Here is a 72089-nt window from a genome sequence, read left to right as displayed (position 1 = left end):
TGGGATGCCTAAGCGCCTTAGGCTGCACTTCACTCAGTGTACCTGCGGTGCCCATAGTCCGTCCCTGTTCTACCTTATTTCGTAAAAGGAGAACACACTGGTTGGATTGAGTATCCACCAGGACTCGTTTCGCTGCATAGGTACCTTCCTCGGAACAAGGTAAGTGCCTTGTAGGGAACACATCATGATTTCAACAAAGACAGGTACCACTGTATTCAGTTTTGCACAGAGGCTTCCTTGTCATGAGTACGTGCCATACCACAGTTGTCTCGCAAAATTGAAGTGTTTGGAGCAGAGGTAGACTCTGTGAACTCTCAAGGGTTTTCCACTGCCAGTATGTGTCTTAGAGGCCTAAGTGCATTTCCCTGCCCTTCACACACAGTATGCAACCTGCCCTCTGTCCGGCCTTGTTCTATCATCTTTCCTACACTGGAAAAAGACTGTCAGATATGAGGATCCACCTGAAGCAGTTTGCCTGAAACAGAATGTCCTAGGGTCAAGGGGATGGACGTCTTATACTAGAGCCCTATACGCGACTATTCCTGTTTCCCACAATGCAGTCCCAGCAGCTTCTTTCTTGGACAGACTGAACACTGCCTCAAGCACACTTGTCTCCCAATGTGTGAAGCTTTCTTGACACGAAAGACAGTACGGATGACAACTGGTCGTGAATATCCATTATGTGTTTTGGATGCCTACGCACCATAGGCTACATTTCACTCACAGTACCCAAAGTGCCCATAGTCAGTCTCTGTTCTCTCTTCATTCCTCCAATGAGAAGACACTGTTATGAATGAGTATCCACCTGAAGTCGTTTCCCCAAACAGATATTTTCCTATGAATCACCTGTAAGGGCCCTGTGTGCAACACTTAATCATTTCAACACAGACAGGTCCCAGAGCTACGCACTTTCCACAGAATCGTCCCTGTGATGAGTACGTCCTAGAACGCCGTTCCTTGTGACATTAGAAGTGTTTTGAGCAGAGGTTACTGGGGAATCGACACAGAAACAGAGTGCGGATGACCACATGTCGTGCACATTCCATATTGGTTTTGCATGCCTACACGCTATAGCCTGCACTTCATTCACAGTATCTGAAGTGCCCACAGTCCGTCCTTGTTCTACCTTCATTCCTTAGGAGAAGACACTGTTATCAGTGAGTATCCAACTGAACTAGTTTCCCTGAATAGACACTTTACTATGAACACAGGTAAGCGCCCTGTATGGAACACATCATGATCTCACCACAGACAGGTACCACAGTTTCCAGCTTTACACAGATGCATCCCTGTCATGAGTCCGTCCCATGGCACAGTTATCTCAGGACATTTGAAGTGTTTTGAGCAGAGGTAGACTCTGTGGACTATCAAGGGTGTTGCCCGTCCAGTATGTGTCTGAGAGGCGCAAGTGCATTACCCTGCCCTTCCCTCATAGTATGCAACCTGCCCTCTGTCAGTCCTTTTTCTATCTGCTTTCCTCCACTGGAAAGACACTGTCAGATATGATGATCCGCCTGATGCAGTTTGCCTGAAACAGAAGGTCCTAGAGTCAAGGTGATAGACGTCTGATACTAGAGCCCTATATGCGACTATTCCTGTTTACCACAAGCAGTCCCAGCAGCTTCTTTCTTGGACAGACTGAACACTGACACTAATCCCTCCTCAAGCACACTTGTCTCCCAATGTGTGAAGCTCTCTTGACACGAAAGACAGTACGGATGACAACTGGTCGTGAACATCCATTATGTGTTTGGGATGCCTACGCACCATAGGCTGCACTTCACTCACAGTACCCAAAGTGCCCATAGTCCGTCTCTGTTCTATCTTCATTCCTCCAAGGAGAAGACACTGTTATGAATGAGTATCCACCTGAAGTCGTTTCCCCAAACAGATATTTTCCTATGAATCACCTGTAAGGGCCCTGTGTGCAACACTTAATCATTTCAACACAGACAGGTCCCAGAGCTACGCACTTTCCACAGATTCGTCCCTGTGATGAGTCGTCCTAGAACACCGTTCCTCGTGACATTAGAAGTGTTTTGAGCAGAGGTAGACACTGGGGAATCGACACGGAAACAGAGTGCGGATGACCACATGTCGTGCACATTCCTTATTGGTTTTGGATGCCTACACGTTATAGCCTGCACTTCATTCACAGTATCTGAAGTGCCCACAGTCCGTCCTTGTTCTACCTTCATTCCTTAAAGGAGAAGACACTGTTATGAGTGAGTATCCAACTGAACTAGTTTCCCTGAATAGACACTTTACTATGAACACAGGTAAGCGCCCTTTATGGAACACATCATGACCTCACCACAGACAGGTACCACAGTTTCCAGCTTTACACAGACGCATCCCTGTCATGAGTACGTCCCATGGCACTGTTTTCTCAGAACATTTGAAGTGTTTTGAGCAGAGCTAGACTCTGTGGAATATCAAGGGTGTTGCACGTCGAGTATGTGTCTGTGAGGCCAAGTGCATTACCCTGCCCTTCACTCACAGTATGCAACCTGCCCTCTCTCCGTCCTTTTTCTATCTGCTTTCCTCCACTGGAAAGACACTGTCAGAAAGGAGAATGCGCCTGAAGGAGTTTCCACAAACAGAATGTCCTATGCTCGAGAGGATGGCCATCTGACACTAGAGCCCTATACGCGCCTATACCTATATAGCACACAGGCAGTCCTAACAGCTTCTTTCATGAAACATTCAACAAGGCCTCGAAACCCACCTAAAACAGACTTCCTTCCAAAGGTTTGAAGCCTTTTCCACAGAAAAACAGAGTGAGGATAACCACAGGTATTGAACATCCACTATGTGTTTGGGATGCCTAAGCGCCTTAGGCTGCACTTCACTCAGTGTACCTGCGGTGCCCATAGTCCGTCCCTGTTCTACCTTATTTCGTAAAAGGAGAACACACTGGTTGGATTGAGTATCCACCAGGACTCGTTTCTCTGCATAGGTACCTTCCTCGGAACACAGGTAAGTGCCTTGTAGGGAACACATCATGATTTCAACAAAGACAGGTACCACTGTATTCAGTTTTGCACAGAGGCTTCCTTGTCATGAGTACGTGCCATACCACAGTTGTCTCGCAAAATTGAAGTGTTTGGAGCAGAGGTAGACTCTGTGAACTCTCAAGGGTTTTCCACTGCCAGTATGTGTCTTAGAGGCCTAAGTGCATTTCCCTGCCCTTCACACACAGTATGCAACCTGCCCTCTGTCCGGCCTTGTTCTATCATCTTTCCTACACTGGAAAAAGACTGTCAGATATGAGGATCCGCCTGAAGCAGTTTGCCTGAAACAGAATGTCCTAGGGTCAAGGGAATGGACGTCTGATACTAGAGCCCTATTCGCGACTATTCCTGTTTGCCACAATGCAGTCCCAGCAGCTTCTTTCTTGGACAGACTGAACACTGCCTCAAGCACACTTGTCTCCCAATGTGTGAAGCTTTCCTGACACGAAAGACAGTACGGATGACAACTGGTCGTGAATATCCATTATGTGTTTTGGATGCCTACGCACCATAGGCTACATTTCACTCACAGTACCCAAAGTGCCCATAGTCCGTCTCTGTTCTATCTTCATTTCTCCAAGGAGAAGACACTGTTATGAATGAGTATCCACCTGAAGTCGTTTCCCCAAACAGATATTTTCCTATGAATCACCTGTAAGGGCCCTGTGTGCAACACTTAATCATTTCAACACAGACAGGTCCCAGAGCTACGCACTTTCCACCGAATCATCCCTGTGATGAGTACGTCCTAGAACGCCGTTCCTTGTGACATTAGAAGTGTTTTGAGCAGAGGTAGACACTGGGGAATCGACACGGAAACAGAGTGCGGATGACCACATGTCGTGCACATTCCATATTGGTTTTGCATGCCTACACGCTATAGACTGCACTTCATTCACAGTATCTGAAGTGCCCACAGTCCGTCCTTGTTCTACCTTCATTCCTTAAAGGAGAAGACACTGTTATGAGTGAGTATCCAACTGAACTAGTTTCCCTGAATAGACACTTTACTATGAACACAGGTAAGCGCCCTGTATGGAACACATCATGATCTCACCACAGACAGGTACCACAGTTTCCAGCTTTACACAGACGCTTCCCTGTCATGAGTCCGTCCCATGGCACAGTTATCTCAGGACATTTGAAGTGTTTTGAGCAGAGGTAAACTCTGTGGACTATCAAGGGTGTTGCCCGTCCAGTATGTGTCTGAGAGGCGCAAGTGCATTACCCTGCCCTTCCCTCATAGTATGCAACCGGCCCTCTGTCCGTCCTTTTTCTATCTGCTTTCCTCCACTGGAATGACACTGTCAGATATGATGATCCGCCTGATGCAGTTTGCCTGAAACAGAAGGTCCTAGAGTCAAGGCGATAGACGTCTGATACTAGAGCCCTATATGCGACTATTCCTGTTTGCCACAAGCAGTCCCAGCAGCTTCTTTCTTGGACAGACTGAACACTGCCACGAATCCCTCCTCAAGCACACTTGTCTCCCAATGTGTGAAGCTTTCTTGACACGAAAGACAGTACGGATGTCAACTGGTCGTGAACATCCATTATGTGTTTGGGATGCCTATGCACTATAGCCTGCACTTCACTCACAGTACCCAAAGTGCCCATAGTCCGTCTCTGTTCTATCTTCATTCCTCCAAGGAGAAGACCCTGTTATGAATGAGTATCCACTTGAAGTCGTTTCCCCAAACAGATATTTTCCTATGAATCACCTGTAAGGGCCCTGTGTGCAACACTTAATCATGTCAACACAGACAGGTCCCAGAGCTACCCACTTACCACAGATTCGTCCCTGTCTTGAGTACGTCCTAGAAAACCGTTCCTCGTGACATTAGAAGTGTTTTGAGCAGAAGTAGACACTGGGGAATCGACACAGAAACAGAGTGCGGATGACCACATGTCGTGCACTATCCATATTGATTTTGGATGCCTACACGCTATAGCCTGCACTTCATTCACAGTATCTGAAGTGCCCAAGGTCCGTCCTTGTTCTACCTTCATTCCTTAAAGGAGAAGACACTGTTATGAGTGAGTATCCAACTGAACTAGTTTCCCTGAATAGACACTTTACTATGAACACAGGTAAGCGCCCTTTATGGAACACATCATGACCTCACCACAGACAGGTACCACAGTTTCCAGCTTTACACAGACGCATCCCTGTCATGAGTACGTCCCATGGCACTGTTTTCTCAGAACATTTGAAGTGTTTTGAGCAGAGCTAGACTCTGTGGAATATCAAGGGTGCTGCACGTCGAGTATGTGTCTGTGAGGCCAAGTGCATTACCCTGCCCTTCACTCACAGTATGCAACCTGCACTCTCTCCGTCCTTTTTCTATCTGCTTTCCTCCACTGGAAAGACACTGTCAGAAAGGAGAATGCGCCCCAAGGAGTTTGCCTCAAACAGAATGTCCTATGCTCGAGGGGATGGCATTCTGACACTCGAGCCCTATACGCGCCTATTCCTGTTTAGCACACAGGCAGTCCTAACAGCTTCTTTCATGAAACATTCAACAAGGCCTCGAAACCCACCTAAAACAGACTTCCCTCCAAAGGTTTGAAGTCTTTTCCACAGAAAAACAGAGTGAGGATAACCACAGGTATTGAACATCCACTATGTGTTTGGGATGCCTAAGCGCCTTAGGCTGCACTTCACTCAGTGTACCTGCGGTGCCCATAGTCCGTCCCTGTTCTACCTTATTTCGTAAAAGGAGAACACACTGGTTGGATTGAGTATCCACCCGGAATCATTTCTCTGCATAGGTACCTTCCTTGGAACACAGGTAAGTGCCTTGTAGGGAACACATCATGATTTCAACAAAGACAGGTACCACTGTATTCAGTTTTGCACAGAGGCTTCCTTGTCATGAGTACGTGCCATACCACAGTTGTCTCGCAAAATTGAAGTGTTTGGAGCAGAGGTAGACTCTGAACTCTCAAGTGTTCAATACACTGCCAGTATGTGTCTTAGAGGCCTAAGTGCATTTCCCTGCCCTTCACACACAGTATGCAACCTGCCCTCTGTCCGGCCTTGTTCTATCATCTTACCTCCACTGGAAAGAGACTGTCAGATATGAGGATCCGCCTGAAGCAGTTTGCCTGAAACAGAATGTCCTAGGGTCAAGGGGATGGACGTCTGATACTAGAGCCCTATCCGTACTATTCCTGTTTGCAACAATGCAGTCCCAGCAGCTTCTTTTTTGGACAGACTGAACACTGCCACGATACCCTCCTCAAGCACACTTGTCTCCCAATGTGTGAAGCTTTCTTGACACGAAAGACAGTACGGATGTCAACTGGTCGTGAACATCCATTATGTGTTTGGGATGCCTACGCACCATAGGCTGCACTTCACTCACAGTACCCAAAGTGCCCATAGTCCGTCTCTGTTCTATCTTCATTCCTCCAAGGAGAAGACACTGTTATGAATGAGTATCCACCTGAAGTCGTTTCCCCAAACAGATATTTTCCTATGAATCACCTGTAAGGGCCCTGTGTGCAACACTTAATCATTTCAACACAGACAGGTCCCAGAGCTACGCACTTTCCACAGATTCGTCCCTGTGATGAGTCGTCCTAGAACACCGTTCCTCGTGACATTAGAAGTGTTTTGAGCAGAGGTAGACACTGGGGAATCGACACGGAAACAGAGTGCGGATGACCACATGTCGTGCACATTCCTTATTGGTTTTGGATGCCTACACGTTATAGCCTGCACTTCATTCACAGTATCTGAAGTGCCCACAGTCCGTCCTTGTTCTACCTTCATTCCTTAAAGGAGAAGACACTGTTATGAGTGAGTATCCAACTGAACTAGTTTCCCTGAATAGACACTTTACTATGAACACAGGTAAGCGCCCTTTATGGAACACATCATGACCTCACCACAGACAGGTACCACAGTTTCCAGCTTTACACAGACGCATCCCTGTCATGAGTACGTCCCATGGCACTGTTTTCTCAGAACATTTGAAGTGTTTTGAGCAGAGCTAGACTCTGTGGAATATCAAGGGTGTTGCACGTCGAGTATGTGTCTGTGAGGCCAAGTGCATTACCCTGCCCTTCACTCACAGTATGCAACCTGCCCTCTCTCCGTCCTTTTTCTATCTGCTTTCCTCCACTGGAAAGACACTGTCAGAAAGGAGAATGCGCCTGAAGGAGTTTCCACAAACAGAATGTCCTATGCTCGAGAGGATGGCCATCTGACACTAGAGCCCTATACGCGCCTATACCTATATAGCACACAGGCAGTCCTAACAGCTTCTTTCATGAAACATTCAACAAGGCCTCGAAACCCACCTAAAACAGACTTCCTTCCAAAGGTTTGAAGCCTTTTCCACAGAAAAACAGAGTGAGGATAACCACAGGTATTGAACATCCACTATGTGTTTGGGATGCCTAAGCGCCTTAGGCTGCACTTCACTCAGTGTACCTGCGGTGCCCATAGTCCGTCCCTGTTCTACCTTATTTCGTAAAAGGAGAACACACTGGTTGGATTGAGTATCCACCAGGACTCGTTTCTCTGCATAGGTACCTTCCTCGGAACACAGGTAAGTGCCTTGTAGGGAACACATCATGATTTCAACAAAGACAGGTACCACTGTATTCAGTTTTGCACAGAGGCTTCCTTGTCATGAGTACGTGCCATACCACAGTTGTCTCGCAAAATTGAAGTGTTTGGAGCAGAGGTAGACTCTGTGAACTCTCAAGGGTTTTCCACTGCCAGTATGTGTCTTAGAGGCCTAAGTGCATTTCCCTGCCCTTCACACACAGTATGCAACCTGCCCTCTGTCCGGCCTTGTTCTATCATCTTTCCTACACTGGAAAAAGACTGTCAGATATGAGGATCCGCCTGAAGCAGTTTGCCTGAAACAGAATGTCCTAGGGTCAAGGGAATGGACGTCTGATACTAGAGCCCTATACGCGACTATTCCTGTTTGCCACAATGCAGTCCCAGCAGCTTCTTTCTTGGACAGACTGAACACTGCCTCAAGCACACTTGTCTCCCAATGTGTGAAGCTTTCCTGACACGAAAGACAGTACGGATGACAACTGGTCGTGAATATCCATTATGTGTTTTGGATGCCTACGCACCATAGGCTACATTTCACTCACAGTACCCAAAGTGCCCATAGTCCGTCTCTGTTCTATCTTCATTTCTCCAAGGAGAAGACACTGTTATGAATGAGTATCCACCTGAAGTCGTTTCCCCAAACAGATATTTTCCTATGAATCACCTGTAAGGGCCCTGTGTGCAACACTTAATCATTTCAACACAGACAGGTCCCAGAGCTACGCACTTTCCACCGAATCATCCCTGTGATGAGTACGTCCTAGAACGCCGTTCCTTGTGACATTAGAAGTGTTTTGAGCAGAGGTAGACACTGGGGAATCGACACGGAAACAGAGTGCGGATGACCACATGTCGTGCACATTCCATATTGGTTTTGCATGCCTACACGCTATAGACTGCACTTCATTCACAGTATCTGAAGTGCCCACAGTCCGTCCTTGTTCTACCTTCATTCCTTAAAGGAGAAGACACTGTTATGAGTGAGTATCCAACTGAACTAGTTTCCCTGAATAGACACTTTACTATGAACACAGGTAAGCGCCCTGTATGGAACACATCATGATCTCACCACAGACAGGTACCACAGTTTCCAGCTTTACACAGACGCTTCCCTGTCATGAGTCCGTCCCATGGCACAGTTATCTCAGGACATTTGAAGTGTTTTGAGCAGAGGTAAACTCTGTGGACTATCAAGGGTGTTGCCCGTCCAGTATGTGTCTGAGAGGCGCAAGTGCATTACCCTGCCCTTCCCTCATAGTATGCAACCGGCCCTCTGTCCGTCCTTTTTCTATCTGCTTTCCTCCACTGGAATGACACTGTCAGATATGATGATCCGCCTGATGCAGTTTGCCTGAAACAGAAGGTCCTAGAGTCAAGGCGATAGACGTCTGATACTAGAGCCCTATATGCGACTATTCCTGTTTGCCACAAGCAGTCCCAGCAGCTTCTTTCTTGGACAGACTGAACACTGCCACGAATCCCTCCTCAAGCACACTTGTCTCCCAATGTGTGAAGCTTTCTTGACACGAAAGACAGTACGGATGTCAACTGGTCGTGAACATCCATTATGTGTTTGGGATGCCTATGCACTATAGCCTGCACTTCACTCACAGTACCCAAAGTGCCCATAGTCCGTCTCTGTTCTATCTTCATTCCTCCAAGGAGAAGACCCTGTTATGAATGAGTATCCACTTGAAGTCGTTTCCCCAAACAGATATTTTCCTATGAATCACCTGTAAGGGCCCTGTGTGCAACACTTAATCATGTCAACACAGACAGGTCCCAGAGCTACCCACTTACCACAGATTCGTCCCTGTCTTGAGTACGTCCTAGAAAACCGTTCCTCGTGACATTAGAAGTGTTTTGAGCAGAAGTAGACACTGGGGAATCGACACAGAAACAGAGTGCGGATGACCACATGTCGTGCACTATCCATATTGATTTTGGATGCCTACACGCTATAGCCTGCACTTCATTCACAGTATCTGAAGTGCCCAAGGTCCGTCCTTGTTCTACCTTCATTCCTTAAAGGAGAAGACACTGTTATGAGTGAGTATCCAACTGAACTAGTTTCCCTGAATAGACACTTTACTATGAACACAGGTAAGCGCCCTTTATGGAACACATCATGACCTCACCACAGACAGGTACCACAGTTTCCAGCTTTACACAGACGCATCCCTGTCATGAGTACGTCCCATGGCACTGTTTTCTCAGAACATTTGAAGTGTTTTGAGCAGAGCTAGACTCTGTGGAATATCAAGGGTGCTGCACGTCGAGTATGTGTCTGTGAGGCCAAGTGCATTACCCTGCCCTTCACTCACAGTATGCAACCTGCACTCTCTCCGTCCTTTTTCTATCTGCTTTCCTCCACTGGAAAGACACTGTCAGAAAGGAGAATGCGCCCCAAGGAGTTTGCCTCAAACAGAATGTCCTATGCTCGAGGGGATGGCATTCTGACACTCGAGCCCTATACGCGCCTATTCCTGTTTAGCACACAGGCAGTCCTAACAGCTTCTTTCATGAAATATTCAACAAGGCCTCGAAACCCACCTAAAACAGACTTCCCTTCAAAGGTTTGAAGCCTTTTCGACAGAGAAACAGAGTGAGGATAACCACAGGTATTGAACATCCACTATGTGTTTGGGATGCCTAAGCGCCTTAGGCTGCACTTCACTCAGTGTACCTGCGGTGCCCATAGTCCGTCCCTGTTCTACCTTATTTCGTAAAAGGAGAACACACTGGTTGGATTGAGTATCCACCCGGAATCATTTCTCTGCATAGGTACCTTCCTTGGAACACAGGTAAGTGCCTTGTAGGGAACACATCATGATTTCAACAAAGACAGGTACCACTGTATTCAGTTTTGCACAGAGGCTTCCTTGTCATGAGTACGTGCCATACCACAGTTGTCTCGCAAAATTGAAGTGTTTGGAGCAGAGGTAGACTCTGTGAACTCTCAAGTGTTCAATACACTGCCAGTATGTGTCTTAGAGGCCTAAGTGCATTTCCCTGCCCTTCACACACAGTATGCAACCTGCCCTCTGTCCGGCCTTGTTCTATCATCTTACCTCCACTGGAAAGAGACTGTCAGATATGAGGATCCGCCTGAAGCAGTTTGCCTGAAACAGAATGTCCTAGGGTCAAGGGGATGGACGTCTGATACTAGAGCCCTATCCGTACTATTCCTGTTTGCAACAATGCAGTCCCAGCAGCTTCTTTTTTGGACAGACTGAACACTGCCACGATACCCTCCTCAAGCACACTTGTCTCCCAATGTGTGAAGCTTTCTTGACACGAAAGACAGTACGGATGTCAACTGGTCGTGAACATCCATTATGTGTTTGGGATGCCTACGCACCATAGGCTGCACTTCACTCACAGTACCCAAAGTGCCCATAGTCCGTCTCTGTTCTATCTTCATTGCTCCAAGGAGAAGACACTGTTATGAATGAGTATCCACCTGAAGTCGTTTCCCCAAACAGATATTTTTTTATGAATCACCTGTAAGGGCCCTGTGTGCAACACTTAATCATTTCAACACAGACAGGTCCCAGAGCTACGCACTTTGCACAGATTCGTCCCTGTCATGAGTACGTCCTAGAAAGCCATTCGTCGTGACATTAGAAGTGTTTTGAGCAGAGGTAGACACTGGGGAATCGACACAGAAACAGAGTGCGGATGACCACATGTCGTGCACATTCCATATTGGTTTTGGATGCCTACACGCTATAGCCTGCACTTCATTCACAGTATCTGAAGTGCCCATAGTCCGTCCTTGTTCTACCTTCATTCCTTAAAGGAGAAGACACTGTTATCAGTGAGTATCCAACTGAACTAGTTTACCTGAATAGACACTTTACTATGAACACAGGTAAGCGCCCTATATGAAACACATCATGATCTCACCACAGACAGGTACCACAGTTTCCAGCTTTGCACATACGCATCCCTGTAATGAGTACGTCCCATGGCACTGTTTTCTCAGAACATTTGAAGTATTTTGAGCAGAGCTAGACTTTGTTGAATATCAAGGGTGCTGCACGTCGAGTATGTGTCTGTGAGGCCAAGTGCATTACCATGCCCTTCACTCACAGTATGCAACCTGCCCTCTCTCCGTCCTTTTTCTATCTGCTTTCCTCCACTGGAAAGACACTGTCAGAAAGGAGAATGCGCCTGAAGGAGTTTCCTCAAACAGAATGTCCTATGCTCGAGGGGATGGCCATCTGACACTAGAGCCCTATACGCGCCTATTCCTGTTTAGCACACAGGCAGTCCTAACAGCTTCTTTCATGAAACATTCAACAAGGCCTCGAAACCCACCTAAAACAGACTTCCCTCCAAAGGTTTGAAGCCTTTTCCACAGAAAAACAGAGTGAGGATAACCACAGGTATTGAACATCCACTATGTGTTTGGGATGCCTAAGCGCCTTAGGCTGCACTTCACTCAGTGTACCTTCGGTGCCCATAGTCCGTCCCAGTTCTACCTTATTTCGTAAAAGGAGAACACACTGGTTGGATTGAGTATCCACCAGGACTCGTTTCTCTGCATAGGTACATTCCTCGGAACACAGGTAATTACCTTGTAGGGAACACATCATGATTTCAACAATGACAGGTACCACTGTATTCAGTTTTGCACAGAGGCTTCCTTGTCATGAGTACGTGACATATCACAGTTGTCTCGCAAAATTGAAGTGTTTTGAGCAGAGGTAGACTCTGTGAACTCTCAAGGGTTTTCCACTGCCAGTATGTGTCTTAGAGGCCTAAGTGCATTTCCCTGCCATTCACACACAGTATGCAACCTGCCCTCTGTCCGGCCTTGTTCTATCATCTTTCCTCCACTGGAAAGAGACTGTTAGATATGAGGATCCGCCTGAAGCAGTTTGCCTGAAACAGAATGTCCTAGGGTCAAGGGGATGGACGTCTGATACTAGAGCCCTATTCGCGACTATTCCTGTTTGCCACAATGCAGTCCCAGCAGCTTCTTTCTTGGACAGACTGAACACTGCCACGAATCCCTCCTCAAGCACACTTGTCTCCCAATATGTGAAGCTTTCTTGACACGAAAGACAGTACGGATGACAACTGGTCGTGAACATCCATTATGTGTTTGGGATGCCTACGCACCATAGGCTGCACTTCAGTCACAGTACCCAAAGTGCCCATAGTCCGTCTCTGTTCTATCTTCATTCCTCCAAGGAGAAGACACTGTTATGAATGAGTATCCACCTGAAGTCGTTTCCCCAAACAGATATTTTCCTATGAATCACCTGTAAGGGCCCTGTGTGCAACACTTAATCATTTCAACACAGACAGGTCCCAGAGCTACCCACTTTCCACCGATTCGTCCCTGTGATGAGTCGTCCTAGAACACCATTCCTCGTGACATTAGAAGTGTTTTGAGCAGAGGTAGACACTGGGGAATCGACACGTAAACTGAGTGCGGATGACCACATGTCGTGCACATTCCTTATTGGTTTTGGATGCCTACACGTTATAGCCTGCACTTCATTCACAGTATATGAAGTGCCCACAGTCCATCCTTGTTCTACCTTCATTCCTTAAAGGAGAAGACACTGTTATCAGTGAGTATCCAACTGAACTAGTTTCCCTGAATAGACACTTTACTATGAACACAGGTAAGCGCCCTTTATGGAACACATCATGACCTCACCACAGACAGGTACCACAGTTTCCAGCTTTACACAGACGCATCCCTGTCATGAGTACGTCCCATGGCACTGTTTTCTCAGAACATTTGAAGTGTATTGAGCAGAGCTAGACTCTGTGGAATATCAAGGCTGTTGCACGTCGAGTATGTGTTGTGAGGCCAAGTGCATTATCCTGCCCTTCACTCACAGTATGCAACCTGCACTCTCTCCGTCCTTTTTCTATCTGCTTTCCTCCACTGGAAAGACACTGTCAGAAAGGAGAATGCGCCCCAAGGAGTTTGCCTCAAACAGAATGTCCTATGCTCGAGGGGATGGCCATCTGACACTCGAGCCCTATACGTGCCTATTCCTGTTTAGCACACAGGCAGTCCTAACAGCTTCTTTCATGAAATATTCAACAAGGCCTCGAAACCCACCTAAAACAGACTTCCCTTCAAAGGTTTGAAGCCTTTTCGACAGAGAAACAGAGTGAGGATAACCACAGGTATTGAACATCCACTATGTGTTTGGGATGCCTAAGCGCCTTAGGCTGCACTTCACTCAGTGTACCTGCGGTGCCCATAGTCCGTCACTATTCTACCTTATTTCGTAAAAGGAGAACACACTGGTTGGATTGAGTATCCACCCGGAATCGTTTCTCGGCATAGGTACCTTCCTTGGAACACAGGTAAGTGCCTTGTAGGGAACACATCATGATTTCAACAAAGACAGGTACCACTGTATTCAGTTTTGCACAGAGGCTTCCTTGTCATGAGTACGTGCCATACCACAGTTGTCTCGCAAAATTGAAGTGTTTGGAGCAGAGGTAGACTCTGTGAACTCTCAAGTGTTCAATACACTGCCAGTATGTGTCTTAGAGGACTAAGTGCATTTCCCTGCCCTTCACACACAGTATGCAACCTGCCCTCTGTCCGGCCTTGTTCTATCATCTTACCTCCACTGGAAAGAGACTGTCAGATATGAGGATCCGCCTGAAGCAGTTTGCCTGAAACAGAATGTCCTAGGGTCAAGGGGATGGACGTCTGATACTAGAGCCCTATCCGTACTATTCCTGTTTGCAACAATGCAGTCCCAGCAGCTTCTTTTTTGGACAGACTGAACACTGCCACGATACCCTCCTCAAGCACACTTGTCTCCCAATGTGTGAAGCTTCCTTGACACGAAAGACAGTACGGATGTCAACTGGTCGTGAACATCCATTATGTGTTTGGGATGCCTACGCACCATAGGCTGCACTTCACTCACAGTACCCAAAGTGCCCATAGTCCGTCTCTGTTCTATCTTCATTCCTCCAAGTAGAAGACACTGTTATGAATGAGTATCCACCTGAAGTCGTTTCCCCAAACAGATATTTTCTTATGAATCACCTGTAAGGGCCCTGTGTGCAACACTTAATCATTTCAACACAGACAGGTCCCAGAGCTACGCACTTTCCACAGATTCGTCCCTGTCATGAGTACGTCCTAGAAAGCCATTCGTCGTGACATTAGAAGTGTTTTGAGCAGAGGTAGACACTGGGGAATCGACACAGAAACAGAGTGCGGATGACCACATGTCGTGCACATTCCATATTGGTTTTGGATGCCTACACGCTATAGCCTGCACTTCATTCACAGTATCTGAAGTGCCCATAGTCCGTCCTTGTTCTACCTTCATTCCTTAAAGGAGAAGACACTGTTATCAGTGAGTATCCAACTGAACTAGTTTACCTGAATAGACACTTTACTATGAACACAGGTAAGCGCCCTATATGAAACACATCATGATCTCACCACAGACAGGTACCACAGTTTCCAGCTTTGCACATACGCATCCCTGTAATGAGTACGTCCCATGGCACTGTTTTCTCAGAACATTTGAAGTATTTTGAGCAGAGCTAGACTTTGTTGAATATCAAGGGTGCTGCACGTCGAGTATGTGTCTGTGAGGCCAAGTGCATTACCATGCCCTTCACTCACAGTATGCAACCTGCCCTCTCTCCGTCCTTTTTCTATCTGTTTTCCTCCACTGGAAAGACACTGTCAGAAAGGAGAATGCGCCTGAAGGAGTTTCCACAAACAGAATGTCCTATGCTCGAGAGGATGTCCATCTGACACTAGAGCCCTATACGCGCCTATACCTGTATAGCACACAGGCAGTCCTAACAGCTTCTTTCATGAAACATTCAACAAGGCCTCGAAACCCACCTAAAACAGACTTCCTTCCAAAGGTTTAAAGCCTTTTCCACAGAAAAACAGAGTGAGGATAACCACAGGTATTGAACATCCACTATGTGTTTGGGATGCCTAAGCGCCTTAGGCTGCACTTCACTCAGTGTACCTGCGGTGCCCATAGTCCGTCCCTGTTCTACCTTATTTCGTAAAAGGAGAACACACTGGTTGGATTGAGTATCCACCAGGACTCGTTTCTCTGCATAGGTACCTTCCTCGGAACACAGGTAAGTGCCTTGTAGGGAACACATCATGATTTCAACAAAGACAGGTACCACCTTATTCAGTTTTGCACAGAGGCTTCCTTGTCATGAGTACGTGCCATACCACAGTTGTCTCGCAAAATTGAAGTGTTTGGAGCAGAGGTAGACTCTGTGAACTCTCAAGGGTTTTCCACTGCCAGTATGTGTCTTAGAGGCCTAAGTGCATTTCCCTGCCCTTCACACACAGTATGCAACCTGCCCTCTGTCCGGCCTTGTTCTATCATCTTTCCTACACTGGAAAAAGACTGTCAGATATGAGGATCCGCCTGAAGCAGTTTGCCTGAAACAGAATGTCCTAGGGTCAAGGGGATGGACGTCTGATACTAGAGCCCTATTCGCGACTATTCCTGTTTGCCACAATGCAGTCCCAGCAGCTTCTTTCTTGGACAGACTGAACACTGACACTAATCCCTCCTCAAGCACACTTGTCTCCCAATGTGTGAAGCTTTTTTGACAAGAAACACAGTACGGATGACAACCAGTCGTGAACATCCATATGTGTTTGGGATGCCTACTCACCATAGGCTGCACTGCACTCACAGTACCCAAAGTGCCCATAGTCCGTCTCTGTTCTATCTTCATTCCTCCAAGGAGAAGACACTGTTATGAATGAGTATCCACCTGAAGTCGTTATCCCAAACAGATATTTTCCTATGAATCACCTGTAAGGGCCCTGTGTGCAACACTTAATCATTTCAACACAGACAGTTCCCAGAGATACCCACTTTCCAGAGATTCGTCCCTGTCATGAGTACGTCCTAGAACGCCGTTCATCGTGACATTAGGAGTGTTTTGAGCAGAGGTGGACACTGGGGAATCGACACAGAAACAGAGTGTGGATGACCATATGTCGTGCACATTCCTTATTGGTTTTGGATGCCTACACGCTATAGCCTGCACTTCATTCACAGTATCTGAAGTGCCCATAGTCCGTCCTTGTTCTACCTTCATTCCCTAAAGGAGAAGAGACTGTTATGAGTGAGTATCCACCTGAATTAGTTTCCCTGAATAGCACTTTACTATGAACACAGGTAAGAGCCCTATATGGAACACTTCATGATCTCACCACAGACACGTACCACAGTTTCCAGCTTTGCACAGACGCATCCCTGTCATGAGTACGTCCCATGGCACTGTTTTCTCAGAACATTTGAAGTGTTTTGAGCAGAGCTAGACTCTGCGGAATATCAAGGGTGCTGCACGTCGAGTATGTGTCTGTGAGGCCAAGTGCATTACCCTGCCCTTCACTCACAGTATGCAACCTGCCCTCTCTCCGTGCTTTTTCTATCTGCTTTCCTCCACTGGAAAGACACTGTCAGAAAGGAGAATGCGCCTGAAGGAGTTTCCACAAACAGAATGTCCTATGCTCGAGAGGATGGCCATCTGACACTAGAGCCCTATACGCGCCTATTCCTGTTTAGCACACAGGCAGTCCTAACAGCTTCTTTCATGAAACATTCAACAAGGCCTCGAAACCCACCTAAAACAGACTTCCCTCCAAAGGCTTGAAGTCTTTTCCACAGAAAAACAGAGTGAGGATAACCACAGGTATTGAACATCCACTATGTGTTTGGGATGCCTAAGCGCCTTAGGCTGCACTTCACTCAGTGTACCTGCGGTGCCCATAGTCCGTCCCTGTTCTACCTTATTTCGTAAAAGGAGAACACACTGGTTGGATTGAGTATCCACCAGGACTCGTTTCTCTGCATAGGTACCTTCCTCGGAACACAGGTAAGTGCCTTGTAGGACACATCATGATTTCAACAAAGACAGGTACCACTGTATTCAGTTTTGCACAGAGGCTTCCTTGTCATGAGTACGTGCCATACCACAGTTGTCTCGCAAAATTGAAGTGTTTGGAGCAGAGGTAGACTCTGTGAACTCTCAAGTGTTCAATACACTGCCAGTATGTGTCTTAGAGGCCTAAGTGCATTTCCCTGCCCTTCACACACAGTATGCAACCTGCCCTCTGTCCGGCCTTGTTCTATCATCTTACCTCCACTGGAAAGAGACTGTCAGATATGAGGATCCGCCTGAAGCAGTTTGCCTGAAACAGAATGTCCTAGGGTCAAGGGGATGGACGTCTGATACTAGAGCCCTATCCGTACTATTCCTGTTTGCAACAATGCAGTCCCAGCAGCTTCTTTTTTGGACAGACTGAACACTGCCACGATACCCTCCTCAAGCACACTTGTCTCCCAATGTGTGAAGCTTTCTTGACACGAAAGACAGTACGGATGTCAACTGGTCGTGAACATCCATTATGTGTTTGGGATGCCTACGCACCATAGGCTGCACTTCACTCACAGTACCCAAAGTGCCCATAGTCCGTCTCTGTTCTATCTTCATTGCTCCAAGGAGAAGACACTGTTATGAATGAGTATCCACCTGAAGTCGTTTCCCCAAACAGATATTTTTTTATGAATCACCTGTAAGGGCCCTGTGTGCAACACTTAATCATTTCAACACAGACAGGTCCCAGAGCTACGCACTTTGCACAGATTCGTCCCTGTCATGAGTACGTCCTAGAAAGCCATTCGTCGTGACATTAGAAGTGTTTTGAGCAGAGGTAGACACTGGGGAATCGACACAGAAACAGAGTGCGGATGACCACATGTCGTGCACATTCCATATTGGTTTTGGATGCCTACACGCTATAGCCTGCACTTCATTCACAGTATCTGAAGTGCCCATAGTCCGTCCTTGTTCTACCTTCATTCCTTAAAGGAGAAGACACTGTTATCAGTGAGTATCCAACTGAACTAGTTTACCTGAATAGACACTTTACTATGAACACAGGTAAGCGCCCTATATGAAACACATCATGATCTCACCACAGACAGGTACCACAGTTTCCAGCTTTGCACATACGCATCCCTGTAATGAGTACGTCCCATGGCACTGTTTTCTCAGAACATTTGAAGTATTTTGAGCAGAGCTAGACTTTGTTGAATATCAAGGGTGCTGCACGTCGAGTATGTGTCTGTGAGGCCAAGTGCATTACCATGCCCTTCACTCACAGTATGCAACCTGCCCTCTCTCCGTCCTTTTTCTATCTGCTTTCCTCCACTGGAAAGACACTGTCAGAAAGGAGAATGCGCCTGAAGGAGTTTCCTCAAACAGAATGTCCTATGCTCGAGGGGATGGCCATCTGACACTAGAGCCCTATACGCGCCTATTCCTGTTTAGCACACAGGCAGTCCTAACAGCTTCTTTCATGAAACATTCAACAAGGCCTCGAAACCCACCTAAAACAGACTTCCCTCCAAAGGTTTGAAGCCTTTTCCACAGAAAAACAGAGTGAGGATAACCACAGGTATTGAACATCCACTATGTGTTTGGGATGCCTAAGCGCCTTAGGCTGCACTTCACTCAGTGTACCTTCGGTGCCCATAGTCCGTCCCAGTTCTACCTTATTTCGTAAAAGGAGAACACACTGGTTGGATTGAGTATCCACCAGGACTCGTTTCTCTGCATAGGTACATTCCTCGGAACACAGGTAATTACCTTGTAGGGAACACATCATGATTTCAACAATGACAGGTACCACTGTATTCAGTTTTGCACAGAGGCTTCCTTGTCATGAGTACGTGACATATCACAGTTGTCTCGCAAAATTGAAGTGTTTTGAGCAGAGGTAGACTCTGTGAACTCTCAAGGGTTTTCCACTGCCAGTATGTGTCTTAGAGGCCTAAGTGCATTTCCCTGCCATTCACACACAGTATGCAACCTGCCCTCTGTCCGGCCTTGTTCTATCATCTTTCCTCCACTGGAAAGAGACTGTTAGATATGAGGATCCGCCTGAAGCAGTTTGCCTGAAACAGAATGTCCTAGGGTCAAGGGGATGGACGTCTGATACTAGAGCCCTATTCGCGACTATTCCTGTTTGCCACAATGCAGTCCCAGCAGCTTCTTTCTTGGACAGACTGAACACTGCCACGAATCCCTCCTCAAGCACACTTGTCTCCCAATATGTGAAGCTTTCTTGACACGAAAGACAGTACGGATGACAACTGGTCGTGAACATCCATTATGTGTTTGGGATGCCTACGCACCATAGGCTGCACTTCAGTCACAGTACCCAAAGTGCCCATAGTCCGTCTCTGTTCTATCTTCATTCCTCCAAGGAGAAGACACTGTTATGAATGAGTATCCACCTGAAGTCGTTTCCCCAAACAGATATTTTCCTATGAATCACCTGTAAGGGCCCTGTGTGCAACACTTAATCATTTCAACACAGACAGGTCCCAGAGCTACCCACTTTCCACCGATTCGTCCCTGTGATGAGTCGTCCTAGAACACCATTCCTCGTGACATTAGAAGTGTTTTGAGCAGAGGTAGACACTGGGGAATCGACACGTAAACTGAGTGCGGATGACCACATGTCGTGCACATTCCTTATTGGTTTTGGATGCCTACACGTTATAGCCTGCACTTCATTCACAGTATATGAAGTGCCCACAGTCCATCCTTGTTCTACCTTCATTCCTTAAAGGAGAAGACACTGTTATCAGTGAGTATCCAACTGAACTAGTTTCCCTGAATAGACACTTTACTATGAACACAGGTAAGCGCCCTTTATGGAACACATCATGACCTCACCACAGACAGGTACCACAGTTTCCAGCTTTACACAGACGCATCCCTGTCATGAGTACGTCCCATGGCACTGTTTTCTCAGAACATTTGAAGTGTATTGAGCAGAGCTAGACTCTGTGGAATATCAAGGCTGTTGCACGTCGAGTATGTGTTGTGAGGCCAAGTGCATTATCCTGCCCTTCACTCACAGTATGCAACCTGCACTCTCTCCGTCCTTTTTCTATCTGCTTTCCTCCACTGGAAAGACACTGTCAGAAAGGAGAATGCGCCCCAAGGAGTTTGCCTCAAACAGAATGTCCTATGCTCGAGGGGATGGCCATCTGACACTCGAGCCCTATACGTGCCTATTCCTGTTTAGCACACAGGCAGTCCTAACAGCTTCTTTCATGAAATATTCAACAAGGCCTCGAAACCCACCTAAAACAGACTTCCCTTCAAAGGTTTGAAGCCTTTTCGACAGAGAAACAGAGTGAGGATAACCACAGGTATTGAACATCCACTATGTGTTTGGGATGCCTAAGCGCCTTAGGCTGCACTTCACTCAGTGTACCTGCGGTGCCCATAGTCCGTCACTATTCTACCTTATTTCGTAAAAGGAGAACACACTGGTTGGATTGAGTATCCACCCGGAATCGTTTCTCGGCATAGGTACCTTCCTTGGAACACAGGTAAGTGCCTTGTAGGGAACACATCATGATTTCAACAAAGACAGGTACCACTGTATTCAGTTTTGCACAGAGGCTTCCTTGTCATGAGTACGTGCCATACCACAGTTGTCTCGCAAAATTGAAGTGTTTGGAGCAGAGGTAGACTCTGTGAACTCTCAAGTGTTCAATACACTGCCAGTATGTGTCTTAGAGGACTAAGTGCATTTCCCTGCCCTTCACACACAGTATGCAACCTGCCCTCTGTCCGGCCTTGTTCTATCATCTTACCTCCACTGGAAAGAGACTGTCAGATATGAGGATCCGCCTGAAGCAGTTTGCCTGAAACAGAATGTCCTAGGGTCAAGGGGATGGACGTCTGATACTAGAGCCCTATCCGTACTATTCCTGTTTGCAACAATGCAGTCCCAGCAGCTTCTTTTTTGGACAGACTGAACACTGCCACGATACCCTCCTCAAGCACACTTGTCTCCCAATGTGTGAAGCTTCCTTGACACGAAAGACAGTACGGATGTCAACTGGTCGTGAACATCCATTATGTGTTTGGGATGCCTACGCACCATAGGCTGCACTTCACTCACAGTACCCAAAGTGCCCATAGTCCGTCTCTGTTCTATCTTCATTCCTCCAAGTAGAAGACACTGTTATGAATGAGTATCCACCTGAAGTCGTTTCCCCAAACAGATATTTTCTTATGAATCACCTGTAAGGGCCCTGTGTGCAACACTTAATCATTTCAACACAGACAGGTCCCAGAGCTACGCACTTTCCACAGATTCGTCCCTGTCATGAGTACGTCCTAGAAAGCCATTCGTCGTGACATTAGAAGTGTTTTGAGCAGAGGTAGACACTGGGGAATCGACACAGAAACAGAGTGCGGATGACCACATGTCGTGCACATTCCATATTGGTTTTGGATGCCTACACGCTATAGCCTGCACTTCATTCACAGTATCTGAAGTGCCCATAGTCCGTCCTTGTTCTACCTTCATTCCTTAAAGGAGAAGACACTGTTATCAGTGAGTATCCAACTGAACTAGTTTACCTGAATAGACACTTTACTATGAACACAGGTAAGCGCCCTATATGAAACACATCATGATCTCACCACAGACAGGTACCACAGTTTCCAGCTTTGCACATACGCATCCCTGTAATGAGTACGTCCCATGGCACTGTTTTCTCAGAACATTTGAAGTATTTTGAGCAGAGCTAGACTTTGTTGAATATCAAGGGTGCTGCACGTCGAGTATGTGTCTGTGAGGCCAAGTGCATTACCATGCCCTTCACTCACAGTATGCAACCTGCCCTCTCTCCGTCCTTTTTCTATCTGTTTTCCTCCACTGGAAAGACACTGTCAGAAAGGAGAATGCGCCTGAAGGAGTTTCCACAAACAGAATGTCCTATGCTCGAGAGGATGTCCATCTGACACTAGAGCCCTATACGCGCCTATACCTGTATAGCACACAGGCAGTCCTAACAGCTTCTTTCATGAAACATTCAACAAGGCCTCGAAACCCACCTAAAACAGACTTCCTTCCAAAGGTTTAAAGCCTTTTCCACAGAAAAACAGAGTGAGGATAACCACAGGTATTGAACATCCACTATGTGTTTGGGATGCCTAAGCGCCTTAGGCTGCACTTCACTCAGTGTACCTGCGGTGCCCATAGTCCGTCCCTGTTCTACCTTATTTCGTAAAAGGAGAACACACTGGTTGGATTGAGTATCCACCAGGACTCGTTTCTCTGCATAGGTACCTTCCTCGGAACACAGGTAAGTGCCTTGTAGGGAACACATCATGATTTCAACAAAGACAGGTACCACCTTATTCAGTTTTGCACAGAGGCTTCCTTGTCATGAGTACGTGCCATACCACAGTTGTCTCGCAAAATTGAAGTGTTTGGAGCAGAGGTAGACTCTGTGAACTCTCAAGGGTTTTCCACTGCCAGTATGTGTCTTAGAGGCCTAAGTGCATTTCCCTGCCCTTCACACACAGTATGCAACCTGCCCTCTGTCCGGCCTTGTTCTATCATCTTTCCTACACTGGAAAAAGACTGTCAGATATGAGGATCCGCCTGAAGCAGTTTGCCTGAAACAGAATGTCCTAGGGTCAAGGGGATGGACGTCTGATACTAGAGCCCTATTCGCGACTATTCCTGTTTGCCACAATGCAGTCCCAGCAGCTTCTTTCTTGGACAGACTGAACACTGACACTAATCCCTCCTCAAGCACACTTGTCTCCCAATGTGTGAAGCTTTTTTGACAAGAAACACAGTACGGATGACAACCAGTCGTGAACATCCATATGTGTTTGGGATGCCTACTCACCATAGGCTGCACTGCACTCACAGTACCCAAAGTGCCCATAGTCCGTCTCTGTTCTATCTTCATTCCTCCAAGGAGAAGACACTGTTATGAATGAGTATCCACCTGAAGTCGTTATCCCAAACAGATATTTTCCTATGAATCACCTGTAAGGGCCCTGTGTGCAACACTTAATCATTTCAACACAGACAGTTCCCAGAGATACCCACTTTCCAGAGATTCGTCCCTGTCATGAGTACGTCCTAGAACGCCGTTCATCGTGACATTAGGAGTGTTTTGAGCAGAGGTGGACACTGGGGAATCGACACAGAAACAGAGTGTGGATGACCATATGTCGTGCACATTCCTTATTGGTTTTGGATGCCTACACGCTATAGCCTGCACTTCATTCACAGTATCTGAAGTGCCCATAGTCCGTCCTTGTTCTACCTTCATTCCCTAAAGGAGAAGAGACTGTTATGAGTGAGTATCCACCTGAATTAGTTTCCCTGAATAGCACTTTACTATGAACACAGGTAAGAGCCCTATATGGAACACATCATGATCTCACCACAGACACGTACCACAGTTTCCAGCTTTGCACAGACGCATCCCTGTCATGAGTACGTCCCATGGCACTGTTTTCTCAGAACATTTGAAGTGTTTTGAGCAGAGCTAGACTCTGCGGAATATCAAGGGTGCTGCACGTCGAGTATGTGTCTGTGAGGCCAAGTGCATTACCCTGCCCTTCACTCACAGTATGCAACCTGCCCTCTCTCCGTGCTTTTTCTATCTGCTTTCCTGCACTGGAAAGACACTGTCAGAAAGGAGAATGCGCCTGAAGGAGTTTCCACAAACAGAATGTCCTATGCTCGAGAGGATGGCCATCTGACACTAGAGCCCTATACGCGCCTATTCCTGTTTAGCACACAGGCAGTCCTAACAGCTTCTTTCATGAAACATTCAACAAGGCCTCGAAACCCACCTAAAACAGACTTCCCTCCAAAGGCTTGAAGTCTTTTCCACAGAAAAACAGAGTGAGGATAACCACAGGTATTGAACATCCACTATGTGTTTGGGATGCCTAAGCGCCTTAGGCTGCACTTCACTCAGTGTACCTGCGGTGCCCATAGTCCGTCCCTGTTCTACCTTATTTCGTAAAAGGAGAACACACTGGTTGGATTGAGTATCCACCAGGACTCGTTTCTCTGCATAGGTACCTTCCTCGGAACACAGGTAAGTGCCTTGTAGGGAACACATCATGATTTCAACAAAGACAGGTACCACTGTATTCAGTTTTGCACAGAGGCTTCCTTGTCATGAGTACGTGCCATACCACAGTTGTCTCGCAAAATTGAAGTGTTTGGAGCAGAGGTAGACTCTGTGAACTCTCAAGGGTTTTCCACTGCCAGTATGTGTCTTAGAGGCCTAAGTGCATTTCCCTGCCCTTCACACACAGTATGCAACCTGCCCTCTGTCCGGCCTTGTTCTATCATCTTTCCTCCACTGGAAAGAGACTGTCAGATATGAGGATCCGCCTGAAGCAGTTTGCCTGAAACAGAATGTCCTAGGGTCAAGGGGATGGACGTCTGATACTAGAGCCCTATTCGCGACTATTCCTGTTTGCCACAATGCAGTCCCAGCAGCTTCTTTCTTGGACAGACTGAACACTGCCACGAATCCCTCCTCAAGCACACTTGTCTCCCAATGTGTGAAGCTTTCTTGACACGAAAGACAGTACGGAGGACAACTGGTCGTGAACATCCATTATGTGTTTGGGATGCCTACGCACTATAGCCTGCACTTCACTCACAGAACCCAAAGTGCGCATAGTCCGTCTCTGTTCTATCTTCATTCCTCCAAGGAGAAGACACTGTTATGAAAGAGTATCCACCTGAAGTCGTTTTCTCAAACAGATATTTTCATATGAATCACCTGTAAGGGCCCTCTGTGCAACACTTAATCATTTCAACACAGACAGGTCCCAGAGCTACCCACTTTTCAGAGATTCGTCCCTGTCATGAGTACGTCCTAGAGCGCCGTTCGTCGTGACATTAGAAGTGTTTTGAGCAGAGGTGGACACTGGGGAATCGACACAGAAACAGAGTGTGGATGACCATATGTCGTGCACATTCCTTATTGGTTTTGGATGCCTACACGCTATAGCCGGCACTTCATTCACAGTATCTGAAGTGCCCATAGTCCGTCCTTGTTCTACCTTCATTCCTTAAAGGAGAAGACATTGTTATGAGTGAGTATCCAACTGAACTAGTTTCCCTGAATAGCACTTTACTATGAATACAGGTAAGAGCCCTATATGGAACACATCATGATCTCACCACAGACACGTACCACAGTTTCCATCTTTGCACAGACGCATCCCTTTCATGAGTACGTCCCATGGCACTGTTTTCTCAGAACATTTGAAGTGTTTTGAGCAGAGCTAGACTCTGCGGAATATCAAGGGTGCTGCACGTCGAGTATGTGTCTGTGAGGCGAAGTCCATTACCCTGCCCTTCACTCACAGTATGCAACCTGCCCTCTCTCCGTGCTTTTTCTATCTGCTTTCCTCCACTGGAAAGACACTGTCAGAAAGGAGAATGCGCCTGAAGGAGTTTCCACAAACAGAATGTCCTATGCTCGAGAGGATGGCCATCTGTCACTAGAGCCCTATACGCGACTATTCCTGTTTAGCACACAGGCAGTCCTAACAGCTTCTTTCATGAAACATTCAACAAGGCCTCGAAACCCACCTAAAACAGACTTCCCTCCAAAGGTTTGAAGTCTTTTCGACAGAAAAACAGAGTGAGGATAACCACAGGTATTGAACATCCACTATGTGTTTGGGATGCCTAAGCGCCTTAGGCTGCACTTCACTCAGTGTACCTGCGGTGCCCATAGTCCGTCCCTGTTCTACCTTATTTCGTAAAAGGAGAACACACTGGTTCGATTGAGTATCCACCAGGACTCGTTTCTCTGCATAGGTACCTTCCTCGGAACACAGGTAAGTGCCTTGTAGGGAACACATCATGATTTCAACAAAGACAGGTACCACTGTATTCAGTTTTGCACAGAGGCTTCCTTGTCATGAGTACGTGCCATACCACAGTTGTCTCGCAAAATTGAAGTGTTTGGAGCAGAGGTAGACTCTGTGAACTCTCAAGGGTTTTCCACTGCCAGTATGTGTCTTAGAGGCCTAAGTGCATTTCCCTGCCCTTCACACACAGTATGCAACCTGCCCTCTGTCCGGCCTTGTTCTATCATCTTTCCTCCACTGGAAAGAGACTGTCAGATATGAGGATCCGCCTGAAGCAGTTTGCCTGAAACAGAATGTCCTAGGGTCAAGGGGATGGACGTCTGATACTAGAGCCCTATTCGCGACTATTCCTGTTTGCCACAATGCAGTCCCAGCAGCTTCTTTCTTGGACAGACTGAACACTGCCACGAATCCCTCCTCAAGCACACTTGTCTCCCAATGTGTGAAGCTTTCTTGACACGAAAGACAGTACGGATGACAACTGGTCGTGAACATCCATTATGTGTTTGGGATGCCTACGCACCATAGGCTGCACTTCACTCACAGTACCCAAAGTGCCCATAGTCCGTCTCTGTTCTATCTTCATTCCTCCAAGGAGAAGACACTGTTATGAATGAGTATCCACCTGAAGTCGTTTCCCCAAAGAGATATTTTCCTATGAATCACCTGTCAGGGCCCTGTGTGCAACACTTAATCATTTCAACACAGACAGGTCCCAGAGCTACGCACATTCCACTGATTCGTCCCTGTGATGAGTACGTCCTAGAACGCCGTTCCTCGTGACATTAGAAGTGTTTTGAGCAGAGGTAGACACTGGGGAATCGACACGGAAACAGAGTGCGGACGACCACATGTCGTGCACATTCCTTATTGGTTTTGGATGCCTCAACGTTATAGCCTGCACTTCATTCACAGTATCTGAAGTGCCCACAGTCCGTCCTTGTTCTACCTTCATTCCTTAAAGGAGAAGACACTGTTATGAGTGAGTATCCAAATGAACTAGTTTCCCTGAATAGACACTTTACTATGTACACAGGTAAGCGCCCTGTATGGCACACATCATGACCTCACCACAGACAGGTACCACAGTTTCCAGCTTTACACAGACGCATCCCTGTCATGAGTACGTCCCATGGCACAGTTATCTCAGGACATTTGAAGTGTTTTGAGCAGAGGTAGACTCTGTGGACTATCAAGGGTTTTGCCCGTCTTGTATGTTTCTGAGAGGCGCAAGAGCATTACCCTGCCCTTCCCTAATAGTATGCAACCTGCCCTCTGTCCGTCCTTTTTCTATCTGCTTTCCTCCACTGGAAAGACACTGTCAGATATGAGGAACCGCCTGATGCAGTTTGCCTGAAACAGAAGGTCCTAGAGTCAAGGCGATGGACGTCCGATATAGAGCCCTATAAGCGACTATTCCTGTTTCCCACAATGCAGTCCCAGCAGCTTCTTTCTTGGACAGACTGAACACTGACACTAATCCCTCCTCAAGCACACTTGTCTCCCAATGTGTGAAGCTTTTTTGACAAGAAACACAGTACGGATGACAACCAGTCGTGAACATCCATATGTGTTTGGGATGCCTACTCACCATAGGCTGCACTGCACTCACAGTACCCAAAGTGCCCATAGTCCGTCTCTGTTCTATCTTCATTCCTCCAAGGAGAAGATACTGTTATGAATGAGTATCCACCTGAAGTCGTTATCCCAAACAGATATTTTCCTATGAATCACCTGTAAGGGCCCTGTGTGCAACACTTAATCATTTCAACACAGACAGTTCCCAGAGATACCCACTTTCCAGAGATTCGTCCCTGTCATGAGTACGTCCTAGAACGCCGTTCATCGTGACATTAGGAGTGTTTTGAGCAGAGGTGGACACTGGGGAATCGACACAGAAACAGAGTGTGGATGACCATATGTCGTGCACATTCCTTATTGGTTTTGGATGCCTACACGCTATAGCCTGCACTTCATTCACAGTATCTGAAGTGCCCATAGTCCGTCCTTGTTCTACCTTCATTCCCTAAAGGAGAAGAGACTGTTATGAGTGAGTATCCACCTGAATTAGTTTCCCTGAATAGCACTTTACTATGAACACAGGTAAGAGCCCTATATGGAACACATCATGATCTCACCACAGACACGTACCACAGTTTCCAGCTTTGCACAGACGCATCCCTGTCATGAGTACGTCCCATGGCACTGTTTTCTCAGAACATTTGAAGTGTTTTGAGCAGAGCTAGACTCTGCGGAATATCAAGGGTGCTGCACGTCGAGTATGTGTCTGTGAGGCCAAGTGCATTACCCTGCCCTTCACTCACAGTATGCAACCTGCCCTCTCTCCGTGCTTTTTCTATCTGCTTTCCTCCACTGGAAAGACACTGTCAGAAAGGAGAATGCGCCTGAAGGAGTTTCCACAAACAGAATGTCCTATGCTCGAGAGGATGGCCATCTGACACTAGAGCCCTATACGCGCCTATTCCTGTTTAGCACACAGGCAGTCCTAACAGCTTCTTTCATGAAACATTCAACAAGGCCTCGAAACCCACCTAAAACAGACTTCCCTCCAAAGGCTTGAAGTCTTTTCCACAGAAAAACAGAGTGAGGATAACCACAGGTATTGAACATCCACTATGTGTTTGGGATGCCTAAGCGCCTTAGGCTGCACTTCACTCAGTGTACCTGCGGTGCCCATAGTCCGTCCCTGTTCTACCTTATTTCGTAAAAGGAGAACACACTGGTTCGATTGAGTATCCACCAGGACTCGTTTCTCTGCATAGGTACCTTCCTCGGAACACAGGTAAGTGCCTTGTAGGGAACACATCATGATTTCAACAAAGACAGGTACCACTGTATTCAGTTTTGCACAGAGGCTTCCTTGTCATGAGTACGTGCCATACCACAGTTGTCTCGCAAAATTGAAGTGTTTGGAGCAGAGGTAGACTCTGTGAACTCTCAAGGGTTTTCCACTGCCAGTATGTGTCTTAGAGGCCTAAGTGCATTTCCCTGCCCTTCACACACAGTATGCAACCTGCCCTCTGTCCGGCCTTGTTCTATCATCTTTCCTCCACTGGAAAGAGACTGTCAGATATGAGGATCCGCCTGAAGCAGTTTGCCTGAAACAGAATGTCCTAGGGTCAAGGGGATGGACGTCTGATACTAGAGCCCTATTCGCGACTATTCCTGTTTGCCACAATGCAGTCCCAGCAGCTTCTTTCTTGGACAGACTGAACACTGCCACGAATCCCTCCTCAAGCACACTTGTCTCCCAATGTGTGAAGCTTTCTTGACACGAAAGACAGTACGGATGACAACTGGTCGTGAACATCCATTATGTGTTTGGGATGCCTACTCACCATAGGCTGCACTTCACTCACAGTACCCAAAGTGCCCATAGTCCGTCTCTGTTCTATCTTCATTCCTCCAAGGAGAAGACACTGTTATGAATGAGTATCCACCTGAAGTCGTTTCCCCAAACAGATATTTTCCTATGAATCACCTGTAAGGGCCCTGTGTGCAACACTTAATCATTTCAACACAGACAGGTCCCAGAGCTACGCACATTCCACAGATTCGTCCCTGTGATGAGTACGTCCTAGACGCCGTTCCTCGTGACATTAGAAGTGTTTTGAGCAGAGGTAGACACTGGGGAATCGACACGGAAACAGAGTGCGGACGACCACATGTCGTGCACATTCCTTATTGGTTTTGGATGCCTCTACGTTATAGCCTGCACTTCCTTCACAGTTTCTGAAGTGCCCACAGTCCGTCCTTGTTCTACCTTCATTCCTTAAAGGAGAAGACACTGTTATGAGTGAGTATCCAAATGAACTAGTTTCCCTGAACAGACACTTTACTATGTACACAGGTAAGCGCCCTGTATGGAACACATCATGACCTCACCACAGACAGGTACCACAGTTTCCAGCTTTACACAAACGCATCCCTGTCATGAGTACGTCCCATGGCACAGTTATCTCAGGACATTTGAAGTGTTTTGAGCAGAGGTAGACTCTGTGGACTATCAAGGGTGTTGCCCGTCTAGTATGTGTCTGAGAGGCGCAAGAGCATTACCCTGCCCTTCCCTCATAGTATGCAACCTGCCCTCTGTCCGTCCTTTTTCTATCTGCTTTCCTCCACTGGAAAGACACGGTCAGATATGAGGATCCGCCTGATGCAGTTTGCCTGAAACAGAAGGTCCTAGAGTCAAGGCGATGGACGTCCGATATAGAGCCCTATAGGCGACTATTCCTGTTTCCCACAATGCAGTCCCAGCAGCTTCTTTCTTGGACAGACTGAACACTGACACTAATCCCTCCTCAAGCACACTTGTCACCCAATGTGTGAAGCTTTTTTGACAAGAAAGACAGTACGGATGACAACCAGTCGTGAACATCCATATGTGTTTGGGATGCCTACTCACCATAGGCTGCACTTCACTCACAGTACCCAAAGTGCCCATAGTCCGTCTCTGTTCTATCTTCATTCCTCCAAGGAGAAGATACTGTTATGAATGAGTATCCACCTGAAGTCGTTATCCCAAACAGATATTTTCCTATGAATCACCTGTAAGGGCCCTGTGTGCAACACTTAATCATTTCAACACAGACAGGTCCCAGAGCTACCCACTTTCCACCGATTCGTCCCTGTCATGAGTACATCCTAGAACGCCGTTCATCGTGACATTAGAAGTGTTTTGAGCAGAGGTAGACACTGGGGAATCGACACAGAAACAGAGTGTGGATGACCATATGTCGTGCACATTCCTTATTGGTTTTGGATGCCTACACGCTATAGTCTGCACTTCATTCACAGTTTCTGAAGTGCCCACAGTCCGTCCTTGTTCTACCTTCATTCCTTAAAGGAGGAGACACTGTTATGAGTGAGTATCCAAATGAACTAGTTTCCCTGAATAGACACTTTACTATGTACACAGGTAAGCGCCCTGTATGGAACACATCATGACATCACCACAGACAGGTACCACAGTTTCCAGCTTTACACAAACGCATCCCTGTCATGAGTACGTCCCATGGCACAGTTATCTCAGGACATTTGAAGTGTTTTGAGCAGAGGTAGACTCTGTGGACTATCAAGGGTGTTGCCCGTCTAGTATGTGTCTGAGAGGCGCAAGAGCATTACCCTGCCCTTCCCTCATAGTATGCAACCTGCCCTCTGTCCGTCCTTTTTCTATCTGCTTTCCTCCACTGGAAAGACACTGTCAGATATGAGGATCCGCCTGATGCAGTTTGCCTGAAACAGAAGGTCCTAGAGTCAAGGCGATGGACGTCCGATATAGAGCCCTATAAGCGACTATTCCTGTTTCCCACAATGCAGTCCCAGCAGCTTCTTTCTTGGACAGACTGAACACTGACACTAATCCCTCCTCAAGCACACTTGTCACCCAATGTGTGAAGCTTTTTTGACAAGAAAGACAGTACGGATGACAACCAGTCGTGAACATCCATATGTGTTTGGGATGCCTACTCACCATAGGCTGCACTTCACTCACAGTACCCAAAGTGCCCATAGTCCGTCTCTGTTCTATCTTCATTCCTCCAAGGAGAAGACACTGTTATGAATGAGTATCCACCTGAAGTCGTTTTCTCAAACAGATATTTTCATATGAATCACCTGTAAGGGCCCTGTGTGCAACACTTAATCATTTCAACACAGACAGTTCCCAGAGCTACCCACTTTCCAGAGATTCGTCCCTGTCATGAGTACGTCCTAGAACGCCGTTCCTCGTGACATTAGAAGTGTTTTGAGCAGAGGTGGACACTGGGGAATCGACACAGAAACAGAGTGTGGATGACCATATGTCGTGCACATTCCTTATTGGTTTTGGATGCCTACACGCTATAGCCTGCACTTCATTCACAGTATCTGAAGTGCCCATAGTCCGTCCTTGTTCTACCTTCATTCCTTAAAGGAGAAGACACTGTTATCAGTGAGTATCCAACTGAACCAGTTTCCCTGAATAGCACTTTACTATGAACACCGGAAAGAGCCCTATATGGAACACATCATGATCTCACCACAGACACGTACCACAGTTTCCAGCTTTGCACAGACGCATCCCTGTCATGAGTACGTCCCATGGCACTGTTTTCTCAGAACATTTGAAGTGTTTTGAGCAGAGCTAGACTCTGCGGAATATCAAGGGTGCTGCACGTCGAGTATGTGTCTGTGAGGCGAAGTGCATTACCCTGCCCTTCACTCACAGTATGCAACCTGCCCTCTCTCCGTGCTTTTTCTCTCTGCTTTCCTCCACTGGAAAGACACTGTCAAAAAGCAGAATGCGCCTGAAGGAGTTTCCACAAACAGAATGTCCTATGGTCGAGGGGATGGCCATCTGACCCTAGAGCCCTATACGCGCCTATTCCTGTTTAGCACACAGGCAGTCCTAACAGCTTCTTTCATGAAACATTCAACAAGGCCTCGAAACCCACCTAAAACAGACTTCCCTCCAAAGGTTTGAAGCCTTTTCCACAGAAAAACAGAGTGAGGATAACCACAGGTATTGAACATCCACTATGTGTTTGGGATGCCTAAGCGCCTTAGGCTGCACTTCACTCAGTGTACCTGCGGTGCCCTAAGTCCGTCCCTGTTCTACCTTATTTCGTAAAAGGAGAACACACTGGTTGGATTGAGTATCCACCAGGACTCGTTTCTCTGCATAGGTACCTTCCTCGGAACACAGGTAAGTGCCTTGTAGGGAACACATCATGATTTCAACAAAGACAGGTACCACTGTATTCAGTTTTGCACAGAGGCTTCCTTGTCATGAGTACGTGCCATATCACAGTTGTCTCGCAAAATTGAAGTGTTTGGAGCAGAGGTAGACTCTGTGAACTCTCAAGGGTTCAATACACTGCCAGTATGTGTCTTAGAGGCCTAAGTGCATTTCCCTGCCCTTCACACACAGTATGCAACCTGCCCTCTGTCCGGCGTTGTTCTATCATCTTTCCTCCACTGGAAAGAGACTGTCAGATATGAGGATCCGCCTGAAGCAGTTTGCCTGAAACAGAATGTCCTAGGGTCAAGGGGATGGACGTCTGATACTAGAGCCCTATTCGCGACTATTCCTGTTTGCCACAATGCAGTCCCAGCAGCTTCTTTCTTGGACAGACTGAACACTGCCACGAATCCCTCCTCAAGCACACTTGTCTCCCAATGTGTGAAGCTTTCTTGACACGAAAGACAGTACGGATGACAACAGGTCGTGAACATCCATTATGTGTTTGGGATGCCTACGCACCATAGGCTGCACTTCACTCACAGTACCCAAAGTGCCCATACTCCGTCTCTGTTCTATCTTCATTCCTCCAAGGAGAAGACACTGTTATGAATGAGTATCCACCTGAAGTCGTTTCCCCAAAGAGATATTTTCCTATGAATCACCTGTCAGGGCCCTGTGTGCAACACTTAATCATTTCAACACAGACAGGTCCCAGAGCTACGCACATTCCACAGATTCGTCCCTGTGATGAGTACGTCCTAGAACGCCGTTCCTCGTGACATTAGAAGTGTTTTGAGCAGAGGTAGACACTGGGGAATCGACACGGAAACAGAGTGCGGACGACCACATGTCGTGCACATTCCTTATTGGTTTTGGATGCCTCTACGTTATAGCCTGCACTTCATTCACAGTATCTGAAGTGCCCACAGTCCGTCCTTGTTCTACCTTCATTCCTTAAAGGAGAAGACACTGTTATGAGTGAGTATCCAAATGAACTAGTTTCCCTGAATAGACACTTTACTATGTACACAGGTAAGCGCCCTGTATGGAACACATCATGACCTCACCACAGACAGGTACCACAGTTTCCAGCTTTACACAGACGCATCCCTGTCATGAGTACGTCCCGTGGCACAGTTATCTCAGGACATTTGAAGTGTTTTGAGCAGAGGTAGACTCTGTGGAGTATCAAGGGTGTTGCCCGTCTAGTATGTGTCTGAGAGGCGCAAGAGCATTACCCTGCCCTTCCCTCATAGTATGCAACCTGCCCTCTGTCCGTCCTTTTTCTATCTGCTTTCCTCCACTGGAAATACACTGTCAGATATGAGGAACCGCCTGATGCAGTTTGCCTGAAACAGAAGGTCCTAGAGTCAAGGCGATGGACGTCCGATATAGAGCCCTATAAGCGACTATTCCTGTTTCCCACAATGCAGTCCCAGCAGCTTCTTTCTTGGACAGACTGAACACTGACACTAATCCCTCCTCAAGCACACTTGTCTCCCAATGTGTGAAGCTTTTTTGACAAGAAAGACAGTACGGATGACAACCAGTCGTGAACATCCATATGTGTTTGGGATGCCTACTCACCATAGGCTGCACTTCACTCACAGTACCCAAAGTGCCCATAGTCCGTCTCTGTTCTATCTTCATTCCTCCAAGGAGAAGATACTGTTATGAATGAGTATCCACCTGAAGTCGTTATCCCAAACAGATATTTTCCTATGAATCACCTGTAAGGGCCCTGTGTGCAACACTTAATCATTTCAACACAGACAGTCCCCAGAGCTACCCACTTTCCAGAGATTCGTCCCTGTCATGAGTACGTCCTAGAACGCCGTTCATCGTGACATTAGAAGTGTTTTGAGCAGAGGTGGACACTGGGGAATCGACACAGAAACAGAGTGTGGATGACCATATGTCGTGCACATTGCTTATTGGTTTTGGATGCCTACACGCTATAGCCTGCACTTCATTCACAGTATCTGAAGTGCCCATAGTCCGTCCTTGTTCTACCTTCATTCCCTAAAGGAGAAGAGACTGTTATGAGTGAGTATCCAACTGAACTAGTTTCCCTGAATAGCACTTTACTATGAACACAGGTAAGAGCCCTATATGGAACACATCATGATCTCACCACAGACACGTACCACAGTTTCCAGCTTTGCACAGACGCATCCCTGTCATGAGTACGTCCCATGGCACTGTTTTCTCAGAACATTTGAAGTGTTTTGAGCAGAGCTAGACACTGCGGAATATCAAGGGTGCTGCACGTCGAGTATGTGTCTGTGAGGCCAAGTGCATTACCCTGCCCTTCACTCACAGTATGCAACCTGCCCTCTCTCCGTGCTTTTTCTATCTGCTTTCCTCCACTGGAAAGACACTGTCAGAAAGGAGAATGCGCCTGAAGGAGTTTCCACAAACAGAATGTCCTATCCTCGAGAGGATGGCCATCTGACACTAGAGCCCTATACGCGCCTATTCCTGTTTAGCACACAGGCAGTCCTAACAGCTTCTTTCATGAAACATTCAACAAGGCCTCGAAACCCACCTAAAACAGACTTCCCTCCAAAGGCTTGAAGTCTTTTCCACAGAAAAACAGAGTGAGGATAACCACAGGTATTGAACATCCACTATGTGTTTGGGATGCCTAAGCGCCTTAGGCTGCACTTCACTCAGTGTACCTGCGGTGCCCATAGTCCGTCCCTGTTCTACCTTATTTCGTAAAAGGAGAACACACTGGTTGGATTGAGTATCCACCAGGACTCGTTTCTCTGCATAGGTACCTTCCTCGGAACACAGGTAAGTGCCTTGTAGGGAACACATCATGATTTCAACAAAGACAGGTACCACTGTATTCAGTTTTGCACAGAGGCTTCCTTGTCATGAGTACGTGCCATACCACAGTTGTCTCGCAAAATTGAAGTGTTTGGAGCAGAGGTAGACTCTGTGAACTCTCAAGGGTTTTCCACTGCCAGTATGTGTCTTAGAGGCCTAAGTGCATTTCCCTGCCCTTCACACACAGTATGCAACCTGCCCTCTGTCCGGCCTTGTTCTATCATCTTTCCTCCACTGGAAAGAGACTGTCAGATATGAGGATCCGCCTGAAGCAGTTTGCCTGAAACAGAATGTCCTAGGGTCAAGGGGATGGACGTCTGATACTAGAGCCCTATTCGCGACTATTCCTGTTTGCCACAATGCAGTCCCAGCAGCTTCTTTCTTGGACAGACTGAACACTGCCACGAATCCCTCCTCAAGCACACTTGTCTCCCAATGTGTGAAGCTTTCTTGACACGAAAGACAGTACGGATGACAACTGGTCGTGAACATCCATTATGTGTTTGGGATGCCTACGCACCATAGGCTGCACTTCACTCACAGTACCCAAAGTGCCCATAGTCCGTCTCTGTTCTATCTTCATTGCTCCAAGGAGAAGACACTGTTATGAATGAGTATCCACCTGAAGTCGTTTCCCCAAACAGATATTTTCCTATGAATCACCTGTAAGGGCCCTGTGTGCAACACTTAATCATTTCAACACAGACAGGTCCCAGAGCTACGCACTTTCCACAGATTCGTCCCTGTGATGAGTACGTCCTAGAACGCCGTTCCTCGTGACATTAGAAGTGTTTTGAGCAGAGGTAGACACTGGGGAATCGACACGGAAACAGAGTGCGGATGACCACATGTCGTGCACATTCCTTATTGGTTTTGGATGCCTACACGTTATAGCCTGCACTTCATTCACAGTATCTGAAGTGCCCACAGTCCGTCCTTGTTCTACCTTCATTCCTTAAAGGAGAAGACACTGTTATGAGTGAGTATCCAACTGAACTAGTTTCCCTGAATAGACACTTTACTATGAACACAGGTAAGCGCCCTGTATGGAACACATCATGACCTCACCACAGACAGGTATCACAGTTTCCAGCTTTACACAGACGCATCCCTGTCATGAGTACCTCCCATGGCACAGTTATCTCAGGACATTTGAAGTGTTTTGAGCCGAGGTAGACTCTGTGGACTATCAAGGGTTTTGCCCGTCTAGTATGTGTCTGAGAGGCGCAAGAGCATTACCCTGCCCTTCCCTCATAGTATGCAACCTGCCCTCTGTCCGTCCTTTTTCTATCTGCTTTCCTCCACTGGAAAGACACTGTCAGATATGAGGATCCGCCTGATGCAGTTTGCCTGAAACAGAAGGTCCTAGAGTCAAGGCGATGGACGTCTGATACTAGAGCCCTATAAGCGACTATTCCTGTTTCCCACAATGCAGTCCCAGCAGCTTCTTTCTTGGACAGACTGAACACTGACACTAATCCCTCCTCAAGCACACTTGTCTCCCAATGTGTGAAGCTTTTTTGACAAGAAACACAGTACGGATGACAACCAGTCGTGAACATCCATATGTGTTTGGGATGCCTACTCACCATAGGCTGCACTTCACTCACAGTACCCAAAGTGCCCATAGTCCGTCTCTGTTCTATCTTCATTCCTCCAAGAAGAAGACACTGTTATGAAAGAGTATCCACCTGAAGTCGTTTTCTCAAACAGATATTTTCATATGAATCACCTGTAAGGGCCCTGTGTGCAACACTTAATCATTTCAACACAGTTCCCAGAGCTACCCACTTTCCAGAGATTCGTCCCTGTCATGAGTACGTCCTAGAACGCCGTTCGTCGTGACATTAGAAGTGTTTTGAGCAGAGGTGGACACTGGGGAATCGACACAGAAACAGAGTGTGGATGACCATATGTCGTGCACATTCCTTATTGGTTTTGGATGCCTACACGCTATAGCCTGCTCTTCATTCACAGTATCTGAAGTGCCCATAGTCCGTCCTTGTTCTACCTTCATTCCTTAAAGGAGAAGACACTGTTATGAGTGAGTATCCAACTGAATTAGTTTCCCTGAATAGCACTTTACTATGAACACAGGTAAGAGCCCTATATGGAACACATCATGATCTCACCACAGACACGTACCACAGTTTCCAGCTTTGCACAGACGCATCCCTGTCATGAGTACGTCCCATGGCACTGTTTTCTCAGAACATTTGAAGTGTTTTGAGCAGAGCTAGACTCTGCGGAATATCAAGAGTGCTGCACGTCGAGTATGTGTCTGTGAGGCCAAGTGCATTACCCTGCCCTTCACTCACAGTATGCAACCTGCCCTCTCTCCGTGCTTTTTCTATCTGCTTTCCTCCACTGGAAAGACACTGTCAGAAAGGAGAATGCGCCTGAAGGAGTTTCCACAAACAGAATGTCCTATGCTCGAGAGGATGGCCATCTGACACTAGAGCCCTATACGCGCCTATTCCTGTTTAGCACACAGGCAGTCCTAACAGCTTCTTTCATGAAACATTCAACAAGGCCTCGAAACCCACCTAAAACAGACTTCCCTCCAAAGGCTTGAAGTCTTTTCCACAGAAAAACAGAGTGAGGATAACCACAGGTATTGAACATCCACTATGTGTTTGGGATGCCTAAGCGCCTTAGGCTGCACTTCACTCAGTGTACCTGCGGTGCCCTTAGTCCGTCCCTGTTCTACCTTATTTCGTAAAAGGAGAACACACTGGTTGGATTGAGTATCCACCAGGACTCGTGTCTCTGCATAGGTACCTTCCTCGGAACACAGGTAAGTGCCTTGTAGGGAACACATCATGATTTCAACAAAGACAGGTACCACTGTATTCAGTTTTGCACAGAGGCTTCCTTGTCATGAGTACGTGCCATACCACAGTTGTCTCGCAAAATTGAAGTGTTTGGAGCAGAGGTAGACTCTGTGAACTCTCAAGGGTTCAATACACTGCCAGTATGTGTCTTAGAGGCCTAAGTGCATTTCCCTGCCCTTCACACACAGTATGCAACCTGCCCTCTGTCCGGCCTTGTTCTATCATCTTTCCTCCACTGGAAAGAGACTGTCAGATATGAGGATCCGCCTGAAGCAGTTTGCCTGAAACAGAATGTCCTAGGGTCAAGGGGATGGACGTCTGATACTAGAGCCCTATTCGCGACTATTCCTGTTTGCCACAATGCAGTCCCAGCAGCTTCTTTCTTGGACAGACTGAACACTGCCACGAATCCCTCCTCAAGCACACTTGTCTCCCAATGTGTGAAGCTTTCTTGACACGAAAGACAGTACGGATGACAACTGGTCGTGAACATCCATTATGTGTTTGGGATGCCTACGCACCATAGGCTGCACTTCACTCACAGTACCCAAAGTGCCCATAGTCCGTCTCTGTTCTATCTTCATTGCTCCAAGGAGAAGACACTGTTATGAATGAGTATCCACCTGAAGTCGTTTCCCCAAACAGATATTTTCCTATGAATCACCTGTAAGGGCCCTGTGTGCAACACTTAATCATTTCAACACAGACAGGTCCCAGAGCTACGCACTTTCCACAGATTCGTCCCTGTGATGAGTACGTCCTAGAACGCCGTTCCTCGTGACATTAGAAGTGTTTTGAGCAGAGGTAGACACTGGGGAATCGACACGGAAACAGAGTGCGGATGACCACATGTCGTGCACATTCTTTATTGGTTTTGGATGCCTACACGTTATAGCCTGCACTTCATTCACAGTATCTGAAGTGCCCACAGTCCGTCCTTGTTCTACCTTCATTCCTTAAAGGAGAAGACACTGTTATGAGTGAGTATCCAACTGAACTAGTTTCCCTGAATAGACACTTTACTATGAACACAGGTAAGCGCCCTGTATGGAACACATCATGACCTCACCACAGACAGGTACCACAGTTTCCAGCTTTACACAGACGCATCCCTGTCATGAGTACCTCCCATGGCACAGTTATCTCAGGACATTTGAAGTGTTTTGAGCCGAGGTAGACTCTGTGGACTATCAAGGGTTTTGCCCGTCTAGTATGTGTCTGAGAGGCGCAAGAGCATTACCCTGCCCTTCCCTCATAGTATGCAACCTGCCCTCTGTCCGTCCTTTTTCTATCTGCTTTCCTCCACTGGAAAGACACTGTCAGATATGAGGATCCGCCTGATGCAGTTTGCCTGAAACAGAAGGTCCTAGAGTCAAGGCGATGGACGTCTGATACTAGAGCCCTATAAGCGACTATTCCTGTTTCCCACAATGCAGTCCCAGCAGCTTCTTTCTTGGACAGACTGAACACTGACACTAATCCCTCCTCAAGCACACTTGTCTCCCAATGTGTGAAGCTTTTTTGACAAGAAACACAGTACGGATGACAACCAGTCGTGAACATCCATATGTGTTTGGGATGCCTACTCACCATAGGCTGCACTTCACTCACAGTACCCAAAGTGCCCATAGTCCGTCTCTGTTCTATCTTCATTCCTCCAAGAAGAAGACACTGTTATGAAAGAGTATCCACCTGAAGTCGTTTTCTCAAACAGATATTTTCATATGAATCACCTGTAAGGGCCCTGTGTGCAACACTTAATCATTTCAACACAGACAGTTCCCAGAGCTACCCACTTTCCAGAGATTCGTCCCTGTCATGAGTACGTCCTAGAACGCCGTTCGTCGTGACATTAGAAGTGTTTTGAGCAGAGGTGGACACTGGGGAATCGACACAGAAACAGAGTGTGGATGACCATATGTCGTGCACATTCCTTATTGGTTTTGGATGCCTACACGCTATAGCCTGCACTTCATTCACAGTATCTGAAGTGCCCATAGTCCGTCCTTGTTCTACCTTCATTCCTTAAAGGAGAAGACACTGTTATGAGTGAGTATCCAACTGAATTAGTTTCCCTGAATAGCACTTTACTATGAACACAGGTAAGAGCCCTATATGGAACACATCATGATCTCACCACAGACACGTACCACAGTTTCCAGCTTTGCACAGACGCATCCCTGTCATGAGTACGTCCCATGGCACTGTTTTCTCAGAACATTTGAAGTGTTTTGAGCAGAGCTAGACTCTGCGGAATATCAAGGGTGCTGCACGTCGAGTATGTGTCTGTGAGGCCAAGTGCATTACCCTGCCCTTCAATCACAGTATGCAACCTGCCCTCTCTCCGTCCTTTTTCTATCTGCTTTCCTCCACTGGAAAGACACTGTCAGAAAGGAGAATGCGCCTGAAGGAGTTTCCACAAACAGAATGTCCTATGCTCGAGAGGATGGCCATCTGACACTAGAGCCCTATACGCGCCTATTCCTGTTTAGCACACAGGCAGTCCTAACAGCTTCTTTCATGAAACATTCAACAAGGCCTCGAAACCCACCTAAAACAGACTTCCCTCCAAAGGCTTGAAGTCTTTTCCACAGAAAAACAGAGTGAGGATAACCACAGGTATTGAACATCCACTATGTGTTTGGGATGCCTAAGCGCCTTAGGCTGCACTTCACTCAGTGTACCTGCGGTGCCCTTAGTCCGTCCCTGTTCTACCTTATTTCGTAAAAGGAGAACACACTGGTTGGATTGAGTATCCACCAGGACTCGTTTCTCTGCATAGGTACCTTCCTCGGAACACAGGTAAGTGCCTTGTAGGGAACACATCATGATTTCAACAAAGACAGGTACCACTGTATTCAGTTTTGCACAGAGGCTTCCTTGTCATGAGTACGTGCCATACCACAGTTGTCTCGCAAAATTGAAGTGTTTGGAGCAGAGGTAGACTCTGTGAACTCTCAAGGGTTTTCCACTGCCAGTATGTGTCTTAGAGGCCTAAGTGCATTTCCCTGCCCTTCACACACAGTATGCAACCTGCCCTCTGTCCGGCCTTGTTCTATCATCTTTCCTCCACTGGAAAGAGACTGTCAGATATGAGGATCCGCCTGAAGCAGTTTGCCTGAAACAGAATGTCCTAGGGTCAAGGGGATGGACGTCTGATACTAGAGCCCTATTCGCGACTATTCCTGTTTGCCACAATGCAGTCCCAGCAGCTTCTTTCTTGGACAGACTGAACACTGCCACGAATCCCTCCTCAAGCACACTTGTCTCCCAATGTGTGAAGCTTTCTTGACACGAAAGACAGTACGGATGACAACTGGTCGTGAACATCCATTATGTGTTTGGGATGCCTACGCACCATAGGCTGCACTTCACTCACAGTACCCAAAGTGCCCATAGTCCGTCTCTGTTCTATCTTCATTCCTCCAAGGAGAAGACTCTGTTATGAATGAGTATCCACCTGAAGTCGTTTCCCCAAAGAGATATTTTCCTATGAATCACCTGTCAGGGCCCTGTGTGCAACACTTAATCATTTCAACACAGACAGGTCCCAGAGCTACGCACATTCCACAGATTCGTCCCTGTGATGAGTACGTCCTAGAACGCCGTTCCTCGTGACATTAGAAGTGTTTTGAGCAGAGGTAGACACTGGGGAATCGACACGGAAACAGAGTGCGGACGACCACATGTCGTGCACATTCCTTATTGGTTTTGGATGCCTCTACGTTATAGCCTGCACTTCATTCACAGTATCTGAAGTGCCCACAGTCCGTCCTTGTTCTACCTTCATTCCTTAAAGGAGAAGACACTGTTATGAGTGAGTATCCAAATGAACTAGTTTCCCTGAATAGACACTTTACTATGTACACAGGTAAGCGCCCTGTATGGCACACATCATGACCTCACCACAGACAGGTACCACAGTTTCCAGCTTTACACAGACGCATCCCTGTCATGAGTACGTCCCATGGCACAGTTATCTCAGGACATTTGAAGTGTTTTGAGCAGAGGTAGACTCTGTGGACTATCAAGGGTTTTGCCCGTCTAGTATGTTTCTGAGAGGCGCAAGAGCATTACCCTGCCCTTCCCTCATAGTATGCAACCTGCCCTCTGTCCGTCCTTTTTCTATCTGCTTTCCTCCACTGGAAAGACACTGTCAGATATGAGGAACCGCCTGATGCAGTTTGCCTGAAACAGAAGGTCCTAGAGTCAAGGCGATGGACGTCCGATATAGAGCCCTATAAGCGACTATTCCTGTTTCCCACAATGCAGTCCCAGCAGCTTCTTTCTTGGACAGACTGAACACTGACACTAATCCCTCCTCAAGCACACTTGTCTCCCAATGTGTGAAGCTTTTTTGACAAGAAACACAGTACGGATGACAACCAGTCGTGAACATCCATATGTGTTTGGGATGCCTACTCACCATAGGCTGCACTGCACTCACAGTACCCAAAGTGCCCATAGTCCGTCTCTGTTCTATCTTCATTCCTCCAAGGAGAAGATACTGTTATGAATGAGTATCCACCTGAAGTCGTTATCCCAAACAGATATTTTCCTATGAATCACCTGTAAGGGCCCTGTGTGCAACACTTAATCATTTCAACACAGACAGTTCCCAGAGATACCCACTTTCCAGAGATTCGTCCCTGTCATGAGTACGTCCTAGAACGCCGTTCATCGTGACATTAGGAGTGTTTTGAGCAGAGGTGGACACTGGGGAATCGACACAGAAACAGAGTGTGGATGACCATATGTCGTGCACATTCCTTATTGGTTTTGGATGCCTACACGCTATAGCCTGCACTTCATTCACAGTATCTGAAGTGCCCATAGTCCGTCCTTGTTCTACCTTCATTCCCTAAAGGAGAAGAGACTGTTATGAGTGAGTATCCACCTGAATTAGTTTCCCTGAATAGCACTTTACTATGAACACAGGTAAGAGCCCTATATGGAACACATCATGATCTCACCACAGACACGTACCACAGTTTCCAGCTTTGCACAGACGCATCCCTGTCATGAGTACGTCCCATGGCACTGTTTTCTCAGAACATTTGAAGTGTTTTGAGCAGAGCTAGACTCTGCGGAATATCAAGGGTGCTGCACGTCGAGTATGTGTCTGTGAGGCCAAGTGCATTACCCTGCCCTTCACTCACAGTATGCAACCTGCCCTCTCTCCGTGCTTTTTCTATCTGCTTTCCTGCACTGGAAAGACACTGTCAGAAAGGAGAATGCGCCTGAAGGAGTTTCCACAAACAGAATGTCCTATGCTCGAGAGGATGGCCATCTGACACTAGAGCCCTATACGCGCCTATTCCTGTTTAGCACACAGGCAGTCCTAACAGCTTCTTTCATGAAACATTCAACAAGGCCTCGAAACCCACCTAAAACAGACTTCCCTCCAAAGGCTTGAAGTCTTTTCCACAGAAAAACAGAGTGAGGATAACCACAGGTATTGAACATCCACTATGTGTTTGGGATGCCTAAGCGCCTTAGGCTGCACTTCACTCAGTGTACCTGCGGTGCCCATAGTCCGTCCCTGTTCTACCTTATTTCGTAAAAGGAGAACACACTGGTTCGATTGAGTATCCACCAGGACTCGTTTCTCTGCATAGGTACCTTCCTCGGAACACAGGTAAGTGCCTTGTAGGGAACACATCATGATTTCAACAAAGACAGGTACCACTGTATTCAGTTTTGCACAGAGGCTTCCTTGTCATGAGTACGTGCCATACCACAGTTGTCTCGCAAAATTGAAGTGTTTGGAGCAGAGGTAGACTCTGTGAACTCTCAAGGGTTTTCCACTGCCAGTATGTGTCTTAGAGGCCTAAGTGCATTTCCCTGCCCTTCACACACAGTATGCAACCTGCCCTCTGTCCGGCCTTGTTCTATCATCTTTCCTCCACTGGAAAGAGACTGTCAGATATGAGGATCCGCCTGAAGCAGTTTGCCTGAAACAGAATGTCCTAGGGTCAAGGGGATGGACGTCTGATACTAGAGCCCTATTCGCGACTATTCCTGTTTGCCACAATGCAGTCCCAGCAGCTTCTTTCTTGGACAGACTGAACACTGCCACGAATCCCTCCTCAAGCACACTTGTCTCCCAATGTGTGAAGCTTTCTTGACACGAAAGACAGTACGGATGACAACTGGTCGTGAACATCCATTATGTGTTTGGGATGCCTACGCACCATAGGCTGCACTTCACTCACAGTACCCAAAGTGCCCATAGTCCGTCTCTGTTCTATCTTCATTCCTCCAAGGAGAAGACACTGTTATGAGTGAGTATCCACCTGAAGTCGTTTCCCCAAACAGATATTTTCCTATGAATCACCTGTAAGGGCCCTGTGTGCAACACTTAATCATTTCAACACAGACAGGTCCCAGAGCTACGCACATTCCACAGATTCGTCCCTGTGATGAGTACGTCCTAGACGCCGTTCCTCGTGACATTAGAAGTGTTTTGAGCAGAGGTAGACACTGGGGAATCGACACGGAAACAGAGTGCGGACGACCACATGTCGTGCACATTCCTTATTGGTTTTGGATGCCTCTACGTTATAGCCTGCACTTCCTTCACAGTTTCTGAAGTGCCCACAGTCCGTCCTTGTTCTACCTTCATTCCTTAAAGGAGAAGACACTGTTATGAGTGAGTATCCAAATGAACTAGTTTCCCTGAACAGACACTTTACTATGTACACAGGTAAGCGCCCTGTATGGAACACATCATGACCTCACCACAGACAGGTACCACAGTTTCCAGCTTTACACAAACGCATCCCTGTCATGAGTACGTCCCATGGCACAGTTATCTCAGGACATTTGAAGTGTTTTGAGCAGAGGTAGACTCTGTGGACTATCAAGGGTGTTGCCCGTCTAGTATGTGTCTGAGAGGCGCAAGAGCATTACCCTGCCCTTCCCTCATAGTATGCAACCTGCCCTCTGTCCGTCCTTTTTCTATCTGCTTTCCTCCACTGGAAAGACACGGTCAGATATGAGGATCCGCCTGATGCAGTTTGCCTGAAACAGAAGGTCCTAGAGTCAAGGCGATGGACGTCCGATATAGAGCCCTATAGGCGACTATTCCTGTTTCCCACAATGCAGTCCCAGCAGCTTCTTTCTTGGACAGACTGAACACTGACACTAATCCCTCCTCAAGCACACTTGTCACCCAATGTGTGAAGCTTTTTTGACAAGAAAGACAGTACGGATGACAACCAGTCGTGAACATCCATATGTGTTTGGGATGCCTACTCACCATAGGCTGCACTTCACTCACAGTACCCAAAGTGCCCATAGTCCGTCTCTGTTCTATCTTCATTCCTCCAAGGAGAAGATACTGTTATGAATGAGTATCCACCTGAAGTCGTTATCCCAAACAGATATTTTCCTATGAATCACCTGTAAGGGCCCTGTGTGCAACACTTAATCATTTCAACACAGACAGGTCCCAGAGCTACCCACTTTCCACCGATTCGTCCCTGTCATGAGTACATCCTAGAACGCCGTTCATCGTGACATTAGAAGTGTTTTGAGCAGAGGTAGACACTGGGGAATCGACACAGAAACAGAGTGTGGATGACCATATGTCGTGCACATTCCTTATTGGTTTTGGATGCCTACACGCTATAGTCTGCACTTCATTCACAGTTTCTGAAGTGCCCACAGTCCGTCCTTGTTCTACCTTCATTCCTTAAAGGAGGAGACACTGTTATGAGTGAGTATCCAAATGAACTAGTTTCCCTGAATAGACACTTTACTATGTACACAGGTAAGCGCCCTGTATGGAACACATCATGACCTCACCACAGACAGGTACCACAGTTTCCAGCTTTACACAAACGCATCCCTGTCATGAGTACGTCCCATGGCACAGTTATCTCAGGACATTTGAAGTGTTTTGAGCAGAGGTAGACTCTGTGGACTATCAAGGGTGTTGCCCGTCTAGTATGTGTCTGAGAGGCGCAAGAGCATTACCCTGCCCTTCCCTCATAGTATGCAACCTGCCCTCTGTCCGTCCTTTTTCTATCTGCTTTCCTCCACTGGAAAGACACTGTCAGATATGAGGATCCGCCTGATGCAGTTTGCCTGAAACAGAAGGTCCTAGAGTCAAGGCGATGGACGTCCGATATAGAGCCCTATAAGCGACTATTCCTGTTTCCCACAATGCAGTCCCAGCAGCTTCTTTCTTGGACAGACTGAACACTGACACTAATCCCTCCTCAAGCACACTTGTCACCCAATGTGTGAAGCTTTTTTGACAAGAAAGACAGTACGGATGACAACCAGTCGTGAACATCCATATGTGTTTGGGATGCCTACTCACCATAGGCTGCACTTCACTCACAGTACCCAAAGTGCCCATAGTCCGTCTCTGTTCTATCTTCATTCCTCCAAGGAGAAGACACTGTTATGAATGAGTATCCACCTGAAGTCGTTTTCTCAAACAGATATTTTCATATGAATCACCTGTAAGGGCCCTGTGTGCAACACTTAATCATTTCAACACAGACAGTTCCCAGAGCTACCCACTTTCCAGAGATTCGTCCCTGTCATGAGTACGTCCTAGAACGCCGTTCCTCGTGACATTAGAAGTGTTTTGAGCAGAGGTGGACACTGGGGAATCGACACAGAAACAGAGTGTGGATGACCATATGTCGTGCACATTCCTTATTGGTTTTGGATGCCTACACGCTATAGCCTGCACTTCATTCACAGTATCTGAAGTGCCCATAGTCCGTCCTTGTTCTACCTTCATTCCTTAAAGGAGAAGACACTGTTATCAGTGAGTATCCAACTGAACTAGTTTCCCTGAATAGCACTTTACTATGAACACCGGAAAGAGCCCTATATGGAACACATCATGATCTCACCACAGACACGTACCACAGTTTCCAGCTTTGCACAGACGCATCCCTGTCATGAGTACGTCCCATGGCACTGTTTTCTCAGAACATTTGAAGTGTTTTGAGCAGAGCTAGACTCTGCGGAATATCAAGGGTGCTGCACGTCGAGTATGTGTCTGTGAGGCGAAGTGCATTACCCTGCCCTTCACTCACAGTATGCAACCTGCCCTCTCTCCGTGCTTTTTCTCTCTGCTTTCCTCCACTGGAAAGACACTGTCAAAAAGCAGAATGCGCCTGAAGGAGTTTCCACAAACAGAATGTCCTATGGTCGAGGGGATGGCCATCTGACCCTAGAGCCCTATACGCGCCTATTCCTGTTTAGCACACAGGCAGTCCTAACAGCTTCTTTCATGAAACATTCAACAAGGCCTCGAAACCCACCTAAAACAGACTTCCCTCCAAAGGTTTGAAGCCTTTTCCACAGAAAAACAGAGTGAGGATAACCACAGGTATTGAACATCCACTATGTGTTTGGGATGCCTAAGCGCCTTAGGCTGCACTTCACTCAGTGTACCTGCGGTGCCCTAAGTCCGTCCCTGTTCTACCTTATTTCGTAAAAGGAGAACACACTGGTTGGATTGAGTATCCACCAGGACTCGTTTCTCTGCATAGGTACCTTCCTCGGAACACAGGTAAGTGCCTTGTAGGGAACACATCATGATTTCAACAAAGACAGGTACCACTGTATTCAGTTTTGCACAGAGGCTTCCTTGTCATGAGTACGTGCCATATCACAGTTGTCTCGCAAAATTGAAGTGTTTGGAGCAGAGGTAGACTCTGTGAACTCTCAAGGGTTCAATACACTGCCAGTATGTGTCTTAGAGGCCTAAGTGCATTTCCCTGCCCTTCACACACAGTATGCAACCTGCCCTCTGTCCGGCGTTGTTCTATCATCTTTCCTCCACTGGAAAGAGACTGTCAGATATGAGGATCCGCCTGAAGCAGTTTGCCTGAAACAGAATGTCCTAGGGTCAAGGGGATGGACGTCTGATACTAGAGCCCTATTCGCGACTATTCCTGTTTGCCACAATGCAGTCCCAGCAGCTTCTTTCTTGGACAGACTGAACACTGCCACGAATCCCTCCTCAAGCACACTTGTCTCCCAATGTGTGAAGCTTTCTTGACACGAAAGACAGTACGGATGACAACTGGTCGTGAACATCCATTATGTGTTTGGGATGCCTACGCACCATAGGCTGCACTTCACTCACAGTACCCAAAGTGCCCATACTCCGTCTCTGTTCTATCTTCATTCCTCCAAGGAGAAGACACTGTTATGAATGAGTATCCACCTGAAGTCGTTTCCCCAAAGAGATATTTTCCTATGAATCACCTGTCAGGGCCCTGTGTGCAACACTTAATCATTTCAACACAGACAGGTCCCAGAGCTACGCACATTCCACAGATTCGTCCCTGTGATGAGTACGTCCTAGAACGCCGTTCCTCGTGACATTAGAAGTGTTTTGAGCAGAGGTAGACACTGGGGAATCGACACGGAAACAGAGTGCGGACGACCACATGTCGTGCACATTCCTTATTGGTTTTGGATGCCTCTACGTTATAGCCTGCACTTCATTCACAGTATCTGAAGTGCCCACAGTCCGTCCTTGTTCTACCTTCATTCCTTAAAGGAGAAGACACTGTTATGAGTGAGTATCCAAATGAACTAGTTTCCCTGAATAGACACTTTACTATGTACACAGGTAAGCGCCCTGTATGGAACACATCATGACCTCACCACAGACAGGTACCACAGTTTCCAGCTTTACACAGACGCATCCCTGTCATGAGTACGTCCCGTGGCACAGTTATCTCAGGACATTTGAAGTGTTTTGAGCAGAGGTAGACTCTGTGGAGTATCAAGGGTGTTGCCCGTCTAGTATGTGTCTGAGAGGCGCAAGAGCATTACCCTGCCCTTCCCTCATAGTATGCAACCTGCCCTCTGTCCGTCCTTTTTCTATCTGCTTTCCTCCACTGGAAATACACTGTCAGATATGAGGAACCGCCTGATGCAGTTTGCCTGAAACAGAAGGTCCTAGAGTCAAGGCGATGGACGTCCGATATAGAGCCCTATAAGCGACTATTCCTGTTTCCCACAATGCAGTCCCAGCAGCTTCTTTCTTGGACAGACTGAACACTGACACTAATCCCTCCTCAAGCACACTTGTCTCCCAATGTGTGAAGCTTTTTTGACAAGAAAGACAGTACGGATGACAACCAGTCGTGAACATCCATATGTGTTTGGGATGCCTACTCACCATAGGCTGCACTTCACTCACAGTACCCAAAGTGCCCATAGTCCGTCTCTGTTCTATCTTCATTCCTCCAAGGAGAAGATACTGTTATGAATGAGTATCCACCTGAAGTCGTTATCCCAAACAGATATTTTCCTATGAATCACCTGTAAGGGCCCTGTGTGCAACACTTAATCATTTCAACACAGACAGTCCCCAGAGCTACCCACTTTCCAGAGATTCGTCCCTGTCATGAGTACGTCCTAGAACGCCGTTCATCGTGACATTAGAAGTGTTTTGAGCAGAGGTGGACACTGGGGAATCGACACAGAAACAGAGTGTGGATGACCATATGTCGTGCACATTGCTTATTGGTTTTGGATGCCTACACGCTATAGCCTGCACTTCATTCACAGTATCTGAAGTGCCCATAGTCCGTCCTTGTTCTACCTTCATTCCCTAAAGGAGAAGAGACTGTTATGAGTGAGTATCCAACTGAACTAGTTTCCCTGAATAGCACTTTACTATGAACACAGGTAAGAGCCCTATATGGAACACATCATGATCTCACCACAGACACGTACCACAGTTTCCAGCTTTGCACAGACGCATCCCTGTCATGAGTACGTCCCATGGCACTGTTTTCTCAGAACATTTGAAGTGTTTTGAGCAGAGCTAGACACTGCGGAATATCAAGGGTGCTGCACGTCGAGTATGTGTCTGTGAGGCCAAGTGCATTACCCTGCCCTTCACTCACAGTATGCAACCTGCCCTCTCTCCGTGCTTTTTCTATCTGCTTTCCTCCACTGGAAAGACACTGTCAGAAAGGAGAATGCGCCTGAAGGAGTTTCCACAAACAGAATGTCCTATCCTCGAGAGGATGGCCATCTGACACTAGAGCCCTATACGCGCCTATTCCTGTTTAGCACACAGGCAGTCCTAACAGCTTCTTTCATGAAACATTCAACAAGGCCTCGAAACCCACCTAAAACAGACTTCCCTCCAAAGGCTTGAAGTCTTTTCCACAGAAAAACAGAGTGAGGATAACCACAGGTATTGAACATCCACTATGTGTTTGGGATGCCTAAGCGCCTTAGGCTGCACTTCACTCAGTGTACCTGCGGTGCCCATAGTCCGTCCCTGTTCTACCTTATTTCGTAAAAGGAGAACACACTGGTTGGATTGAGTATCCACCAGGACTCGTTTCTCTGCATAGGTACCTTCCTCGGAACACAGGTAAGTGCCTTGTAGGGAACACATCATGATTTCAACAAAGACAGGTACCACTGTATTCAGTTTTGCACAGAGGCTTCCTTGTCATGAGTACGTGCCATACCACAGTTGTCTCGCAAAATTGAAGTGTTTGGAGCAGAGGTAGACTCTGTGAACTCTCAAGGGTTTTCCACTGCCAGTATGTGTCTTAGAGGCCTAAGTGCATTTCCCTGCCCTTCACACACAGTATGCAACCTGCCCTCTGTCCGGCCTTGTTCTATCATCTTTCCTCCACTGGAAAGAGACTGTCAGATATGAGGATCCGCCTGAAGCAGTTTGCCTGAAACAGAATGTCCTAGGGTCAAGGGGATGGACGTCTGATACTAGAGCCCTATTCGCGACTATTCCTGTTTGCCACAATGCAGTCCCAGCAGCTTCTTTCTTGGACAGACTGAACACTGCCACGAATCCCTCCTCAAGCACACTTGTCTCCCAATGTGTGAAGCTTTCTTGACACGAAAGACAGTACGGATGACAACTGGTCGTGAACATCCATTATGTGTTTGGGATGCCTACGCACCATAGGCTGCACTTCACTCACAGTACCCAAAGTGCCCATAGTCCGTCTCTGTTCTATCTTCATTGCTCCAAGGAGAAGACACTGTTATGAATGAGTATCCACCTGAAGTCGTTTCCCCAAACAGATATTTTCCTATGAATCACCTGTAAGGGCCCTGTGTGCAACACTTAATCATTTCAACACAGACAGGTCCCAGAGCTACGCACTTTCCACAGATTCGTCCCTGTGATGAGTACGTCCTAGAACGCCGTTCCTCGTGACATTAGAAGTGTTTTGAGCAGAGGTAGACACTGGGGAATCGACACGGAAACAGAGTGCGGATGACCACATGTCGTGCACATTCCTTATTGGTTTTGGATGCCTACACGTTATAGCCTGCACTTCATTCACAGTATCTGAAGTGCCCACAGTCCGTCCTTGTTCTACCTTCATTCCTTAAAGGAGAAGACACTGTTATGAGTGAGTATCCAACTGAACTAGTTTCCCTGAATAGACACTTTACTATGAACACAGGTAAGCGCCCTGTATGGAACACATCATGACCTCACCACAGACAGGTATCACAGTTTCCAGCTTTACACAGACGCATCCCTGTCATGAGTACCTCCCATGGCACAGTTATCTCAGGACATTTGAAGTGTTTTGAGCCGAGGTAGACTCTGTGGACTATCAAGGGTTTTGCCCGTCTAGTATGTGTCTGAGAGGCGCAAGAGCATTACCCTGCCCTTCCCTCATAGTATGCAACCTGCCCTCTGTCCGTCCTTTTTCTATCTGCTTTCCTCCACTGGAAAGACACTGTCAGATATGAGGATCCGCCTGATGCAGTTTGCCTGAAACAGAAGGTCCTAGAGTCAAGGCGATGGACGTCTGATACTAGAGCCCTATAAGCGACTATTCCTGTTTCCCACAATGCAGTCCCAGCAGCTTCTTTCTTGGACAGACTGAACACTGACACTAATCCCTCCTCAAGCACACTTGTCTCCCAATGTGTGAAGCTTTTTTGACAAGAAACACAGTACGGATGACAACCAGTCGTGAACATCCATATGTGTTTGGGATGCCTACTCACCATAGGCTGCACTTCACTCACAGTACCCAAAGTGCCCATAGTCCGTCTCTGTTCTATCTTCATTCCTCCAAGAAGAAGACACTGTTATGAAAGAGTATCCACCTGAAGTCGTTTTCTCAAACAGATATTTTCATATGAATCACCTGTAAGGGCCCTGTGTGCAACACTTAATCATTTCAACACAGTTCCCAGAGCTACCCACTTTCCAGAGATTCGTCCCTGTCATGAGTACGTCCTAGAACGCCGTTCGTCGTGACATTAGAAGTGTTTTGAGCAGAGGTGGACACTGGGGAATCGACACAGAAACAGAGTGTGGATGACCATATGTCGTGCACATTCCTTATTGGTTTTGGATGCCTACACGCTATAGCCTGCACTTCATTCACAGTATCTGAAGTGCCCATAGTCCGTCCTTGTTCTACCTTCATTCCTTAAAGGAGAAGACACTGTTATGAGTGAGTATCCAACTGAATTAGTTTCCCTGAATAGCACTTTACTATGAACACAGGTAAGAGCCCTATATGGAACACATCATGATCTCACCACAGACACGTACCACAGTTTCCAGCTTTGCACAGACGCATCCCTGTCATGAGTACGTCCCATGGCACTGTTTTCTCAGAACATTTGAAGTGTTTTGAGCAGAGCTAGACTCTGCGGAATATCAAGAGTGCTGCACGTCGAGTATGTGTCTGTGAGGCCAAGTGCATTACCCTGCCCTTCAATCACAGTATGCAACCTGCCCTCTCTCCGTCCTTTTTCTATCTGCTTTCCTCCACTGGAAAGACACTGTCAGAAAGGAGAATGCGCCTGAAGGAGTTTCCACAAACAGAATGTCCTATGCTCGAGAGGATGGCCATCTGACACTAGAGCCCTATACGCGCCTATTCCTGTTTAGCACACAGGCAGTCCTAACAGCTTCTTTCATGAAACATTCAACAAGGCCTCGAAACCCACCTAAAACAGACTTCCCTCCAAAGGCTTGAAGTCTTTTCCACAGAAAAACAGAGTGAGGATAACCACAGGTATTGAACATCCACTATGTGTTTGGGATGCCTAAGCGCCTTAGGCTGCACTTCACTCAGTGTACCTGCGGTGCCCTTAGTCCGTCCCTGTTCTACCTTATTTCGTAAAAGGAGAACACACTGGTTGGATTGAGTATCCACCAGGACTCGTTTCTCTGCATAGGTACCTTCCTCGGAACACAGGTAAGTGCCTTGTAGGGAACACATCATGATTTCAACAAAGACAGGTACCACTGTATTCAGTTTTGCACAGAGGCTTCCTTGTCATGAGTACGTGCCATACCACAGTTGTCTCGCAAAATTGAAGTGTTTGGAGCAGAGGTAGACTCTGTGAACTCTCAAGGGTTCAATACACTGCCAGTATGTGTCTTAGAGGCCTAAGTGCATTTCCCTGCCCTTCACACACAGTATGCAACCTGCCCTCTGTCCGGCCTTGTTCTATCATCTTTCCTCCACTGGAAAGAGACTGTCAGATATGAGGATCCGCCTGAAGCAGTTTGCCTGAAACAGAATGTCCTAGGGTCAAGGGGATGGACGTCTGATACTAGAGCCCTATTCGCGACTATTCCTGTTTGCCACAATGCAGTCCCAGCAGCTTCTTTCTTGGACAGACTGAACACTGCCACGAATCCCTCCTCAAGCACACTTGTCTCCCAATGTGTGAAGCTTTCTTGACACGAAAGACAGTACGGATGACAACTGGTCGTGAACATCCATTATGTGTTTGGGATGCCTACGCACCATAGGCTGCACTTCACTCACAGTACCCAAAGTGCCCATAGTCCGTCTCTGTTCTATCTTCATTGCTCCAAGGAGAAGACACTGTTATGAATGAGTATCCACCTGAAGTCGTTTCCCCAAACAGATATTTTCCTATGAATCACCTGTAAGGGCCCTGTGTGCAACACTTAATCATTTCAACACAGACAGGTCCCAGAGCTACGCACTTTCCACAGATTCGTCCCTGTGATGAGTACGTCCTAGAACGCCGTTCCTCGTGACATTAGAAGTGTTTTGAGCAGAGGTAGACACTGGGGAATCGACACGGAAACAGAGTGCGGATGACCACATGTCGTGCACATTCTTTATTGGTTTTGGATGCCTACACGTTATAGCCTGCACTTCATTCACAGTATCTGAAGTGCCCACAGTCCGTCCTTGTTCTACCTTCATTCCTTAAAGGAGAAGACACTGTTATGAGTGAGTATCCAACTGAACTAGTTTCCCTGAATAGACACTTTACTATGAACACAGGTAAGCGCCCTGTATGGAACACATCATGACCTCACCACAGACAGGTACCACAGTTTCCAGCTTTACACAGACGCATCCCTGTCATGAGTACCTCCCATGGCACAGTTATCTCAGGACATTTGAAGTGTTTTGAGCCGAGGTAGACTCTGTGGACTATCAAGGGTTTTGCCCGTCTAGTATGTGTCTGAGAGGCGCAAGAGCATTACCCTGCCCTTCCCTCATAGTATGCAACCTGCCCTCTGTCCGTCCTTTTTCTATCTGCTTTCCTCCACTGGAAAGACACTGTCAGATATGAGGATCCGCCTGATGCAGTTTGCCTGAAACAGAAGGTCCTAGAGTCAAGGCGATGGACGTCTGATACTAGAGCCCTATAAGCGACTATTCCTGTTTCCCACAATGCAGTCCCAGCAGCTTCTTTCTTGGACAGACTGAACACTGACACTAATCCCTCCTCAAGCACACTTGTCTCCCAATGTGTGAAGCTTTTTTGACAAGAAACACAGTACGGATGACAACCAGTCGTGAACATCCATATGTGTTTGGGATGCCTACTCACCATAGGCTGCACTTCACTCACAGTACCCAAAGTGCCCATAGTCCGTCTCTGTTCTATCTTCATTCCTCCAAGAAGAAGACACTGTTATGAAAGAGTATCCACCTGAAGTCGTTTTCTCAAACAGATATTTTCATATGAATCACCTGTAAGGGCCCTGTGTGCAACACTTAATCATTTCAACACAGACAGTTCCCAGAGCTACCCACTTTCCAGAGATTCGTCCCTGTCATGAGTACGTCCTAGAACGCCGTTCGTCGTGACATTAGAAGTGTTTTGAGCAGAGGTGGACACTGGGGAATCGACACAGAAACAGAGTGTGGATGACCATATGTCGTGCACATTCCTTATTGGTTTTGGATGCCTACACGCTATAGCCTGCACTTCATTCACAGTATCTGAAGTGCCCATAGTCCGTCCTTGTTCTACCTTCATTCCTTAAAGGAGAAGACACTGTTATGAGTGAGTATCCAACTGAATTAGTTTCCCTGAATAGCACTTTACTATGAACACAGGTAAGAGCCCTATATGGAACACATCATGATCTCACCACAGACACGTACCACAGTTTCCAGCTTTGCACAGACGCATCCCTGTCATGAGTACGTCCCATGGCACTGTTTTCTCAGAACATTTGAAGTGTTTTGAGCAGAGCTAGACTCTGCGGAATATCAAGGGTGCTGCACGTCGAGTATGTGTCTGTGAGGCCAAGTGCATTACCCTGCCCTTCAATCACAGTATGCAACCTGCCCTCTCTCCGTCCTTTTTCTATCTGCTTTCCTCCACTGGAAAGACACTGTCAGAAAGGAGAATGCGCCTGAAGGAGTTTCCACAAACAGAATGTCCTATGCTCGAGAGGATGGCCATCTGACACTAGAGCCCTATACGCGCCTATTCCTGTTTAGCACACAGGCAGTCCTAACAGCTTCTTTCATGAAACATTCAACAAGGCCTCGAAACCCACCTAAAACAGACTTCCCTCCAAAGGCTTGAAGTCTTTTCCACAGAAAAACAGAGTGAGGATAACCACAGGTATTGAACATCCACTATGTGTTTGGGATGCCTAAGCGCCTTAGGCTGCACTTCACTCAGTGTACCTGCGGTGCCCTTAGTCCGTCCCTGTTCTACCTTATTTCGTAAAAGGAGAACACACTGGTTGGATTGAGTATCCACCAGGACTCGTTTCTCTGCATAGGTACCTTCCTCGGAACACAGGTAAGTGCCTTGTAGGGAACACATCATGATTTCAACAAAGACAGGTACCACTGTATTCAGTTTTGCACAGAGGCTTCCTTGTCATGAGTACGTGCCATACCACAGTTGTCTCGCAAAATTGAAGTGTTTGGAGCAGAGGTAGACTCTGTGAACTCTCAAGGGTTTTCCACTGCCAGTATGTGTCTTAGAGGCCTAAGTGCATTTCCCTGCCCTTCACACACAGTATGCAACCTGCCCTCTGTCCGGCCTTGTTCTATCATCTTTCCTCCACTGGAAAGAGACTGTCAGATATGAGGATCCGCCTGAAGCAGTTTGCCTGAAACAGAATGTCCTAGGGTCAAGGGGATGGACGTCTGATACTAGAGCCCTATTCGCGACTATTCCTGTTTGCCACAATGCAGTCCCAGCAGCTTCTTTCTTGGACAGACTGAACACTGCCACGAATCCCTCCTCAAGCACACTTGTCTCCCAATGTGTGAAGCTTTCTTGACACGAAAGACAGTACGGATGACAACTGGTCGTGAACATCCATTATGTGTTTGGGATGCCTACGCACCATAGGCTGCACTTCACTCACAGTACCCAAAGTGCCCATAGTCCGTCTCTGTTCTATCTTCATTGCTCCAAGGAGAAGACACTGTTATGAATGAGTATCCACCTGAAGTCGTTTCCCCAAACAGAATTTTCCTATGAATCACCTGTAAGGGCCCTGTGTGCAACACTTAATCATTTCAACACAGACAGGTCCCAGAGCTATGCACTTTCCACAGATTCGTCCCTGTGATGAGTACGTCCTAGAACGCCGTTCCTCGTGACATTAGAAGTGTTTTGAGCAGAGGTAGACACTGGGGAATCGACACGGAAACAGAGTGCGGATGACCACATGTCGTGCACATTCCTTATTGGTTTTGGATGCCTACACGTTATAGCCTGCACTTCATTCACAGTATCTGAAGTGCCCACAGTCCGTCCTTGTTCTACCTTCATTCCTTAAAGGAGAAGACACTGTTATGAGTGAGTATCCAACTGAACTAGTTTCCCTGAATAGACACTTTACTATGTACACAGGTAAGCGCCCTGTATGGAACACATCATGACCTCACCACAGACAGGTACCACAGTTTCCAGCTTTACACAGACGCATCCCTGTCATGAGTACCTCCCATGGCACAGTTATCTCAGGACATTTGAAGTGTTTTGAGCCGAGGTAGACTCTGTGGACTATCAAGGGTTTTGCCCGTCTAGTATGTGTCTGAGAGGCGCAAGAGCATTACCCTGCCCTTCCCTCATAGTATGCAACCTGCCCTCTGTCCGTCCTTTTTCTATCTGCTTTCCTCCACTGGAAAGACACTGTCAGATATGAGGATCCGCCTGATGCAGTTTGCCTGAAACAGAAGGTCCTAGAGTCAAGGCGATGGACGTCTGATACTAGAGCCCTATAAGCGACTATTCCTGTTTGCCACAATGCAGTCCCAGCAGCTTCTTTCTTGGACAGACTGAACACTGACACTAATCCCTCCTCAAGCACACTTGTCTCCCAATGTGTGAAGCTTTTTTGACAAGAAACACAGTACGGATGACAACCAGTCGTGAACATCCATATGTGTTTGGGATGCCTACTCACCATAGGCTGCACTTCACTCACAGTACCCAAAGTGCCCATAGTCCGTCTCTGTTCTATCTTCATTCCTCCAAGAAGAAGACACTGTTATGAAAGAGTATCCACCTGAAGTCGTTTTCTCAAACAGATATTTTCATATGAATCACCTGTAAGGGCCCTGTGTGCAACACTTAATCATTTCAACACAGACAGTTCCCAGAGCTACCCACTTTCCAGAGATTCGTCCCTGTCATGAGTACGTCCTAGAACGCCGTTCGTCGTGACATTAGAAGTGTTTTGAGCAGAGGTGGACACTGGGGAATCGACACAGAAACAGAGTGTGGATGACCATATGTCGTGCACATTCCTTATTGGTTTTGGATGCCTACACGCTATAGCCTGCACTTCATTCACAGTATCTGAAGTGCCCATAGTCCGTCCTTGTTCTACCTTCATTCCTTAAAGGAGAAGACACTGTTATGAGTGAGTATCCAACTGAATTAGTTTCCCTGAATAGCACTTTACTATGAACACAGGTAAGAGCCCTATATGGAACACATCATGATCTCACCACAGACACGTACCACAGTTTCCAGCTTTGCACAGACGCATCCCTGTCATGAGTACGTCCCATGGCACTGTTTTCTCAGAACATTTGAAGAGTTTTGAGCAGAGCTAGACTCTGCGGAATATCAAGGGTGCTGCACGTCGAGTATGTGTCTGTGAGGCCAAGTGCATTACCCTGCCCTTCACTCACAGTATGCAACCTGCCCTCTCTCCGTCCTTTTTCTATCTGCTTTCCTCCACTGGAAAGACACTGTCAGAAAGGAGAATGCGCCTGAAGGAGTTTCCACAAACAGAATGTCCTATGCTCGAGAGGATGGCCATCTGACACTAGAGCCCTATACGCGCCTATTCCTGTTTAGCACACAGGCAGTCCTAACAGCTTCTTTCATGAAACATTCAACAAGGCCTCGAAACCCACCTAAAACAGACTTCCCTCCAAAGGCTTGAAGTCTTTTCCACAGAAAAACAGAGTGAGGATAACCACAGGTATTGAACATCCACTATGTGTTTGGGATGCCTAAGCGCCTTAGGCTGCACTTCACTCAGTGTACCTGCGGTGCCCTTAGTCCGTCCCTGTTCTACCTTATTTCGTAAAAGGAGAACACACTGGTTGGATTGAGTATCCACCAGGACTCGTTTCTCTGCATAGGTACCTTCCTCGGAACACAGGTAAGTGCCTTGTAGGGAACACATCATGATTTCAACAAAGACAGGTACCACTGTATTCAGTTTTGCACAGAGGCTTCCTTGTCATGAGTACGTGCCATACCACAGTTGTCTCGCAAAATTGAAGTGTTTGGAGCAGAGGTAGACTCTGTGAACTCTCAAGGGTTCAATACACTGCCAGTATGTGTCTTAGAGGCCTAAGTGCATTTCCCTGCCCTTCACACACAGTATGCAACCTGCCCTCTGTCCGGCCTTGTTCTATCATCTTTCCTCCACTGGAAAGAGACTGTCAGATATGAGGATCCGCCTGAAGCAGTTTGCCTGAAACAGAATGTCCTAGGGTCAAGGGGATGGACGTCTGATACTAGAGCCCTATTCGCGACTATTCCTGTTTGCCACAATGCAGTCCCAGCAGCTTCTTTCTTGGACAGACTGAACACTGCCACGAATCCCTCCTCAAGCACACTTGTCTCCCAATGTGTGAAGCTTTCTTGACACGAAAGACAGTACGGATGACAACTGGTCGTGAACATCCATTATGTGTTTGGGATGCCTACGCACCATAGGCTGCACTTCACTCACAGTACCCAAAGTGCCCATAGTCCGTCTCTGTTCTATCTTCATTGCTCCAAGGAGAAGACACTGTTATGAATGAGTATCCACCTGAAGTCGTTTCCCCAAACAGATATTTTCCTATGAATCACCTGTAAGGGCCCTGTGTGCAACACTTAATCATTTCAACACAGACAGGTCCCAGAGCTACGCACTTTCCACAGATTCGTCCCTGTGATGAGTACGTCCTAGAACGCCGTTCCTCGTGACATTAGAAGTGTTTTGAGCAGAGGTAGACACTGGGGAATCGACACGGAAACAGAGTGCGGATGACCACATGTCGTGCACATTCCTTATTGGTTTTGGATGCCTACACGTTATAGCCTGCACTTCATTCACAGTATCTGAAGTGCCCACAGTCCGTCCTTGTTCTACCTTCATTCCTTAAAGGAGAAGACACTGTTATGAGTGAGTATCCAACTGAACTAGTTTCCCTGAATAGACACTTTACTATGTACACAGGTAAGCGCCCTGTATGGAACACATCATGACCTCACCACAGACAGGTACCACAGTTTCCAGCTTTACACAGACGCATCCCTGTCATGAGTACCTCCCATGGCACAGTTATCTCAGGACATTTGAAGTGTTTTGAGCCGAGGTAGACTCTGTGGACTATCAAGGGTTTTGCCCGTCTAGTATGTGTCTGAGAGGCGCAAGAGCATTACCCTGCCCTTCCCTCATAGTATGCAACCTGCCCTCTGTCCGTCCTTTTTCTATCTGCTTTCCTCCACTGGAAAGACACTGTCAGATATGAGGATCCGCCTGATGCAGTTTGCCTGAAACAGAAGGTCCTAGAGTCAAGGCGATGGACGTCTGATACTAGAGCCCTATAAGCGACTATTCCTGTTTCCCACAATGCAGTCCCAGCAGCTTCTTTCTTGGACAGACTGAACACTGACACTAATCCCTCCTCAAGCACACTTGTCTCCCAATGTGTGAAGCTTTTTTGACAAGAAACACAGTACGGATGACAACCAGTCGTGAACATCCATATGTGTTTGGGATGCCTACTCACCATAGGCTGCACTTCACTCACAGTACCCAAAGTGCCCATAGTCCGTCTCTGTTCTATCTTCATTCCTCCAAGAAGAAGACACTGTTATGAAAGAGTATCCACCTGAAGTCGTTTTCTCAAACAGATATTTTCATATGAATCACCTGTAAGGGCCCTGTGTGCAACACTTAATCATTTCAACACAGACAGTTCCCAGAGCTACCCACTTTCCAGAGATTCGTCCCTGTCATGAGTACGTCCTAGAACGCCGTTCGTCGTGACATTAGAAGTGTTTTGAGCAGAGGTGGACACTGGGGAATCGACACAGAAACAGAGTGTGGATGACCATATGTCGTGCACATTCCTTATTGGTTTTGGATGCCTACACGCTATAGCCTGCACTTCATTCACAGTATCTGAAGTGCCCATAGTCCGTCCTTGTTCTACCTTCATTCCTTAAAGGAGAAGACACTGTTATGAGTGAGTATCCAACTGAATTAGTTTCCCTGAATAGCACTTTACTATGAACACAGGTAAGAGCCCTATATGGAACACATCATGATCTCACCACAGACACGTACCACAGTTTCCAGCTTTGCACAGACGCATCCCTGTCATGAGTACGTCCCATGGCACTGTTTTCTCAGAACATTTGAAGTGTTTTGAGCAGAGCTAGACTCTGCGGAATATCAAGGGTGCTGCACGTCGAGTATGTGTCTGTGAGGCCAAGTGCATTACCCTGCCCTTCACTCACAGTATGCAACCTGCCCTCTCTCCGTCCTTTTTCTATCTGCTTTCCTCCACTGGAAAGACACTGTCAGAAAGGAGAATGCGCCTGAAGGAGTTTCCACAAACAGAATGTCCTATGCTCGAGAGGATGGCCATCTGACACTAGAGCCCTATACGCGCCTATTCCTGTTTAGCACACAGGCAGTCCTAACAGCTTCTTTCATGAAACATTCAACAAGGCCTCGAAACCCACCTAAAACAGACTTCCCTCCAAAGGCTTGAAGTCTTTTCCACAGAAAAACAGAGTGAGGATAACCACAGGTATTGAACATCCACTATGTGTTTGGGATGCCTAAGCGCCTTAGGCTGCACTTCACTCAGTGTACCTGCGGTGCCCTTAGTCCATCCCTGTTCTACCTTATTTCGTAAAAGGAGAACACACTGGTTGGATTGAGTATCCACCAGGACTCGTTTCTCTGCATAGGTACCTTCCTCGGAACACAGGTAAGTGCCTTGTAGGGAACACATCATGATTTCAACAAAGACAGGTACCACTGTATTCAGTTTTGCACAGAGGCTTCCTTGTCATGAGTACGTGCCATACCACAGTTGTCTCGCAAAATTGAAGTGTTTGGAGCAGAGGTAGACTCTGTGAACTCTCAAGGGTTCAATACACTGCCAGTATGTGTCTTAGAGGCCTAAGTGCATTTCCCTGCCCTTCACACACAGTATGCAACCTGCCCTCTGTCCGGCCTTGTTCTATCATCTTTCCTCCACTGGAAAGAGACTGTCAGATATGAGGATCCGCCTGAAGCAGTTTGCCTGAAACAGAATGTCCTAGGGTCAAGGGGATGGACGTCTGATACTAGAGCCCTATTCGCGACTATTCCTGTTTGCCACAATGCAGTCCCAGCAGCTTCTTTCTTGGACAGACTGAACACTGCCACGAATCCCTCCTCAAGCACACTTGTCTCCCAATGTGTGAAGCTTTCTTGACACGAAAGACAGTACGGATGACAACTGGTCGTGAACATCCATTATGTGTTTGGGATGCCTACGCACCATAGGCTGCACTTCACTCACAGTACCCAAAGTGCCCATAGTCCGTCTCTGTTCTATCTTCATTGCTCCAAGGAGAAGACACTGTTATGAATGAGTATCCACCTGAAGTCGTTTCCCCAAACAGATATTTTCCTATGAATCACCTGTAAGGGCCCTGTGTGCAACACTTAATCATTTCAACACAGACAGGTCCCAGAGCTACGCACTTTCCACAGATTCGTCCCTGTGATGAGTACGTCCTAGAACGCCGTTCCTCGTGACATTAGAAGTGTTTTGAGCAGAGGTAGACACTGGGGAATCGACACGGAAACAGAGTGCGGATGACCACATGTCGTGCACATTCCTTATTGGTTTTGGATGCCTACACGTTATAGCCTGCACTTCATTCACAGTATCTGAAGTGCCCACAGTCCGTCCTTGTTCTACCTTCATTCCTTAAAGGAGAAGACACTGTTATGAGTGAGTATCCAACTGAACTAGTTTCCCTGAATAGACACTTTACTATGAACACAGGTAAGCGCCCTGTATGGAACACATCATGACCTCACCACAGACAGGTACCACAGTTTCCAGCTTTACACAGACGCATCCCTGTCATGAGTACCTCCCATGGCACAGTTATCTCAGGACATTTGAAGTGTTTTGAGCCGAGGTAGACTCTGTGGACTATCAAGGGTTTTGCCCGTCTAGTATTTGTCTGAGAGGCGCAAGAGCATTACCCTGCCCTTCCCTCATAGTATGCAACCTGCCCTCTGTCCGTCCTTTTTCTATCTGCTTTCCTCCACTGGAAAGACACTGTCAGATATGAGGATCCGCCTGATGCAGTTTGCCTGAAACAGAAGGTCCTAGAGTCAAGGCGATGGACGTCTGATACTAGAGCCCTATAAGCGACTATTCCTGTTTCCCACAATGCAGTCCCAGCAGCTTCTTTCTTGGACAGACTGAACACTGACACTAATCCCTCCTCAAGCACACTTGTCTCCCAATGTGTGAAGCTTTTTTGACAAGAAACACAGTACGGATGACAACCAGTCGTGAACATCCATATGTGTTTGGGATGCCTACTCACCATAGGCTGCACTTCACTCACAGTACCCAAAGTGCCCATAGTCCGTCTCTGTTCTATCTTCATTCCTCCAAGAAGAAGACACTGTTATGAATGAGTATCCACCTGAAGTCGTTTTCTCAAACAGATATTTTCATATGAATCACCTGTAAGGGCCCTGTGTGCAACACTTAATCATTTCAACACAGACAGTTCCCAGAGCTACCCACTTTCCAGAGATTCGTCCCTGTCATGAGTACGTCCTAGAACGCCGTTCGTCGTGACATTAGAAGTGTTTTGAGCAGAGGTGGACACTGGGGAATCGACACAGAAACAGAGTGCGGATGACCATATGTCGTGCACATTCCTTATTGGTTTTGGATGCCTACACGCTATAGCCTGCACTTCATTCACAGTATCTGAAGTGCCCATAGTCCGTCCTTGTTCTACCTTCATTCCTTAAAGGAGAAGACACTGTTATGAGTGAGTATCCAACTGAATTAGTTTCCCTGAATAGCACTTTACTATGAACACAGGTAAGAGCCCTATATGGAACACATCATGATCTCACCACAGACACGTACCACAGTTTCCAGCTTTGCACAGACGCATCCCTGTCATGAGTACGTCCCATGGCACTGTTTTCTCAGAACATTTGAAGTGTTTTGAGCAGAGCTAGACTCTGCGGAATATCAAGGGTGCTGCACGTCGAGTATGTGTCTGTGAGGCCAAGTGCATTACCCTGCCCTTCACTCACAGTATGCAACCTGCCCTCTCTCCGTCCTTTTTCTATCTGCTTTCCTCCACTGGAAAGACACTGTCAGAAAGGAGAATGCGCCTGAAGGAGTTTCCACAAACAGAATGTCCTATGCTCGAGAGGATGGCCATCTGACACTAGAGCCCTATACGCGCCTATTCCTGTTTAGCACACAGGCAGTCCTAACAGCTTCTTTCATGAAACATTCAACAAGGCCTCGAAACCCACCTAAAACAGACTTCCCTCCAAAGGCTTGAAGTCTTTTCCACAGAAAAACAGAGTGAGGATAACCACAGGTATTGAACATCCACTATGTGTTTGGGATGCCTAAGCGCCTTAGGCTGCACTTCACTCAGTGTACCTGCGGTGCCCTTAGTCCGTCCCTGTTCTACCTTATTTCGTAAAAGGAGAACACACTGGTTGGATTGAGTATCCACCAGGACTCGTTTCTCTGCATAGGTACCTTCCTCGGAACACAGGTAAGTGCCTTGTAGGGAACACATCATGATTTCAACAAAGACAGGTACCACTGTATTCAGTTTTGCACAGAGGCTTCCTTGTCATGAGTACGTGCCATACCACAGTTGTCTCGCAAAATTGAAGTGTTTGGAGCAGAGGTAGACTCTGTGAACTCTCAAGGGTTCAATACACTGCCAGTATGTGTCTTAGAGGCCTAAGTGCATTTCCCTGCCCTTCACACACAGTATGCAACCTGCCCTCTGTCCGGCCTTGTTCTATCATCTTTCCTCCACTGGAAAGAGACTGTCAGATATGAGGATCCGCCTGAAGCAGTTTGCCTGAAACAGAATGTCCTAGGGTCAAGGGGATGGACGTCTGATACTAGAGCCCTATTCGCGACTATTCCTGTTTGCCACAATGCAGTCCCAGCAGCTTCTTTCTTGGACAGACTGAACACTGCCACGAATCCCTCCTCAAGCACACTTGTCTCCCAATGTGTGAAGCTTTCTTGACACGAAAGACAGTACGGATGACAACTGGTCGTGAACATCCATTATGTGTTTGGGATGCCTACGCACCATAGGCTGCACTTCACTCACAGTACCCAAAGTGCCCATAGTCCGTCTCTGTTCTATCTTCATTGCTCCAAGGAGAAGACACTGTTATGAATGAGTATCCACCTGAAGTCGTTTCCCCAAACAGATATTTTCCTATGAATCACCTGTAAGGGCCCTGTGTGCAACACTTAATCATTTCAACACAGACAGGTCCCAGAGCTACGCACTTTCCACAGATTCGTCCCTGTGATGAGTACGTCCTAGAACGCCGTTCCTCGTGACATTAGAAGTGTTTTGAGCAGAGGTAGACACTGGGGAATCGACACGGAAACAGAGTGCGGATGACCACATGTCGTGCACATTCCTTATTGGTTTTGGATGCCTACACGTTATAGCCTGCACTTCATTCACAGTATCTGAAGTGCCCACAGTCCGTCCTTGTTCTACCTTCATTCCTTAAAGGAGAAGACACTGTTATGAGTGAGTATCCAACTGAACTAGTTTCCCTGAATAGACACTTTACTATGAACACAGGTAAGCGCCCTGTATGGAACACATCATGACCTCACCACAGACAGGTACCACAGTTTCCAGCTTTACACAGACGCATCCCTGTCATGAGTACCTCCCATGGCACAGTTATCTCAGGACATTTGAAGTGTTTTGAGCCGAGGTAGACTCTGTGGACTATCAAGGGTTTTGCCCGTCTAGTATTTGTCTGAGAGGCGCAAGAGCATTACCCTGCCCTTCCCTCATAGTATGCAACCTGCCCTCTGTCCGTCCTTTTTCTATCTGCTTTCCTCCACTGGAAAGACACTGTCAGATATGAGGATCCGCCTGATGCAGTTTGCCTGAAACAGAAGGTCCTAGAGTCAAGGCGATGGACGTCTGATACTAGAGCCCTATAAGCGACTATTCCTGTTTCCCACAATGCAGTCCCAGCAGCTTCTTTCTTGGACAGACTGAACACTGACACTAATCCCTCCTCAAGCACACTTGTCTCCCAATGTGTGAAGCTTTTTTGACAAGAAACACAGTACGGATGACAACCAGTCGTGAACATCCATATGTGTTTGGGATGCCTACTCACCATAGGCTGCACTTCACTCACAGTACCCAAAGTGCCCATAGTCCGTCTCTGTTCTATCTTCATTCCTCCAAGAAGAAGACACTGTTATGAAAGAGTATCCACCTGAAGTCGTTTTCTCAAACAGATATTTTCATATGAATCACCTGTAAGGGCCCTGTGTGCAACACTTAATCATTTCAACACAGACAGTTCCCAGAGCTACCCACTTTCCAGAGATTCGTCCCTGTCATGAGTACGTCCTAGAACGCCGTTCGTCGTGACATTAGAAGTGTTTTGAGCAGAGGTGGACACTGGGGAATCGACACAGAAACAGAGTGCGGATGACCATATGTCGTGCACATTCCTTATTGGTTTTGGATGCCTACACGCTATAGCCTGCACTTCATTCACAGTATCTGAAGTGCCCATAGTCCGTCCTTGTTCTACCTTCATTCCTTAAAGGAGAAGACACTGTTATGAGTGAGTATCCAACTGAATTAGTTTCCCTGAATAGCACTTTACTATGAACACAGGTAAGAGCCCTATATGGAACACATCATGATCTCACCACAGACACGTACCACAGTTTCCAGCTTTGCACAGACGCATCCCTGTCATGAGTACGTCCCATGGCACTGTTTTCTCAGAACATTTGAAGTGTTTTGAGCAGAGCTAGACTCTGCGGAATATCAAGGGTGCTGCACGTCGAGTATGTGTCTGTGAGGCCAAGTGCATTACCCTGCCCTTCACTCACAGTATGCAACCTGCCCTCTCTCCGTCCTTTTTCTATCTGCTTTCCTCCACTGGAAAGACACTGTCAGAAAGGAGAATGCGCCTGAAGGAGTTTCCACAAACAGAATGTCCTATGCTCGAGAGGATGGCCATCTGACACTAGAGCCCTATACGCGCCTATTCCTGTTTAGCACACAGGCAGTCCTAACAGCTTCTTTCATGAAACATTCAACAAGGCCTCGAAACCCACCTAAAACAGACTTCCCTCCAAAGGCTTGAAGTCTTTTCCACAGAAAAACAGAGTGAGGATAACCACAGGTATTGAACATCCACTATGTGTTTGGGATGCCTAAGCGCCTTAGGCTGCACTTCACTCAGTGTACCTGCGGTGCCCTTAGTCCGTCCCTGTTCTACCTTATTTCGTAAAAGGAGAACACACTGGTTGGATTGAGTATCCACCAGGACTCGTTTCTCTGCATAGGTACCTTCCTCGGAACACAGGTAAGTGCCTTGTAGGGAACACATCATGATTTCAACAAAGACAGGTACCACTGTATTCAGTTTTGCACAGAGGCTTCCTTGTCATGAGTACGTGCCATACCACAGTTGTCTCGCAAAATTGAAGTGTTTGGAGCAGAGGTAGACTCTGTGAACTCTCAAGGGTTCAATACACTGCCAGTATGTGTCTTAGAGGCCTAAGTGCATTTCCCTGCCCTTCACACACAGTATGCAACCTGCCCTCTGTCCGGCCTTGTTCTATCATCTTTCCTCCACTGGAAAGAGACTGTCAGATATGAGGATCCGCCTGAAGCAGTTTGCCTGAAACAGAATGTCCTAGGGTCAAGGGGATGGACGTCTGATACTAGAGCCCTATTCGCGACTATTCCTGTTTGCCACAATGCAGTCCCAGCAGCTTCTTTCTTGGACAGACTGAACACTGCCACGAATCCCTCCTCAAGCACACTTGTCTCCCAATGTGTGAAGCTTTCTTGACACGAAAGACAGTACGGATGACAACTGGTCGTGAACATCCATTATATGTTTGGGATGCCTACGCACCATAGGCTGCACTTCACTCACAGTACCCAAAGTGCCCATAGTCCGTCTCTGTTCTATCTTCATTGCTCCAAGGAGAAGACACTGTTATGAATGAGTATCCACCTGAAGTCGTTTCCCCAAACAGATATTTTCCTATGAATCACCTGTAAGGGCCCTGTGTGCAACACTTAATCATTTCAACACAGACAGGTCCCAGAGCTATGCACTTTCCACAGATTCGTCCCTGTGATGAGTACGTCCTAGAACGCCGTTCCTCGTGACATTAGAAGTGTTTTGAGCAGAGGTAGACACTGGGGAATCGACACGGAAACAGAGTGCGGATGACCACATGTCGTGCACATTCCTTATTGGTTTTGGATGCCTACACGTTATAGCCTGCACTTCATTCACAGTATCTGAAGTGCCCACAGTCCGTCCTTGTTCTACCTTCATTCCTTAAAGGAGAAGACACTGTTATGAGTGAGTATCCAACTGAACTAGTTTCCCTGAATAGACACTTTACTATGTACACAGGTAAGCGCCCTGTATGGAACACATCATGACCTCACCACAGACAGGTACCACAGTTTCCAGCTTTACACAGACGCATCCCTGTCATGAGTACCTCCCATGGCACAGTTATCTCAGGACATTTAAGTGTTTTGAGCCGAGGTAGACTCTGTGGACTATCAAGGGTTTTGCCCGTCTAGTATGTGTCTGAGAGGCGCAAGAGCATTACCCTGCCCTTCCCTCATAGTATGCAACCTGCCCTCTGTCCGTCCTTTTTCTATCTGCTTTCCTCCACTGGAAAGACACTGTCAGATATGAGGATCCGCCTGATGCAGTTTGCCTGAAACAGAAGGTCCTAGAGTCAAGGCGATGGACGTCTGATACTAGAGCCCTATAAGCGACTATTCCTGTTTCCCACAATGCAGTCCCAGCAGCTTCTTTCTTGGACAGACTGAACACTGACACTAATCCCTCCTCAAGCACACTTGTCTCCCAATGTGTGAAGCTTTTTTGACAAGAAACACAGTACGGATGACAACCAGTCGTGAACATCCATATGTGTTTGGGATGCCTACTCACCATAGGCTGCACTTCACTCACAGTACCCAAAGTGCCCATAGTCCGTCTCTGTTCTATCTTCATTCCTCCAAGAAGAAGACACTGTTATGAAAGAGTATCCACCTGAAGTCGTTTTCTCAAACAGATATTTTCATATGAATCACCTGTAAGGGCCCTGTGTGCAACACTTAATCATTTCAACACAGACAGTTCCCAGAGCTACCCACTTTCCAGAGATTCGTCCCTGTCATGAGTACGTCCTAGAACGCCGTTCGTCGTGACATTAGAAGTGTTTTGAGCAGAGGTGGACACTGGGGAATCGACACAGAAACAGAGTGTGGATGACCATATGTCGTGCACATTCCTTATTGGTTTTGGATGCCTACACGCTATAGCCTGCACTTCATTCACAGTATCTGAAGTGCCCATAGTCCGTCCTTGTTCTACCTTCATTCCTTAAAGGAGAAGACACTGTTATGAGTGAGTATCCAACTGAATTAGTTTCCCTGAATAGCACTTTACTATGAACACAGGTAAGAGCCCTATATGGAACACATCATGATCTCACCACAGACACGTACCACAGTTTCCAGCTTTGCACAGACGCATCCCTGTCATGAGTACGTCCCATGGCACTGTTTTCTCAGAACATTTGAAGTGTTTTGAGCAGAGCTAGACTCTGCGGAATATCAAGGGTGCTGCACGTCGAGTATGTGTCTGTGAGGCCAAGTGCATTACCCTGCCCTTCACTCACAGTATGCAACCTGCCCTCTCTCCGTCCTTTTTCTATCTGCTTTCCTCCACTGGAAAGACACTGTCAGAAAGGAGAATGCGCCTGAAGGAGTTTCCACAAACAGAATGTCCTATGCTCGAGAGGATGGCCATCTGACACTAGAGCCCTATACGCGCCTATTCCTGTTTAGCACACAGGCAGTCCTAACAGCTTCTTTCATGAAACATTCAACAAGGCCTCGAAACCCACCTAAAACAGACTTCCCTCCAAAGGCTTGAAGTCTTTTCCACAGAAAAACAGAGTGAGGATAACCACAGGTATTGAACATCCACTATGTGTTTGGGATGCCTAAGCGCCTTAGGCTGCACTTCACTCAGTGTACCTGCGGTGCCCATAGTCCGTCCCTGTTCTACCTTATTTCGTAAAAGGAGAACACACTGGTTGGATTGAGTATCCACCAGGATTCGTTTCTCTGCATAGGTACCTTCCTCGGAACACAGGTAAGTGTCTTGTAGGGAACACATCATGATTTCAACAAAGACAGGTACCACTGTATTCAGTTTTGCACAGAGGCTTCCTTGTCATGAGTACGTGCCATACCACAGTTGTCTCGCAAAATTGAAGTGTTTGGAGCAGAGGTAGACTCTGTGAACTCTCAAGGGTTCAATACACTGCCAGTATGTGTCTTAGAGGCCTAAGTGCATTTCCCTGCCCTTCACACACAGTATGCAACCTGCCCTCTGTCCGGCCTTGTTCTATCATCTTTCCTCCACTGGAAAGAGACTGTCAGATATGAGGATCCGCCTGAAGCAGTTTGCCTGAAACAGAATGTCCTAGGGTCAAGGGGATGGACGTCTGATACTAGAGCCCTATTCGCGACTATTCCTGTTTGCCACAATGCAGTCCCAGCAGCTTCTTTCTTGGACAGACTGAACACTGCCACGAATCCCTCCTCAAGCACACTTGTCTCCCAATGTGTGAAGCTTTCTTGACACGAAAGACAGTACGGATGACAACTGGTCGTGAACATCCATTATGTGTTTGGGATGCCTACGCACCATAGGCTGCACTTCACTCACAGTACCCAAAGTGCCCATAGTCCGTCTCTGTTCTATCTTCATTGCTCCAAGGAGAAGACACTGTTATGAATGAGTATCCACCTGAAGTCGTTTCCCCAAACAGATATTTTCCTATGAATCACCTGTAAGGGCCCTGTGTGCAACACTTAATCATTTCAACACAGACAGGTCCCAGAGCTACGCACTTTCCACAGATTCGTCCCTGTGATGAGTACGTCCTAGAACGCCGTTCCTCGTGACATTAGAAGTGTTTTGAGCAGAGGTAGACACTGGGGAATCGACACGGAAACAGAGTGCGGATGACCACATGTCGTGCACATTCCTTATTGGTTTTGGATGCCTACACGTTATAGCCTGCACTTCATTCACAGTATCTGAAGTGCCCACAGTCCGTCCTTGTTCTACCTTCATTCCTTAAAGGAGAAGACACTGTTATGAGTGAGTATCCAACTGAACTAGTTTCCCTGAATAGACACTTTACTATGAACACAGGTAAGCGCCCTGT

Source organism: Neovison vison, chromosome 13 (assembly GCF_020171115.1).
Source record: "Neovison vison isolate M4711 chromosome 13, ASM_NN_V1, whole genome shotgun sequence".
Classification (NCBI taxonomy): domain Eukaryota; kingdom Metazoa; phylum Chordata; class Mammalia; order Carnivora; family Mustelidae; genus Neogale; species Neogale vison.
The sequence above is the reverse complement of the archived record's forward strand: the minus strand, read 5'-3'. Positions refer to the sequence as shown.